At 35.3% G+C, this 72089-nt stretch overlaps 2 protein-coding genes across 2 annotated transcripts; both read right to left on the bottom strand.

Annotated features, from left to right (window-relative positions):
- Nucleotides 1-26733: 26733 nt before the first annotated feature.
- LOC141696072 (uncharacterized) lies at nucleotides 26734-27573 on the bottom strand. The gene is made up of 2 exons (XM_074500260.1): nucleotides 27234-27573; nucleotides 26734-27161 (listed from the first exon to the last, which is right to left on the bottom strand). The coding sequence occupies exons 1-2, from the start codon at nucleotides 27571-27573 to the stop codon at nucleotides 26734-26736; spliced, it is 768 nt and encodes a 255-aa protein (XP_074356361.1).
- Nucleotides 27574-28113: 540 nt separating this feature from the next.
- LOC141696073 (putative mitochondrial protein AtMg00310) lies at nucleotides 28114-28578 on the bottom strand. The gene has a single exon (XM_074500261.1). It carries the CDS (start codon nucleotides 28576-28578, stop codon nucleotides 28114-28116), a length of 465 nt encoding a protein of 154 aa, XP_074356362.1.
- Between the last annotated feature and the right edge of the window lie 43511 nt (nucleotides 28579-72089).

Genomic DNA, 72089 nt, shown 5'->3' on the forward strand with positions numbered 1-72089 from the left:
GCATAATAGATGTTATTAGGTCTATTAGCTTTGTTACCCAATCTAGTACCTAATTCTAGCATCACATAGTTGCTAAAGTTAAAGTACCTATCAGAAACAAGCATATAGAACATATTAACAAGAGATGAAGTTATGGCATCAAAATTACTAATTTTCCCAGAGAAAACCTTTATGAAGGCATCCCCAAGAAAACTCCATTCTTTCCTAAGGCCTTTTCGTCTAATACCCCCTAAATTAGCAGAGTTAAGAGAGTAACCTATGGAATCTAACATGCTGGATACATCACTATCAGTGTGTGGTGTCATGGCATTGTTCTCAGGTAATTTAAAACATGCTTGTAAGTCATCACAGTTAATACAGTGATTTTTACCTTTGAGAGTGAAGGAGATAGTCATATCCATGGAGTTGAACTCAGCAGTTGTCCAAATCTCCTCAACTACTTCACAGAAAATCGTTGGGGCTTCCAGCATTGCATAGCTAAGTTTACAGTTTTTGATGAAGTCCATCATTTTGTGATAATCTGAGTGGGCTTCATTCTTTTCTACCAGAGCTATGAAATTGTTCTTCTCGTAGATGAACCCAGATTGAGACATAATCTTCACGACTGGTGCCATTGTTGTGAGTAGAAATTGCAGAGAATAACTTGAAGGTTTTGCAGAGAGAAAATGGTAAATGCTTGAAATTCTAAGAAAGCGTAAAGTAATAATGAACAATCAGAAGGGCTTATATGCTTTCAAAGAAAAAGAAATAAATAAAGGATTAATCAATAAGTAGGTGTTAGTGAATTTCAGCCGTTTAAGAATAAACTGTAAGTATTCTAATAACTACCTTTAAAACCAATACATACAGATGTATGTATGGTATCAACGGTTAAGAAAATAGAATCAACGGCTGTGAAACACCTCAAACGTCTGATGTGACATTTCAACGGATAATGTAAATTGTCATCCGTTGAAAGGTACTTCAGCTTTATCCGTTGACGGATAAAAGTTCCAGAGATATACTTGTCTTTCAACGGATAATGAATATCCGTTGATAGAGCAATTTTGACTTTCAACGGATAGGGAACATCCGTTGATGGAATAAACTTTGTTAAAAGTCAAATTTGTTCTAGCAACTAATATATTTCAGGCTTCTCATCAAATTGCAAAGAAGACATGAATTTTAAGAGTAATTAAGCATACCTAGCTCACTTACCAATCTTGTGAATGTTGATTCATCAAGTGGCTTGGTAAATATGTCAGCAATTTGTTATTCACTTGGAACAAAATGTAGTTCCACTGTACCATTCATGACATGCTCCCTAATGAAGTGGTACTTGATATCAATGTGCTTGGTCCTTGAGTGCTGTACAGGATTCTCTGTTATGGCTATGGCACTTGTGTTGTCACAAAAGATAGGTATTCTATCAACATGAAGTCCATAATCAAGGAGTTGATTCCTCATCCATAACATTTGAGAACAGCAACTTCCAGCAGCAATGTATTCAGCCTCAGCTGTAGAAGTAGAGACTGAATTTTGCTTTTTGCTAAACCATGATACAAGCTTGTTTCCCAGGAATTGGCAGGAGCCTGTTGTACTTTTCCTGTCTATTTTGCAACCTGCATAGTCTGCATCTGAATAACCAATTAGATCAAAGCCAGATTCTCTAGGATACCAAATTCCTAAATTTGGTGTACCCTTGAGATATCTGAAAATTCTCTTGATAGCAATTAAGTGAGACTCCCTAGGATCAGCTTGAAATCTAGCACACAGACATGTAGCAAACATTATATCTGGTCTGCTAGCAGTTAAATATAAAAGTGAACCAACCATGCCTCTATAACTTGTAATGTCCACAGACCTTTCAGTCTTATTTAATTCAAGTTTGGTGGCAGTGGCCATGGGAGTTTTTGCAGATGAGCATTCCATTAAGTCAAACTTCTTTAAAAGATCATAAATATATTTAGTTTGACTAATGAAAATTCCATCACTAACTTGTTTAACTTGTAAACCAAGAAAATAGGTTAGTTCTCCCATTAGGCTCATTTCATATTTACTTTGCATTAGCTTAGCAAACTTTTTGCAAAGTTTATCATCTATAGAGCCAAATATTATGTCATCTACATAAATTTGAACAAGTATACTAGAGCCATTAACATCCCTAAAGAAGAGAGTTTTATCAACAGTACCTCTAGTGAAGTGATTCTCCAAAAGAAATTTTGATAAGGTTTCATACCAGGCTCTAGGTGCTTGCTTCAGTCCATAGAGTGCTTTCAACAGATAATACACATAGTCTGGAAAATTTGGATCTTCAAATCCTGGAGGTTGACTTACATAGACTTCTTCCTCTAATTTCCCATTTAGAAATGCACTCTTGACATCCATTTGATAGACTTTGAAATTGGCATGGGCTGCATGGGCTAGAAATATTCTGATGGCTTCAAGTCTTGCAACAGGAGCATATGTTTCATCAAAATCTATTCCCTCTTGCTGAGAATAGCCTTTAGCAACCAGTCTGGCTTTATTCTTTATGATAATGCCATTTTCATCCATCTTGTTTCTGAATACCCACTTTGTGTCAATAGGACTCTTGTTCTTTGGTTTGGGTACCAGCTTCCAAACTTGGTTTCTCTCAAATTGGTTTAGCTCTTCCTGCATATCTAATATCCAATCTGGATCCAATAGAGCCTCTTCCACTTTCTTAGGTTCCTCCTGAGATAGAAAACTACTGTACAGACATTCATCTTGAGTAGCTCTTCTTGTTTGCACTTTAGATGATGCATCACCAATGATCAGTTCAAAGGGATGATTCTTGGTCCATTTCCTTTGTGGTGGAAGATGTGCTCTAGATGAGGTGGCCTCAGTATTGTCATGATGTGAGACAGAGTGTTGACTAGTTGAAACTCCCCCTGAGTTGTTGGTCCTTTGCAGGGAACTTGGAGTTCTATCAACTGATGATGTAAATCGATTATCCGTTGATGAACTATGATCAACGGATGCTTCATTTTGTACTTCAACGGATGATGCACTATGTCTTTCAACGGATACTGCATTGCTTCTATCAATGGATGCAGTATTTTGTGCATTATCCAGGGGCATGTTTTGAATCCCTTTTGAAGTGTCATCTCCATCAGTCTCCTCTTCACTATCATCACAATATATCTCAATGTTGTCAAATTTGAGTCTCTCATTATGTCCCTCATCTGTTAGTCCATCAATCTTTTTATCATCAAACACAACATGCACAGATTCCATAACAATGTTGGTTCTTAGATTGTAGACCCTATAAGATTTTCCAGCTGAATAACCAACAAATATTCCTTCATCAGCCTTTGCATCAAACTTCCCTTTATGGTCAGATTGATTCCTCAGTATAAAGCATTTACATCCAAAGACATGAAGAAAGTTTAGAGTTGGTTTTCTTCTCTTGAACAACTGATAAGGAGTCATGCCTTTAGCTTGATTGATCAAAGAAATATTCTGAGTGAAGCAGGCACAATTAACAGCTTCAGCCCAGAAATATGTTGGTAACTTTGATTCTTCAAGCATTGTTCTGGCAGCTTCAATTAAAGATCTGTTCTTTCTTTCAACAACCCCATTTTGCTGAGGTGTTCTTGGAGCTGAGAACTCATGCATGATTCCATTTTCTTCACAGAACAGCCTTAATGTCAAATTCTTGAACTCAGTTCCATTGTCACTCCTGATATTTCTAACCTTCAAGTCAGGATGATTGTTGACTTGCCTGATGTGATTGATAATGATTTCACTTGCTTCATCCTTTGATCCAAGAAAACAGACCCATGAGAACTTTGAGAAATCATCTACAATCACTAAGCAATATCTTTTTCTTGCTATTGACAATACATTGACTGGTCCAAACAAATCCATATGTAGCAGCTGTAATGGTTCATCAATTGTTGTTTCAAGCTTCTTCTGAAATGATGCTTTCCTTTGTTTGCCTTTCTGACAAGCATCACACAGACCATCCCTTGAGAATTCAACAAGAGGAATTCCTCTTACTAAGTCCTTTTTGACTAGATCATTCATTGTTTTGAAATTCAAATGGGATAGCTTCTTGTGCCATAGCCAACTCTCAACTGAACTTGCTTTGCTGAAGAGACAAGTAATAGATTCTGCATCTGTAGAGTTGAAGTCAGCTAAGTACACATTTCCTTTTCTAACTCCAGTTAGAACCACTTTGTTGTCTTCCTTACTAGTGACAACACAGGCTTCAGAATTGAAGGAAACTGTATTCCCTCTATCACATAGTTGACTGATACTCAGTAAGTTGTGCTTGAGACCATCAACTAATGCAACTTCTTCAATGATGACATTCCTTGTTGAAATCAAGCCATATCCCATAGTAAACCCTTTGCTGTCATCTCCAAAGGTTATGCTGGGGCCAGCTCTCTCTTTAAACTCTGTGAGCAGGGAGAAATCTCCAGTCATGTGTCTTGAACAGCCACTGTCCAAGTACCATAGATTTCTTCTATTTTCCTGCACACCACAAAATCAATCAATTTGATTTTGGTACCCAAGTTTCCTTGGGTCCATTCTTGTTAGCCTTTCTCCTAGACTTCATTCCTCCTGCATCTTTAGACTTAGGTGAGTTTGAGTCAACCTTGGTCTTAGATGTGGTTGGTTGAGGTGTAGGGTTAGTCACAACATTATCCAGCACATTTATAGAATTATTAGGCATGGATTGTGCATACATGTTATTCCACATTGGCATATTGTATGGCATTTGAGGCATACTGAATGCAGCAAGATAAGGATTGTTAAAATATGGCATGTTTGCAAAATGTGCATAAGGATTTTGTTGAGACATAACAGGCATAGCATGTAGAGGTGATACAGACATGTTAGGCATGGAAGAGGGTACAGTTATGGGAGATTTCTTAATAGATTTATAATTAGCAGATAGATGATTAACACTACTACAATGCACACAGCTTTTTCTAGGAGCATACTTGTCAGGTGTGTAATTGTTATGTTTGTTAACTCCTACCTTCCCATTTCTGTTGGATTTCCTTTTGGATTCCTTTTTATCCTCAACCATCTTGAGCCTATTGTTTAACTGTTCTAAGGTCATGTGCCCTACATTCACCTTTCTGACATCTTTGGATGTGCTTGCTCCTTCTTTGACAAAGTTCTTTGAAGTTGAACCAAACTTTTTGTTGAGTTTCTTTAGATTTTCTCTTTTAGAAACATCTGCCTGTTTTAATTGAGGAACCTTCAACGGATGTTCCTTTTCTTCCTTCAACGGATAACTTTCATCATCCGTTGATTCCACATCCGTTGACAGTCCATCAATTAATTCCAGTTTCTTTTTATTTTTATCCCAGGCAGTTTCACAGAATGATTCAATTCCTTGGACTTTGGCAATTTGAGCACTTACATCCCTAGATGTTTTCCAGGCTTTAATCACCTCTTGCTCTTTCTCTAATTGATTGGAAAGTATTTCTACTTTCTTAACAGATTCAGCTAGTTCATTTTTAACAGATATACAATGCAATTTGGTTTTCTCTAGGTCAATCAACTTATTTTCTAACACAGTATTTCTATTACTTAAAAACAGATTGTTCTCTTTGATCCTACTATTTTCTTTAGCAAGAGATTTAAGAGAAACACGCAAATGATACAATTCAGTAGACATGTCATTGAAAGCATCATTGCACTCTTCTTTAGTAAGCTGTGTTAAATCAGTAGTGATTACCTGATTGCTTGATGAACTAACTTCGTTTTCTTCAGAATCAGCCATGAGAGCAAGGTTGACATAATCCACATCTTCATCCTCTTCATCTCCATCAGCTGCCCAGTCCTTTTCTTGAGTAATGAAAGCCCTTTCCTTCTGTTTGAGTAGATCAAAATATTTCTTTTTGTAATCTACTTGTTCAAATTTCTTCTTTTCAGAGGTTGGCTTTCTGCACTCACTTGCAAAGTGTCCACTTATACCACAATTAAAACACTTGAACTTGGATTTGTCCACCATGTTCTTATAGGGTTTAGTGGCTCTAGTGTTTTTCCTGAACTTCATCTTTGCAAATCTCCTGGACAGAAATGCAAGATGCTCATCAATACCATCAGAGTCATCTTGACTGGAGTTGTCTTCATTTTCAGCAACTTGCTCTTTACCCTTGTCTGATTCTGGATTTCTTACACCATCTTTGGAGCTTGATGTAGATCTCACAGTTTCTTTTCTGCATTCTTTCTCATTTTCAGCTACCAATGCAACTGAACCTCCTTTCTTTCTCCCCCTCTCCAATACCTCATCCTGTTCCAACTCTAGTTCATAAGTCTTCAAGATTCCATATAATCTTTCAAGAGTAAAGTCCTTATAATCCTGAGAGTTTCTTAAGGAAACAGTCATGGGTTTCCATTCCTTTGGTAAGGATCTCAAAAATTTAAGATTTGAATCCTTCACCTGGTACACTCTACCATACAGCTTCAGTCCATTCAACAGCTTTTGGAATCTATTAAATGTGTCATTTAAAGATTCATTCTCTTCAAAATGAAAGTACTCATACTGTTGAATGAGAAGCTGCATTTTGTTCTCTTTTACTTGTTCTGTACCTTCACACAGCAACTGAACTGTGTCCCAAACCTCTTTGGCAGTTGAACAATTTATCACATTATCAAACATATCCTTGTCAGGACCATTAAACAAAATGTTCATAGCCTTCTTATCCTTGTGGACTTCTTCTGTGTCTTCCATTGTCCATTCTGCTCTAGGTTTTGGAATGGATTGACCAACAGCAATTGTGGCCGTAGCAACTGTGGCTACTTTGTGGGGAATGTGAGGACCATTCTCAATGCAGTTTACATAACCTTCATCTTGGGAGAGTAGATGAAGGTGCATTTTCACCTTCCAGTGGTGATAACTGTCTTTGTCAAGAACTGGGATCTTTACTCCAATATCCTTCTTACTCATCTTTGTTAGATTCCAAGATCTTTAAACTCTTTGTATGTCAAGAGCCTGCTCTGATACCAATTGTTATTCCTAGAGGACTAACAATGAGATTTACAGAAGGGGGGTTGAATGTAAATCTCAAAACTTTTTCAGGTTTTGAGAAGTTTATTAAAGCAGTGTGTTCTAGATGAACAAGTGTATGAATTGCTTTGAGCTAATGCAGACAGATATATATTCAAACACAAAATGTAAAGAACACAACAAACTTTAAAAACTTTTCTGGTGGATTTGTTGTTCCACCAGAGATGGTATATTAGAAAATCTGTGTTCAACAATGTTGATCACAGCTGCATCCTAGTACAAACTAGATGAATTTTCTCTCAAGATATTTCTTAACAGCTCTGGAAAATCTCACCCTAATTACTAGCTTCTTCTTGGTTTATATATTACCAAGTGTACAAGTGAAAAACAATATAAAATTACAATAGTAAAATAAGTTCTTCACTTGCTTCTTTTCCTGTTCACTCAAGTACTTTGTTGACTATTGCATCTTTGTACTAAAGAAGAACGGCTGCTTTTTCTGTTGATCCTGAAATTCGGCTACCACATCTCACTTTTCTCTGTCAACCCATGTGCCTCTGTTTGTAGGTACAACTACCACTTATCAACGGCTAATTAGCAGAACATCCGTTGAAGCTTTCATCCGTTGATGACTTCATCCGTTGAAGGATGTTATCCGTTGAAGCTTTCATCCGTTGATGCTCTCATCCGTTGAAGGATGTTATCCGTTGAAGCTTTAGAGACATCCGTTGAAGCTTAGCTTCTCATCCGTTGAAGGTCTTTAAGTCATCCGTTGATACCACTTCATTTATACAAAATTACAAGGCATGAAATATTTACAATTGGCCTTCCTATCTGCATATCATCTAGTAGTCAACATGACTTATAGTTTCTCTCAACTTCTAAGAATTACATTTTAAATACAGAGACTGAAATATGCTACAATACTAGACTTATTTCTAAGTAAAGCTACACCATCAACGGATAGCCAAAGTGGTCTTATCCGTTGAGGCTACAGACACTAAATTTCTACTTAAGTGTTTTGTTAAACATATCATCAAACTAATGCACATATATTCCTAACAAGCTCATTTTTGTTCCAACAAAAAAACAATTAGCTGACATTTTTACTAAACATTTGGATGAAGCAACTTTCACTAGACTTGTAGGTGAAATTGAATGTTTAATTCTTCATCTTAAGGCAAGAACTCAGCTAATATTTTGCAGCAGATTAATTTCTAGTAAATCAAGATTAATTTAATTTATTTGGAAATTAACTGAAGTATGAATTATAAATATTTCAGAAATATCTGCATATTTATTTTTCAAAATAAAATTTTAGCTTGGAATTTTTCAAATTCTAAGTAAACTGCTCAGTTGCTAATTTACATCTTTAATATGTAAAATTAACACAAGGCAGAATTAAGTTGTTCAAAAGTATATAGAGAACTGAGTTCTCGATAAGTCTAACTGACTTATCGACAAGTCATTTTAAGACTTCTCGAGTGAGTTCTCTATAACGACTTGTGTATTTTTGAATTATTTAAATTTGTGATTATTATGGAAATTATTAAATTAAAATATGTGTATTGATTTTGACTGCTATGTGTTGTTTGATTATTATCTAGGTGTGATTTATGATGTATCGGGTTGTCCGCGTGATTAATTAAGGAATTGTATTGAATTGTTTCACTTTTAAAGTGAAATTAATGTAAATTTATTTGTATAAATATTTAAAGTGCCTCTAAATTTTTTTTTATGATTTTATAATTACATTAATTATTTTTAGGATTTTATAAAATTGAGAAATCAATATCTTATTAATTATTTATCTTTAAATGATTTTCTGAGTGTTTTTATTTTTAAAATCCATATTTAATTCTAAAATTCTTCAAAAATTATGAAACTCATATTTATTTAAGTTTGGGATATTTCGAGAATTTTAAAATTATTTTGGAAACTTTCGAGATTAATTTCACCCGCGTGTCGATTCGTTTTATTGCGAAAAGCGGGTTTAAATTGTGTTTCAAAAATTATCTTAAAATTTCAAAATTTATATTTTTATAAACTTCGGGATATTTCTAACATTTTAAGACTGTTTTCGTGATCTTCTGAATTTCTTTTATGAACAGCTCAGTTTGTTAATTATAAAATGCAGATATGAGTCGCGTTCCAAAATTTATCTAAAAATTACGAAACTCATGTTTTATTAATTTGGGGATATTTATATAATTTTTAAACTATTTTGACAATATTCCGAGTTTATTTTTGTACAACATGGTTCGCTAAAATCAGAATGCGGTGTTAAATTACGATAAATAAAAATCAGACAAACAGATAAGTCATATCATTCTTATCCCTGGTTTCACTCGAGAAAACTCTCGAAACCTCTCCTCTTTCTTTTATCAATTTCTCGGCTTCATTGGAATCGGGTCATGGGGGGATTAAATTCTCCTGTGCTCTCATCTTTTTCCTTTTATTTCTTTGATTCTGTGTCTTGCTGGTTTCCCTGTTTCGAGCTGCTCGTGGTTCATTGGAGTCCCTGTTTGCGGTAATTGCCGGATATTGTCCTTGGTGGTTCCGATATACGTGTATACATATATGTATGTATATGTGTGCGCCTGTTGTGTAGTTGCAAGTCTGTGTGTCTATTTCTCCTTGTCGATTCTCCTGTGCCGCCTTGTTCTTTTCCTCTGGCCGCCTTGATGCCGCCTGTTTTTCCGGCGAGATGTCATTGGTGTGGTGGTGATTGTTAAATGGGTGTGTAAATATTGTGTATATGTGTGTTAAATGTGTGCGTTGTGTGTGGTGGTGGAGGCGGCGATGCCGCCTGTATTGTGTCTCTGCTCCGTTTGGTTCTGTGCTGCGCGTAGGCGCGTGTCGCTGTGGCTGTGGTTATTGGGTTGGGCTTCCTGTTGGGCCTGGTCGGCCTGTTTGTGTGTGCAGTTGTTATTTTGGAATGTTATAATTTTAATTCTTAGTTTTCTTTTTGTGCAGAAAATATTGATTGATATTTCGTGATAATAAAATTTAATGCGCGTGGAAAATGATTCTTATATAATCAGTGAAATTTACGTAGGATGCCCGGTATTACGGGAAGCCGTAAATTTTACCGCCGTCGACGATGAGCCTCGGCGAGCGATGGTGGACGGTGATGATCCAATTCTGAGTCCTAATACGAATAAAAATATAAAATGAAAATATTAGTAATAATTGAATAATATCGGTGATTGGGATGGTGATTGGAATTATCGTTGATGTTGTTGTGTTTGAGATTTGACGTCGATTGTTGTTTCGACGGGTAGTCCGATAATCAAAGGAAACGCTGCCCGATTTCCGGAAAATCAACTATGGAAATGCGGGAGCGTATCCGATAATTATCGGGACGTCGAATGAATATACATGTACCTATACTTTATACGAGCGTGATTGTATGTTGTGATAAATGTTCTGTCCAAAATTTAGTAACCCTAATTTCGTAAAATGACAAGTATACGTATTTTATGAAAATAAACATTGAACCGATTTCGAAAACGTGAACTCTAATTGTGGTTTAAGTTATTACAATATGAATGATTACAAGTCGAAATATGCTATCGCATGGGTAGGTGATTAGCGAGGATATGTCAAGCATAACTGGGTTCTAATATAGAGTATTTCGACCCTGTAGGTTGTAGTTGGAAAACCGAAAGTGGACAATGGACTAGAGATAACCTAGTGGTTAGTCGGCAAGCTCAGTAGAGTTTCAACAGAAAGACCTGAGTGTTGAAGTCGAATCCAATGGGATCTAGTGGTTGGACGTTAGAGCCTGAGCAGCAGAGTCGGCTCAGAGTTGATTAGTAATAGTTGTAAAGCCTTCTAAGGCAAGTATTTCTGAACTTTTCTTCAAGATATATTACCAATGTTTTTGAACTGTTTCATAACATATCGCTAATTATCAAAATAACTCATGTTTTATATTGCAAGTGCTTAAACTATTAAACCTTGAACCCTGATTTTCTTGATCTTGAGCCGTAAGCCTTATTCTTTGTAAACCATCCTTTGTTGATCCTCAGATACAAACCACACAAATATGATACTACTTCCCAAATATATAACTACCAAACACCAAACACTGAAACAAAATTGTTTGAAAAACAGAAACTTTTATACTTCAACAATTCTTTAAAACCTCAAAGAACTATACCTTAAAAAAAACCATTATTTGTCTAATACCTGATCCTTTTACAGGTTGAAAACCGTTTCTCGTACATACCTTGATATACCCTTATGATACTCATGAAATGCATTACGCTTTTATACAAATGCTTTATCAATATGGATTATGATCTTGCTTATTGAATTACATTATTTATTACACTGAATTGTTTTAGAATTGGATAGTTTTCTTATGTGGACCAGATTCGTGGTCAGACCAGATTCGTGGTCGAATTAGGCCAATGTGTGCCTTGGATCCAGTATTTAGAGCAGTGTTGTGTGCTTTGCTCGGGGTTAGTGCGTGACTGATCAGTAGCCTAACCTTGGTTTTAAAAACTTAAAATGAATATCCGATTCTATTAGTTGTTAACAAGAAACTTGATTCCTCTGAATCACCTCGTTTATTATTGTTTAACCTCAGTTATTGATAATATGACTTGCTGAGCTAGATAGCTCACTCTTGTGAATCTTTTTATGTATTCTACAGTTAAGAAGGATACGGTTGATAGCGAGGTTTCCCAGTTCAATGTTCGAGCTAGGATTCCAGATTATGATTGATCGAGCTAACAGGAGCTTATTGCAGTAGTGAGATAGTAAGGTTGTAAGAATAATTTCATATCAGTTGTAAATTAAACTAGTTGGGATTTGGTACGTTGTAATAAAAGTTAAGGTTGTGGCTTGTTTTCATATTTTAACCTGTTGCGATCCGTGGTTATGTAAAGCAGGGTCATTGCAAATAATATTTTATATATACAGGTTTATATATTGAGTATGTGTTGTGGACCCCATACTTATGACCCGGGTTTGGAGGGCGCCACATTCTCGATAAGTCAATTCACTGACTTCTCGAGTGACTTCTCGATAAGTTTTATTATGACTTGTCAATAAGTCCTTGTAGAGTTCTCTAGTTGTGTTAATTCACAGAGTTCTCCACAAGTATAACTTTTAGACTTCTCAATAACTTAAAACTGAAATAATTTAACTTAATAAATTATTTTGGTAAAATACTTTTTGGAAAATTTATTCTAATTTTATCTTGAATTTATTCAAATAAAATTTGGAATTAATTCAGTCCATTTTTGGACAAACTGGGTATTTATTTGACATCTCGATAAGTCAATTTTTAGTTCTTTATAAGAGTAATTTTAAATGACTTCTCGATATGTAATTTCATCTCTTAAAATGACTTCTCGATAGACTAATTCCAAATGTCCACTTTTGAGTTCTCGACAAGTCATTTGCTTTTACTATAAATACCCAGACATCTCGATACATATACATACTTACAACTTTCGAGATCTCAAGTGACCTAGTCCTTCAAGCAAAAACCAATTTCTCTTTCGTTTTCACTTCTTTTCCAAAAATAATTCTTACCCACTCATTCTCATCAATCAACAATAGCACTAAATGTTGCAAGAGCCTCTGTTCCAGAGAAAGGATCGAACTACCTCGCTTTTACTGATGCTAATCAAACTCCTGACAGTTTCAAGGGGTTTGTGAAATTTTGGCTGAATCTTATCTTGCAAGAGCTTTGACTGCAAATCATGTTCTGTATCTGGATGTGCTGCATGAATTCTGGACTAAGCAGTAGTGAGGATTGATATGAATGACAACTCTCTCTATGGTGGTGACATGCACAATTGGAGTCCAGCTAATAGAATTTAATGAACAAGATGTGAATAGAGCTTTAGGGTTGCCAACTAAAAATTTGGTGGAGTTACCAACTCCTGATGAATTGACAGAGTCTATGGACTTCATCAACTATGGTGGAGGAATCAACCTGTCAAGTTTGAACAGAACAAATCTAAGGAAGGAGTGGTCATTTATCTTTGGTTCTGTGGTGAGGGCCTTTACATGCAGGAGGACAGGGTATGCCAACATTTCAAGTGTGGTGCAAAAGCTGGTGTATTCAATTGACCACAATAGACACTTGAATGTTGGTCTATATCACTACTAGAAAATCAGCATTAGACATCGCACATTAGACATCAGTTAGAAAAGTCACTGATGTTAAAAGCTTTTTTTACATCACATAAAAAAAGTGATGTCTTTTTGGTATGTTTACATCAGCTTTTGAGTAAAATGATGTCTTGTTCTTTTAAAAACTACGTCACATCAGTTAATATATAAACCGATGTCCAATTTCTTTTTAACATCGGTTGACATAATAACCGATGTCTAAGCTCAATTTTAAAAAATTAGAGCCCGCTGCTTCTCCCTTTTGCTCCGCGCCCTTAGCCAAATTCCCCCCCCCCTAGTATATTTCCCTATCCCGCCTATTCACTCATTCACTTTAATAACATTATAACATAAAATTAAAAATAAATCAAAATCAAAACAAAAACAAAAAATTATAATCTCCACAAAAACAAAAACTCATTCACTCATCCCCCTTTCTCTCTCGACTGCTAAACCTAGAACTCTCAAATGTATGCTTACTATCTTTCCCCCTTTCCGATTAGACCTTGAATCTCCAATTAAACCTCTCAATTTCTTCAACTTTCTAAACCTAGAACTCATTTGTTTCAATTTTTGTGACAGATTCGAAGATTAAGGAGTTAAGTGTGTTCATTGAAGTTTAAGGTGAGGAGTAGAGTTTCTTGGAGCTAAATCTTGTAGCTAAGGGTTTATTAAAGCTTAAATCTCGGAGCTAATTAAGTTGGATTTTGGTCTTAGAGTTTGTTGCTGTGTTTTTTGGGATTTTGGAGCTTGCTTTGTTAGGTATATTCTTCTTTACATATCTATTTATATATGTTTGGGCTGCATGTATATATTAATGTAGTTGTATGTATGCATGTGAAATTGAAATGTGTAGTTGTATGTGTAGTTAAAATACAGATTTACATGTAATAACAAGTGCTTGTATATATTTGTGTTTGTGTTGTTTATAAATATATTTGTGTTTGGGGCTTGTTGTTGTAAATAGCATGGTTTATGAGTGAATATAGGAATTTTATATTGATTATACTAGGTAGTAAATGTACTATAGTATATAGTAAATTAATATGTTATTTGACAATCAGGTAGTTTGAGAATAGCATGGACAAATCTTGGATTTTCAATGCACATGGAGTTCCAGTCGGGAATGCAAGGCACAGTCTACAGTCCTACATCGGAATGTTGGCTAGGACGATGATTCCGATTGATTATCCTAACTGGTCAAAGGTACCCGATGAACTAAAGGAGAAAATATGGATCAATGTGAAGGTATATAAATAAGCAATTTCTTATGCACATTGTAAATTTTGCATTTTCTTGTACTCATGTAGAGCATAATATTGGTTTCAGGAGACATTTAAAGTCCCCAAGCAACTTCAGAAGGGGCTGATCAGGTCTGCAGGAGCAAAGTGGAGAAATTTTAAAGCAAATTTAACAAGGAATTATGTTAAGCCGTATCTTGGACAGAAGAAGAAACTACGAAAGCCTCTAGTGAAGTATGCTTTTGTTGGTAAGGAGGCTTGGAAAAATTTTATTGCTGAAAGGACTACCTCGACATGGAAGGTATACGCGAAAGAGATCGATCGTGTGTTTATATCTGTGTTTTATTTATGTTGTGAACTGATATTTTTATGTATTACAAATATTTTAGGAAAAATAGCATGTTAATATTATTTAAAATGTTTGTTGTAGTCACTTAGTGAAAAACAAATGGAGCGGGTGAGCAATCGAAAATATCCTCACCGCACATCTAGAAAGGGTTATGTTGGATTGTTGGAAGAAGAGGTAACCTCTGTTTAAGCATTGAACTTAAATAGTTGCATTCTACATATATTTTTGTTTTAATATTTTTTGATTTTAATCAGCAAAAGAAAGGAACCTTGGCTCTCGATGAAGAACCTGATCGGGCCCTTATGTGGCACAAGGCTCGTAAGGGAAAACTTGATGATGAGGAGGTTGATCCAGAGCTAGCTGAAATAGAGAAAAGAATTGTGAGTATTTAACAAGCAACGTTAATTTTTTTAATGCAATTCAATTCAGTTCTAATTTTAATATTTTTATGAGGAGGTTCATTCAGTTCTGATTTATATGTTAACATTCTCATGACAGGAGAATTTACTGGAGCTGCAAAGTAAGGGGGAATTCATTCCTTCTGGGAGTCAAGATGTGTTAACTACGGCCTTGCAAACTCCCGAACATTCGGGGAGGGTTCGAGGAGTTGGAGGCTTTGTTAGCCCATCAATTTTCTTTAATTTACCAAATGGAAAAAGATGTAGAATAACCAAAACTGAGCTGTTGGCCCGGGATTGTGAGAGGGATGCAGAGTTGGAGAAGGCCAAGCAAGAGATGGCGAAGGAAATGGAGAAGACAAGGCAGGAGTTGGCTGAACTGAAGGGCTTACTCAGTAAAGCAAATATTTCATCTCCTCTGGTTTCGGAAAAAGCAAGTTGTGATGCTCAAATAGTTGATGATCAAATGGATCCTTTTCCACGAGAGAATAAGGTAAAATAACAAGCACATTTATTTAATTTAGCTCGACATTATTCAAGCATTCGTCATAGTTACTCGTTAAATATATATATGTGTGTAGGCTGGTCCACAAAAATGTGAGTTGGCTGTGGGCACAATAGAAAATAAGGTGGTATTTGGCTTGTTGTTTGACGATGATGACATGAACAAATCTATTCACGGATTGTCAATGCAGCCTGGTTGTGCTCGTGTCTCAGTGGATGGGCCAATCCAAGGACAAGCCAAGATTCCTGTTCCGGTAGTCGGTGAGATTGAAACAGTAGAGCAGGCTGTTGGCTCCTACGTCTCATGGCCCCGCGACTTAATCATATGCCCAGATGCCCCTGGTACCGCGATATATATTTTTACATCTATATTTTATTGGATCTCGCACTATTATATTAACTCTATATTTGTTTTAATAAATTTGATAATATTTTCAGAAAAGTAAAAGGAAAGGGAAGGATCCTTTAACTGATTTGCATAAGGTTCAGTCCTTATTTGAGAATATGGTAATCAATAAAAATGTTCCGAAGCGCTTTCGGTTGTTGTATAAACATGCAACGACATTCATGAAGTCCACTGGAAACTCCATTCAAATCCCGTGCGATGCGGAGGTGTTTGGTGTTGAGAAAAGAATTTTCATTTTGCATGAAAATTGCTTTGCTTGAGTTTAAAATGATTGGCCAAGCAGCAATTTCTGCATACATGGCGTGAGTAGTATAAATTTTTTAATTATTGTCTTGTCTTCTTGTTGATAATTTCTGCATTTATAATCTTGTTTTTTTTATAATTTCATTTTATTTGCAATGCAGATACTTGCATTACATGGTTTGTGAAAATAAAAATTTGGAGCAATTTCCTTTCTGTGATCCCGGAGTCTCGTTTACCTTGAACAACAATTTTGAAGATAATTTGGTTAGTCGATTTAAAGAGGGTAATCCTGATCGTCTCTTTTTTATGCCACATAATAGCAAGTAAGTACATAAAAAATGTCTCCAGATTTATTATAAATCGCTTTATTTATTTATAAGCATGAAATTCAAAATGATATGATTCTGATATTAATTCTGTTTATTATAAATATTTATAAAAAATAGTTGCCACTGGATATTGGTTGTGATTTGGGCGGGTGAGGTTTTCATACTCAATCCTCTGCCTCGTTCAACTACCTATTCCGAGTTGAAAAAAGCAATATCAAGGTATTTGTATTTAATTTCGAGTGATTATTTTCATTATTGAGATATCAATCAATTTGTGTTATTGATACTGCTAAGATGACAGGGCTGTGATTGCGTTCAATATTCAGGCCGGAAGGGGAAATAAAGCACCGACTATCAGATATGTTACCGTAAGAACCAGGGGCATTAATTTACTTATTAGTCAGAGTTTTTTCGGTTAGATAGGGGCATTAATTTACTTATTAATTGGTCTGAATTTTTTGGATTAAATAGGGATGCCCCAAACAGCCCGGTGGAACTGAATGCGGCTATGTTGTTATGTGGTATATGAAACAAATTGCCATGGATAATGAAATGACATTTGTCAAAAAGGTATATTTTTTTGCTTAATTCATTCTTGATATAACTGGTGTACATATAATTTGTGGTAGAATTCATTGTTACTAATTCCTGTGTGTTACACTTTTCAGTGGTCGAAAAAGAATCGAAAGGTGACTGTTGCCAAGGCTGAGCTGGACGAGGTTCGATGTGAGACTCTTAGCCATATCGAGTCCTTCTTATAAAAAGGCCTAATCTGCAGCTCCTTTATTTAGACTGAATTTTTAAGAATTTGTAAAAGCTACTAGTGGTTTTTGTTGATAAATATAATGGGGGAACTTTAGTTGGTAAATTTCTGTTTGGGATGAACTATGTAAATGATCGATGGTGGATGTCTAGTACTTACTATTGCAGTTATGTAGTTTGTTTGGATTATGAAGTTTGGTTGGTGGTGGATATATGTACGTAATTGGTATAATCTATGCAAAATCAATGAATGTATGTTTGTTTTTGCGTTTGTTTTGGTTTGGTTAGTTTTGGAATGGTAAAATGGCAGTTGGTATGTTTTTGGATGACTCTTGTTTGGGTGTTGGGCATTTGATTAAAACAGGGGATTCATGAATAAAAAAAATAAACAAACATCACTTCATGAACAAAATAACTGATGTAAAATGTAGTCAAATAAGACATTTCATTCAATAAACTGATGTCATAAGCAGGCACATATATCAGCTCCCAAGAAATGACTGATGTAAAACAATATAATAGATATCACATTTTGAAAGAACTGATGTTAAACACACACAAAGACATCGGTTCCATTAAAAAAAGAAAGGTACGACATCGCTTCTGATAAAAGACTGATGTAATATGTTAAGTTACACATCAGTTTAACAAGTTTTTCGATGTTAATGTATCATATTGCTTTATATGTGATAAGTTTAAAATGATATACATGACATATGAATGAATAACTGAAACCATAGTGAAGGTATACATTGAAGAAAAATACATCACATTGTTAAGAAAAACGATGTCTAAACTGTGTATAGACATCGGCTAATAAGCGATGTGTAATGCACCTACCTTTCTCATCGCATGCAAAGACATCGCTTGGATTTTAAATAGACATCGGCTAATAAGCGATGTCTATCGACAAATTTCTAGTAGTGATATTGATCTTGGAAGAACTTGTAACCAGGCTAAAATGCCCCTGTCAGCTAGAGGTAAGGAAATTTTCTTTCCTGGATTTATAATGTCCACTTTAAATTATAAAGTAGCATACATACATTTATTGGATGGTATAGATAGCACTAAAATAGGCAATTATAAGCAAGTGTCCAAAATAATATTTAGTTCACTTACTACAAAGAATAAGGTAAATGTAAGTCTGAAAATCACTCCATTCATGTTGGAGAGGTTTAGGACTTATTCTTATCCAATGCCTGACATGAGATCAAATGTTCAATCTAGCACAACTATGATCCCTGAACTTGTGGAAGTACAAACACAGGAACACCCACAGGGATCTTCCCAAGCTGAAACCATTCCTTCAAAACCTGTAGAAGCTAGGAAACCAACCACCTCATCTTCTCAAAAGGCTGAGGTGATAAAAAGAAGAGAAAGGGGGTAACTTTAGCAGTTATAGCTGAGAGTGGTGAGGATCAAGCAGAAGCTGAGTCACCTTTGGTCAAGAGATCCAAAAGAAGTAAGAAATCTGAGCCAACATGATGCAGTTGTAACAATGGGGACTAAAAAGACTCTAGATGCCTCCTCTCAATAGGGTGTATCTATTAAAAAGAGCATTCACCCCAATGAATCATGTAAAGAGTCTGCACAGCCTGCACATGAAGCAATTCAAGTATATGGTAGGAGAAATAAGGATGGCACACACTGTGAGGGCACATCTTTTGAAACTCCCTCATCCATTCAGGGGAGCTGCCAACACTCATATCTGAGCAACAATCTCTCATATCTTAAATTTCTTCTCTACCAATTGCACTTGAATCTGATTCTCAAGTGCAAGCTAAATCAAGTGACTTGGTTCAAGAAACCTTGCTCACCACCCAGATACTTCATTTAGATGGTGAGAGGCTACTAGCTGGGGTAGACCTTGATGACACCATCAAAAATATGGGGGATTCATCAATTTTTTTTACTGAAGAGCCCATGGATGTATCAAATGCACCTTTATGTGCAAATCAGTCTTCACAGACTATAAGGTTTTAGGGTAGTACTCCTAAGGGGGAGCTATCTAAATCCTCTCCAATTCAATTGGAGGTTCCTCATATAGGAACAACTCCCCTCAAAACCCTAGCAGAAATTGCTTTGGCAGTTGATGCTAGGAGTACAATTGCCAGTGATCATGTCATAGGGGAGGCAAGAATAGCACATTCAGGTGATAGTGTGGTGCAAGACACACAAGGGTTTGAGACTGGTGCACATGGTAGTAACCCAGTCAAATCCCCTCTAATTCAATTGGAGGTTCCCACAACTAGTGTGGAACAACAACTAGCCATAACCACAGAGCAATCTATGAGTAAAACTGTGACTTCAGTCACAGGTGGTTCTGAACCTTCAACTTCATAACTTCAACAACCACATATTGTCTCTCACTGGCTACAAGAATCTGGATCCCAACTCACATCTATAGATGATCTACTAGTTGAGCAGATTTCTGAACTTGCAAACATTTCATAGCATTTACTGACTTCAAACATGAGCAATCAAGATTATCAAGCTATCATGCTTACATACAATGAAGAAGTTGATAAGCAAAAAGAGAAAATAGTCAATGATACAGAACAAGATGGAAATATGGATGCATGGCTCTCTCAGGTCTTTGTATTGGAGATGGATTAAGTCTTGGCCAGATTTAGAGAAGAATATATCACAATTCTTGGAAGCAATGCAAAGGCCTTGACTCCACAAGAGGTGTATGATGCAATTACATAAGTGTACAAAGCTCAGCTAAAAGCATTTCATCTTTTTGGTAAAGCTCTTGAAGTCAAGCTAACTGGTCATGAGGATAAAATCAGGAAGATGATAAGGGAAAAGATGGATGAAATCATCCCTTCTCAAACTGAGATCAAAAATCAATTCAAAAACCTTCTCAGACCAAATGTCCAGGTATGATCTCAGTGGGATTGATAAGAGTGTAAGTCAACTTAAAGAATCCTTTGTAGCCTTGCACAAGGTAGTTCAAGATCACATCACTAAATCCAATGACACAAGGTAGAAGTTAGATCAAATGCACATTGTATGATACACTCCTTCACCTCTAGTCATGGATGAAATTCATAAAGTTATGCAAGCTACATTTAGACCATCTACTGCTATCTTTACATCAAGCTCTCATCCACCTGCATCTACTTCAACTAATCTTCAAATTCAAGCACTTCAACAACAAGTCTCCACACTGAAAACATCAAATGATCAACTCACATCTCAAGTGCATGCTCTCACCACACTGGTGCAGAGTCAACCAATAGACATCCAATCCTTGGTGGACTCCCACAAACACCTACAAATGCAAAATTCAGTTACTTTGGGGGCCATCATGGGTAAGCTCAATATTTCATTGCATGCACTACTTGAAGCTGTGAGGCATGAAATTCCTACACCCCTTCTCATGCCTGCCAACAAGACTAAGGGGGAGATAGAGGCTAGGCTAGCACAATCAAGATTATCTACTCAACATGTCCAAGGTGCTGAAAAGAGCTTAAGTCAAGAAGCTGATACTAGAATGGAGAGGCTTATTAAAGCAGCTAAGGGACCCAGTCTAAACACGGAATTTGATGAATTGCTTAAGATACTCAGGGCTTCTCTCAATGACAATTTCTTCACCTACAAGAAAGCCTTGGACAGGACAATAAACTCAATAAGGGTGATCTTGGTGACAAAAGACAACTTCAAGGAAAGAAGGATAGTGGTAAACATAAATGACTCAGGGGTAGACAAGTGTATGCAGGTGTCCCTCAACTATATTATCTCTAGGAAGGCATCTGAGTTAGACATTCTAATAAACAAAGTCAGAGTGGTAATTCATGAAGACACTCTCTTGCTAACATAATTGAAGAATGCACAAGTGGTTGTTTTCCCAGAAGCTTATCTACAGCCTAGCAAGGGATTGACATACATCTGTCCTACCACCAAACATTTCAAACACTTCCAAATTCCTAAGCAGTGTGTCATGGCCAACAAGAAGCTTATCATGACTTTGGAGACTGAGTTGAAAATAAAAAGGAACAAGACTTTTGAATATGAGGAGATGATAAAACTGTTGAAAAGATATCTGAGTGATGCTGAAGCCAACTTGCCTAAATCTCAAATCAACAAGGATAATTTGGATGATGATGAGCAGAAGAAAGATGATCAAAATCTTTCTGACTCAAATCCAAGTCAATCCACTAAGCCATCTGGTAGCAAGGGTGGAGAGAAGAAAAAGGAGGATGATAAGAAAAATGATGAGAAGAAGAGATCAAGTGAGAGAAGGAGTAAGAGAACACATGATGGTTCAGAATCATAACAAACCCTAAAAATCCAAACATAACTAGCTCAAACCTCATCTCAACCTACAACATCAAATATCTTAAACATCAAACCTCCTCAAATCTCAAAGCCTAAATTTCTATTCAAGCAAACTGCTAACTCTTTCCTAAAAATTCCAATTACCACAAGCTAGATAAGTCTCAAGAAAATCACAACCCTGCCTTTAGCCAAGCCTTCACTAAAAGTCAATCTCATATCTATTGGAAGAAAGCCTAAGAAAGCCAAGCTTACAAAGAAAGGAGAAGTCACTGAAAGGGCCATCTGGAACTGTTTCAAGCAATCTGACTTTCTACCTTTGAATTGGTGCATCTCAGATTAAGATCATTTTTAACAACTTATTGAGGAAATTGTCAGAGTCTGAGTTGTATCTCTTAGGGAAGTTAGAATTTTTTATGAAGATGGGTCCTTCACCTTTTTTGGTAATGATCTAATGGATTGTCTTTCTTCCACAGAAATTAAGAGGATAATAAGTTTGCTAAAGGACAAGGATACTGCTACAAGGGAATGGAGATCAGTTATAGTTGAATGGTTGATTGAAAGGGAAGAAACAAGAAAAAGAAATGAGGTTGAATATGAAGAGAGAAGGAGAAAATATGATGAAGAAATTGAGATGTTCATAAAAAAGATCATAAGAGCTCAAGGCCAAAGAAATGAGTAGAATCTCTAAGGATGGGAAATTTCTAAACATCAAAGCATGTGGATTCTCAAAGTTTAGGATTAATTTACTAGAAAGTGGTTATCCAAAGGTTGCAAGAAAAAAAATTATAGAAGCCCTAAGTAGAACACCTATTATAGAAGAACTAGAAATTCTTGATCACTTGAAGAATGTTCTTAGGGAAGAAGTAGATACAAAAACTTCTTTACCTGATACTTGTAACCATTGAACTTTGTAAATCTCATGTTGTATAAAAGTTGTAATTCTATCAAGCTTTATGTATTGATTTCATTTTCCATATATTTTTTAACTTGGGGTTAGTCTTGTTAACAGGCATGAATTTGTGTTTAGCAATCTTCTCATAAATTGGGGGAGATTGTTGTGCAATACATGCATGTACTTTAACAAGACTAAGTCAAATTGACAACCCTAAGTAAGTTGTATTGTAATCTTAGTTTGTATTTGTACTTGCAACTTCTAAAGTATGTAAAAATAAAAAAAGAGCAGACTGGAGTCTTTTTATTTTAACAATATCAAGCCTAAGGATTCCATCTGGAAGAAGATCAAGAAGGTCATGCCTCAGAAGAATTTTGAAGAAGTTTGGAGTTGAATAAATCTGTTTGGATAAAAATATTCTAAGCCAAAGATCTCTATAAGTCACAAATTTAGTGTTACAGAAAAGTCACTCGAGAACTCCAAATGACTTATCGAGAAGTCAGGAAATCTACTAGAGAACTCATAGAGATATCGACAAGCCAAATTGAAGACATGAATATTGGAGATATCGACAAGTCATTTCTTCCCTAGAGAACTCAGAGTTATCGACAAGTCAACATTAATTAGAGAACTCTCAGTTATCGATAAGTCAAATTCCACTAGAGAACTCAGAGATATCGATATCTCAAAATTCACTATAGAACTCTAAGTTATCGACAAGTCAAATTTGAATAGAGAACTCTGAGTTATCGATAAGTCAATAAGCCACTAGAAAATTCAGAGATATCGATAAGTCAAAGTGAAGATATGAAGACTAGAGATCTCGACAAGCCAAATTCTCTTATAGAGATCTCAGAGACCTCTACAAGTCAAAATTACTATGAAGTATTAGAGATCTCGATAAGCCAATATACTTATCGAGATGTCAAGTTCTCTATAGACCAAATGGAGATCTTGAGGTAAAATCTCAAAGTACAAAATTGCAGACCAGTTCAATATCCAAGATCTACAATCAACAAACAATCCAAACAGCTGGATTGATAAGTCTACAAAAGCATCTTGAAGGATATACAAGATCAATGGTGAAGATTAACTGACAAAGGAAGATCAAAATAAACACAGGATACTAAGATATGCCAAGCAAGAAATGGAAGACACACTTTTCCTAAAATGGAAATGACAAGTGACAGTTTACTAAAGTTAATAGCATGTCTTATTGTACACTGTGTAAACCAGCAGTTAACTAAATTATAAAGTTAACATTGGTCCTTTAGTCAGATGCAACAATTTAGATCAAGAAAATCTTGTAACACTCTCAAGAAGAAGCTAAGCTCTTTATCAACAAAGAGCCTGGAAATTTTATAGCAAAACATTCTTAAATTTAATATAAAATTAAGTGAGTTTTGAAAAGACCTGTATTCTTTATTATTGCATGTTTAATTTCTGCAGTAACACATTTCACTACAAGATTTAATTTACTTTGTTCAACCATAAAAAGTTCAAGAAAAGCATAAAAACAGTAAAACACATTCACCCCCCTCCATGTGTTATTCATTTCCGAAAAAATTGGTACTTGCTTGAATTACTTAGTCACCCTTACTTAATTATTCCTCATATTTTTACTTTATTTTCCTTAATTAATCATTTTTAGGATCTATTTATTTTAAATATATTTTAGTCCTAATTAGTTTATGAGAATTATGTTTGTTGTGAAGACATGCATGTATAATAACAAGACTAAGTCATATTGACAGCCCTAAAATTAAGTTGTTTAATAATCAAGATTTGTATTCTTTAATTGTATTCCTTGAGTCTGTAAAAAAAATTAGTAGATTAGACTGGGGGATTTTTTTGTGAACAGTTTTAAGCTAAGAAATAAACTCTGGAAGAAGATCAAGTCATGATCATGCCTCAGAGAAAAGATGTAGAAGCTTGGAGTTGAATAATGTTGTTCTATGAAAAATGTTCTAAGTCGAGATATCGACAAGTCACAAATTAATTTATATCGAGAAGTCATTCGAGAAGTCCAAAATGATTTGTAGAGAAGTCTCAGATATATCGACAAGTCAAATGAAGATGTAGAGAACTAGAGATATCGACAAGTCATTTATGCATGTAGAGATCTTAGAGATATCAACAAGTCAAATAAAGATGTAGAGAACTGGAGATATTGACAAATCAATTTCTCATATAGAGATCTCAGAGATATTGATAAGTCAAAATGTGTATGTAGAGATCTCAGAGATATCGACAAGTCATTTATACATGTAGAGATCTCGGAGATATCGATAAGTCAAATAAACCTATTGAAAACTCATAGATATCGATAAATCATTATACTTATTGATATGTCACAAAATTATAAAACAAAAGGAGATCTCGACATACTATCTCAAATTCAGAATACATACAAGTTCAAGATTATCAGTCAACAAATAATTTATTCACTAAATTGAAAATTCTACAAAAGAAACTTGAAGAATACAAGATCAAGGGTCAAGATTCACTAGACAAGGGATGGTCACAGACCTGCAAGATTCTACATAGATTTGCTATCACCGGAAAATAAAATAGACAAGGTTGCTTTAGAAATTGGTTTAGTATATTTTAGTGCAAGTTTTGTAAACCCGTGTTGCTAGTCTATAGAGCATACACGGATCCTTAATTTAGAAGTAACAAACAGATTTAGATTTTCTTGTATTCTCTCAAGATAAAAGCCGAGTTCTTATTATTCAAGAACACGGATTTGTAGCAAGACAAATTTAATTAATACAAATAAGTGAGTTTTTGATATTGTGTGTCTGTGAAACATAATATCATTACATATCTTATTTGCTTTGTTCAACCATAATCCAAATAGCTTAAAATAAAGAAAAATCTAAGAAACACATTCACCCCCACCCTTATGTGTTACATTTCATTGCATTTAATATCTAACAATGTTCATGAGATTATCTTGGGAAACTTATAAGAGATAAAAGAAATCTCATGTAAATATACGAGGGTATTATTATAATTGCAGAAAATCAAATACATTTACAAAAATATCATTTTATACTAAAAACTACATGCATCATGAACATTATTCTCTTGGTATATAAACAAATTACCTTTTTCCAAATAAAATATGTTATCTTCATTATTATTTTTTAACTAAAAGACCTCATTTTCCACGGATATCAAGGGACAATTCTTTTTAATAGAATAGTGGAATATTATATTTACATATAACTCCTATTTTAATCCTAATTAATATAGAAAATAATTATATTTTTCAATTAACACACATTTTTTTTTATTTTTTTCAATTAAAACACCTCATTTTCAAAAAACATCATGGCTACTTCTAATTAATAAAATAAAATATTATAATTACTATTAACAAATCAATTAAAATTTTCAACTAAAACATGTTACCTTTTTAAAAAAAATATCAAATTTGCTACTTTTTTGAACAACAAATATATCAAAAATATTGAAAAAATTATAAATATTGAAAAAAAACTATTAAAAATACTTGAACATCTACTTGCTGAAATTATTTAATTACCGTTGATTAATTAATCCTAATATTTTAACTCCAATTTTCTTAATAAATTTTGGGGGACCTATTTATTTTAAATATATTTTAGTCCTAATTAGTATATAACCAGTTACATTTTCAACTAAAAATGTTTTCTTCTTCATTTTTTTTAGTTAAAACACTTACTTTTCCAAAAAATATCGAGGGTCGGTTCTATTTATCAAAATAGAATATTATAATTACTACTGATTCCTGTCTTAAACATAATTAGTAAATAATTCAATTATCTTTTTCAACTAAAATATGTTATCTTTTTTATTTTTCCCAATTAAAACATTTTCTTTTCAAGAAATATCATGTATAATTCTATTTAAATAAATAAAATACTATGATTACTATTAACAAACTAAATATTTTTTAACTAAAATATGATACCTTTATTTATTTTAAATAGGCTACTTCTTTGAATAATATATATACCAAAAAATATATTTAAATATACTAAATAAAACTCTAAAAATACATGTACATCGCCCATTATGGGATATAAACTAGTACCATCTCACTTGCAAAAATAAACTATAACAAGTCTCTTTTTAATCCTATTTTAATCTCCTTATACCTTGCAAAAACAAACTTTTTTATAATTAGTAATAAATCTTATCATAATCCTTTTTTTTTAAACTGAAATTCATTAAACAGAAGAAAAATCAGATACAATCATCTCCAACACACAGGGAGGAGGAGTACTAAACCAGTTCATTGTACCTGACATACAAGGGAGTTTAGCTATGCTATGAGCTACCCTATTTGCTTGTCGACGAACGTGTTGAACTTTCAAATCGCATCGTTGGTGAAAGACAGCCCTGCAACACTCGAAAATAGAGCCAACCTCGGATACATACTGACTGTTCTTTCTTAAGACATTAACCACAATTAGCGAATCACTTTCCACGACCACCTGAGAGACACCCAACCCACACACCCACTGCAGCACTTCCTGCACTCCTGTTGCCTCTGCTTCCAAAATCGAGGCATTTTCATCAAAGTTCTTGAGCATACCTGCCACAAAAGCTCCTGTATCGTCCCTTAGAACCATCCCAATTTTGAAATGAGACGAACCTTCATGTATAGCAGCATCCACATTAGCTTTATACCATCCAGGATCTGGAAGTTACCATCTAACTCTGTTACCAGGTTCACTACTACTTAATACCTGTCCACCGCCCTGCTGCTTACTTTGAGCTGCCTTCCATTCTGTAATCATCCTGGAACTAATCTCCGTTGCTATTTGTAGAGTGACAGTTTTATCCTCCCATATTTTCCTGTTTCTAACAAACCAGATCCCCCACAACACCTTAACCATTTTAATCAAATTATCCTCCGTTTCCACCTCAAGTTTCTCCAGTAGCCAAGTCGATACGTACTCCACCTCTGCCATATTATATCCTCCACCCATGCAGCTCCAACAACTATTTGCAAAAGGACAATCGAAGAAAAGATGACATATGTGCTCAACATCCACATTACACATTGGACAAAGTATTGTTGTTTGAACTCCTTTACTTCGAAGCAAGTTCCTCACAGGGATAGTGTTTTTGCAGATTCTCCATAAGAAGTACTTCATCTTCTGTGGAATTGATAACTCTCAAAGTCTCTTCCAGCCTTTCGATACAGCCTCAGGTTCATTAAACTGCCTATCAAACCAATAGTGATATCCAGATTTCGCCGTATAACACCCTTCCTTTGAATGCATCCATGCTACTCGATCTTTACATTGATTCTGTGGAATTCTCGTTCCCAAAATACAGTTAACATCAACGTCATGAAAGGTATTTCATATTTTATTCACGTCCCATTGTTTAATGTCTGGACGGAAATACTCACACACCTTATCACTTCTGTTTCTGTTAACGTGATGATCTTCCACTCTATAGTCATTCTTTCCCCTTAACCACTGATCAGAGAAGATATTAATAGTCTGACCATCTCCCAGCACCCATTTAAAACCTTTGCACAATTCATCTCTCGCCATACAAATGCCTTTCCAGATAAAACTTGCATCTTGACCCACCTAAGCTTTTAGAAAATGATTTTGTTGAAAGTAGCGTGCTTTAAAGACTCTTTCAACCAGCGATCCTGTATTGTTCAACAAATGCCATACGTGCTTCCCCAATAGAGCCAGATTAAAACCGTACAAACTTCTAAAACCCAGACCACCTTTGTTTTTCGATTTACACATCTTCTCCCATGAAAGCCAGCGTAAGCCCTTCCCGTTATTTGCTCCTGACTTCCACCAAAAACCATTTAAAATCCTTTCAATCTCCTGTGAAAGCAATTTAGGAATTAAAAAACACGACATGCAGTAAGATGGAATTGCTTGAGCTACGTTTTTTATCATAACAGCCTTTCCTGCCCGTGAAAGCTTACTATTACTCCAACCTTGGATGCGTTTTAACACTCTTTCTTTAATGAAATTGAAAACCTTCTTCTTTGACTTGCCTATCAGAGATGGTAGTCCCAGATACTTACTATCCATCATTCCATTATGAACACCCAAAATACCAGAGATCTCTTGCTGCTTGTCCCTCCTTACATTTCAGCTAAAAAATATCCCCGACTTGTTAAAATTTACAGCTTGCCCCGACTGTCGCTCATACACATTCAAAATATTCTTCACCCATTGAGATTCCTCCTTACTTGCTTTGAAAAACAACAAGCTATCGTCTGCAAATAATAAGTACGTAACCGCAAGAGCAGAACCACTAACACAGCAGCCATGAATGTTCCCGTTGGTAGCTGCCTGTTTGATCATATGATAAAGACTTTCAACGCAGAGTAAAAATAGATATGGAGACAGAGGGTCTCCCTGTCTCAAACCTCGACTCGGAGTAATGGGACCAACATACGATCCATTCATGCACACCATGTATTGAACTGTGGTGACACAAAGCTTCATCCAACCCACCCATTTTCCATTAAAATCCATGACTTTTAAGCTGTGCCAAAGATAGTTCCAATTCACTCGGTCATAAGCCTTGCTAATGTCAAGTTTCAAAGCCACCTCCCCTTCTTGACAGCCTTTCTTCCTTTTCATAAAATGGATCAGCTCAAACGCTACTAGAACATTGTCAGTGATGCTTCTACCGGGCACAAAAGCTGACTGGTTCTCCGAAATAATACTAGGAAGAACACACTTTAAACGATTAGCTAAAACCTTCGCCAAAATCTTGTACATCACATTACAAAGGGCTACTGGCCTTACATCAGTGAGCTTCTCGACACTTTCTTTTTTCGGAATCAAAACCAGATTGGTACTGTTTACCTCAGCAGGAAAAGCATTATCATCTAACCATTTTTTGTAACACTGAAAAATTTCCTTGCCAACTAACTCCCAAAAGTGCTGAAAAAACGCAGGACTGAACCCATCTGGCCCAGATGCTTTCTCTGGGTGCATCTGCTTTAGCGCAGATGTGAATTCCTTAAAATTAAGCTCTGCAACCAGCATCCTATTCTGCTCCGCTGTAATAACAGGTTGATCCGTATCAGATGCAGGAAGATCAGCACAACACTCCCCCGAAAATACACCTTTGAAGTAGTCTTTGGCCATTGCACACATCTGCTCATGATCATCTATTTTCTCCCCATCATCTGTAGTCAGAAATGCAATATTATTGAGCTTCTTCCTCTTCGATGCTTGTACATGAAAGAATTTAGTATTCAAATCACCTTCTTCCAACCAAAAAGTCTTTGCCGCCTGTTTCCAATATACCTCTTCGTTTAAAAGAAGCTCGTTTAATCTTTCTTTCTCTTCAAAATAAGATTTAATCCCTTCAGCATCTTCTCGACACTCCAACGCATTCATAATCTCCTTTTGCTTTTTCACTTTGTCTCTAAAATTGTGAAAAAAATTCTTACCCCACTTAGCCATGAAAGAAGACGTAGACAACAACTTAGGTAAGACACTCACTATAGGAAGAGATTTCCAAAATTCCGTTACTTCCTCCTTAAAAGAAGGTTCCTGTAGCCAGAAGTTTTTAAAACGAAATCTGAATTGCTTTCTTGAAACATTCATATCACAAAGCAGCAATTGAATAAGATCATGGTCTGAGCACGACACATGATTAACGTTAAGAGTGCAGAGAGGAAATTTACGCCACCAATCCTGATTAGTAAAAACTCTATCAAGACGTTCTTTAACCCAGTTCGGTTTGCCTTTGCTTTTTTCCCAAGTAAACTCTCCCCCCGTAAGATCCAGCTCCACCAAATGACAATCTTCCACAGCTAAACGAAACCCATCTAGAAGAGACTGAGGGTGAGGGTTCCCTCCCTTCTTATCAGACACGTATAACAAGTCGTTGAAGTCCCCAAACACACACCAAGGAATCAAGTCCTTTGTTGCTAAGTTCCTTAACAGGTCCCACGACTCTTGTCTTCTGGATCTCTCTGGCATTCCATAGAAACAAGACAAACGCCAAGCTGGAGAATTCTTCTCTAAGAAAACTACGTCAATGTGGTTAGTAGAGGAATCAGTAACTTTACATGCCACCGTTTGCTTCCACATAACAGCTAACCCTCCTCCCTGGCCATCCCTATTACTGCAAAATAATCTGAAAAACCATGCTTACTGCAAAGCTCATCAATTCTACCTTTATCCACCTTAGTTTTTGAAAGGAAAAGAAATGTGGGTTTTAGAGACCTTATAACGTCTCCTAGAACACGAACTGTACGAGGGTTCCCCAACCCTCGACAGTTCCAACTTAAGAGATTCATAATGAGCGGCTAGCTTGCTGAGCAAGCGTAGCCAAATATTGTTGAGATGATACTGAACAATCCATATTAGAAAGACCAGCTTCATGTTGTACGATTACTTTGTTAACCGCCTCTGGGTTTGTTAGGACATCGTCTGTATCCATAACTCTTTTTGAGTCAGGCCCACTCCTTCTCCTTTTTCTATCCTCGACATCCAGCCCAATAATTTCCTCATCCCCTGGCCCAGATTTACCATCTTGTAATTATAGTAATTTATTTGAAAAACTCCCGCCTTGTTCTCCCACATTTTCAGCAGTATAAATCTTATTATCATAAATCATGCGAAAATCTCGTCCAACAGCTACACTTTTCAACTAAAACACGTAATCTTTTTATATTTCTCAATTAAAACATCTCATTTGGAAATCTTATTTAATAAAATAAAATTTTATAATTACTATTACAAACCAATTAAAATTTTCAACTAAAAAACCCTATTTTTTTCTCTATAAATATCAAATTTGCTACTTTTTTGAACAACTTCTCTACCAAAAATATTGAAAAGAAACTATTAAAAATACTCTTGCATCTATTTGCTGAAATTACTTAATTGCCATTACCTAATTATTTCAGATATTTCAACCTTAAATCCCTTACTTTATTATTTTCAGGATCTGTTTATTTTAAACATATTTTGGTCTCAATTAGTATATAAACCAAATACATTTTTAACTAAAACATATTATTTTCTTTATTTTTTAAACTAAAACATCTCATTTTTTCAAAAATATCAATGGAAATTCTATTTAATAAGATAGAATATTATAATTACTAATAGTTTCTATTTTAATCCTAATTAGTAAATAAACCAATTATCATTATTAACTAAAATACGTTATCTTTATTATTTTTTCTAATTAAAATATCTCATTTTCCAAAAAAATATCATAGACAATTTTATTTAATGAAATAAAATATTATGATTACTATTAACAAACCAATTAACTTTTTTAACTAAAACACTTATCTTTATTTATTTTATAAATCAAATTTGCTACTTTTTTTAACAACAGATAAATCAAAATAAAAATTTTTTAGAGATAATTGCATTTTAGTGACTGTGATTTATAATTTTCAAAATGATGGCTCTAATTTCAAATTTACAAATCGCTAATTTCAAATTTACAAATCATAACAACCTACCCTAACATTTTATCAAGCCACGGTAACACTTTACCCAAGAAAAATGAAAAGCAAATACCAATTTGATTACCACAAACAGAGCCATTTTAACACAATCCATATATCTAATCATCGAGTCCAAACTCTAAATAACATACAAACATGCGACCAACATCTAACTAAGAGAGTTCAACTACTTAAATAAACCATCACATTTCTAACTTAAAGTTCAAGTTCAATTTTTTTAAAACTCTACAAATGTGCCTTCTCTAATTTCTAGTTAAAACTTGGGCAAAACGAATATAATATAGTAATCCCCACCAGTTTTCATTAATTTAAATGACTAGTCATTTTTCTTTCATTACTGATATATTGTTGATCTTCTAATGATTGTTTTCCAAAACTTGATATAATTTATCTTTACTCTTCTTAAATAGCCTCCTCCCTTTTCAGCTAATATTACAATTTAGATTAAATTTTTGACGTGAAAGCTGCATGTAAAATCTAAAGTGACTTGGATATATTTTTCTTAACTAAGTGTAAATCCTCTCCATTTTCGCACAAATTGTAGTTATCATCTTTCACTTCATGAACTAGTTCCTGTTTGGGAATTCTATTAAGCTAACTTATTGGTTTATAAGTCCGCAACAACTTATCGACGACTGTTTTTCTACCCAACTTATAAGTTAAATTTACAACTTATAAGCTGATAAGTTAAATGTTAGCGGTGACGTACTTTTTTCCAACTTATTTGTATTTTTTCATTTTTTTTTTAAATTTTGAGTTTAAAGTAAAATTTTAAAATATTTTTTAATTTAAAATTCATGAATTAAGATAATTGTATTTAATAATTATATATTTTAATTCATTTAACTAAAAAAAATCTGACTTATAAGTAAGTTTATCCGAACACTTATAGAACTTATTCATTTTAAGTAATAAGTTATTTATTTTAAGGTTTTCCAAACGGACACCTATATCATCATCATAATACCCTATAATACCGCTTATGGGGGGACACTGCCATAATCAACGGCTATTAACTCGATGGTAACTAACGAACATCTCCAGTGAATATCCTGGCAACAACTTCAAGTAATTCCTGATGAATGAGTAGAGTAAATCCCAGAAAAAACAATAAATTTAAAGTAATTTTAATAATACACTTGACTTAATTGACAATGTTACACGAATTTAATGGAAACGAGTAATGCCTAAAAATTCCTTTTATTATATTATTACAAGTGAGAGATATTGAATGTTAGTATTTCAATGGGTCTAACATCCAATTTGTGAGCAAACGGAGTGCACTTTACTTGATGTATAACTTACATGATTTATCACTTTATTTTGTCTGATTGAATGAACTTATATTACTCCCTCCGTCCCAATTTATCTGTCTTTTTTGATTTTTAATGGTCAAATTGACTCAACTTTAACCGTAAATAAAAACTCATTATTTCATTATTTTGAAAAATTAAAATATACATATAAAAGTAGATTAAACATACTTTCTAATGATATAAATTTTATAAGTATTTTTGATATTATACTATGTGAATTTTTTTGTTAAAGTTGGGTCAATTTGACCGTAAAAAGTCAAACAAAACAGATAAATTGGGACGAATGGAGTATTTATTTATTTATCTGATTGGTTATGATTAATTAGTTATTGGCCTTATTTTCTTTCATTTGTTTGATTAAACATGCTTTCAAAGAAAAATAAATAAACATCTAGAGCTCAAAATAAAGTGAGAAAAACAACGAGAGAAGTTTTTGAAAAACCAATGCAAAATGGATGGACGCCAAATTCGTGAAGACGGTAAAAATTGTTGAGAAAAATGTTGAAGAGGAAATGTAAATAAAGATAATGCAAATATGGCCCCATGTTGATCAAATTAATGATGCAAATATGGGAGAAAAATAATTTTTAAATAGTGAATTTTCATTTTCTGTTGCTACATACTAATAGAAATCACCTGATTTAATCACATAAATAAATCATTTTAAGATTACATTGGACATTTTTATAACTTATTTTTTAGCATCTCCGAGGATAACATGTAAACCTATTAGCTAAAAAGTCATTATCTAAAATTTTATTGAATGTGTAAGGACTTTTTTTATTAATTTTAAACATACAATTAATATTAATTTAAGTTAGTTTTAATCAATACAATTGAAAATATAACATGTATCTAATAAAAAGATATTTGTTATTCCCTAACAATACAACAAGAATTACAGAATAGGGGGGTTGAATGTAATTCTGGCTACTTTTTAGATTTTAAAAATGTTCTAGCTTAATATATATAACAGTGTTTGATTTGCTTTAATGCGGAATGGAAAAATAATAGAAATCAAAACACTAAGTAATAAATCACAAGTTTTAAAACTTTATAGTGGATTTGAGAACTCTGTATCAGATTGAGAACTTTGTGATGTTTTGAATAGCACACAACTATTTTACAAGTGAACAAACAAACTACACAGAAATTATTAACAAGTACAGCTTTATCTATCTCTCTGAAAAATGTGCTTGATTTGTTAGTTGTTCTACTTGCTACACTTGATTTATATATCACCAAGTTACATGAAAGTAAGACAAGACAATAAAACAAAATAAATCTAGTCTAATATTATGCTGCAACATTACTCTATCCAGCATCTTTGAATATCTTCACATTTGCATGGAAATGATAATGCTTCTTTGTTCTCAAAATCCTGCTTAACAGGCTGCCACATTCCTTTTACAAATACCCGATGCATGTAACTATGTTGTCACTATCAACAACTATTTTGAATATGATCATCCGTCGGGATCATGTTGAACATTCGTCGGGAATATGCTGATCATATATCGGGAGCCTTGTAGATCATCCGTCGGGAGTCTATCTGTCACTTGACTCTATTTCACTTATACAGAATTACAAGACATCTCATTTTTACAATTAGCCAACATATTCTGCATATCAATCTAGTAGTCAACATGTGTTAGTCCCTTAACAATATGACAAGAATTACAAAAGGGGGGTTGAATGTAATTCTTGAAACTTTTTCTTGAAATAAAATGTTCTAACTCAAATATAAATATAAGTGTATTGATTAACACAATGCGGAATAAAAACTTAAGTGAATCAAGACACAAGTAATTAAAAATAAGAGTCTTTAAAAACTTTATGGTGGATTTGAATGATTCCATTAGAGATATATATTATATATCGAGAGAACCCTGTGTGCAAAAATGCTCACAGCTGCTTACAACAATTGAACTTCTAAGACTACAGAGAAATGCTAAGAATCCTGCTTACAAATATTTCTCTGCTTTCTTGCTTAGATCGATAGTGTCTTAGTTGCTACTACTTGGTTTATATATCACCAAGATTACAAAGTAATAAGACAAGATAATAAAACAAAAACTATCTAATCTATTACAATGCTACTTCATTACTCTATTCCAGCATCTTTGAATATCTTCATAATAGCATGAAAATGGCAATGCTTCTTTGTTCTCGAAAACCCAGTTGAATAGGCTACCACATTCCATTTGCATCCACTCGACGCATGTGACTGTGTTGTCACTGTCAACAGATATTTGAATTCTTTATCCGTCGAGTTCATGATCATCCGTCGAGTTATTGATCATTCGTCCGGTTGTCTATTTGATCATCCGTCGACTTCATTGTAGGTTATCCGTCGGGTAGCAGACTGGCACTTGACTTCATTTCATTTATGCAGAATTACAAGACATCATCTATGTACAATTAATTAACCTATTCTGTATATCTAGTTAAAGTCAACATGACTTGAATACTACTTACATAATCTATACAATGGTGAATGCAGAAATGTGCTATAGACTTATTGTTACATAAGCTACTCACTCGATGGATAATAAGTCATCATCCGTCAGGACTATAATGAGTCATCCGTCGGGACTATAAATCTTATCCGTCGAGTGCTACATTATTTCACTAAGTAAAATCTACTAAGGTGTTTTGTTCATGAAATCATCAAGTACACAACATATACACAATAATCTCCCCCAATTTATGTCTACTGGAATTGTAGCCATAAATTAAGAGATACTTGATGATAACAAAACAACCCAAAAACATAACTTTAAGAGAAAGTAGATATTACTGAAAAGTGCTTCAATAAAAATGTACAAAGTTTTGCTCACAGTCATTTTTCAAGATGCTCCTCTAGCCTGAGTAGATTTGACTAGTTTCTTGAAGGTCTGGATCTCTTTCCAAGCTTTCTGTTGTTTTCCTCAATCTGATTTTGGAGCTTCCTATGGAATTCCAGTTCATCAGATTCTGAGAGATTTAGCTTTCCTTGCATTTTCAAAAGAGTCTCATTGCTAGAGATGCTCAATTGGTCTTCTAATCTGAAGAATCTTCTCACACCTTTGTCATCTATGAACTCCATCAGCCAGTAGGGCCTTGGATGCACTCTTCTCCCTATGTAAGGGATGATTAGAGTCTTTAAGAGTGCATCTTTAGCTCTAATACTCCTTCGTTCTTCAATCTTCTTCAATACCATTCTTCTTGCAGTAATGTTGAACCCAAAGTTCTTCTTGAAGGATGAATAAACTTTAATCAGTACAGCTTGGCTTTCTTGAAGGATCCTGTGAAGAGGCCACTGAATCTCCTTTCCTCCTTTGTACTTGAACACTAACCTTTCAGGTAAGTATCTGTATGCATCAATTCCTCTCACTTCATCTAGTTCATCCAGATAGAGGTTCAGATCAGAAAATTCTTTCATGTCACACAAGTACAGATAGTCTCCCTTACTGACTTTAGATTGAGCTTTGACTTGAGACTTGGATTTGAGAGGTGACAGCTTCACTTTCTTGACTGCTCTTGACTTTGTTCTTTTTGGCTTGTTAAGGATTGGTAGATTGAAGTCAGAAATTGGTATGTTCTCCCATTCTATTGGCTCATCCTTGGGCACAACAGGTTCACCATGAATATTCCTAAAAGGATCCACCACCCTGATATCTTCAAATATCACAGAGGGCTTTGATGCTTGAGTTGTAGATGGTGTGGATTTATTAGGAAATTGATTTTCCAATTCCTTGTCAATAATATCCAGTTTCCTTTTAATTCTTTTAGCCAATTCCTTCTTTCTTGGAGATTTCTTCTGTTGTTCAACTTGCTTCTTTGATTCAATAGCTTCAGATGGTTGAGAAGGAATTTGTTGTGATGAATTTACAGCATGTAGTTTGGCCAAGATAGCAATCTGCTCTTTTTTTTGTTTAGTCTTTTTAGTATCCAGAGCATCTTGCTTCTTTTCATGCTTCAATCTAGCCTTTTCTTCTCTCTTTGCTTGAGCAAATTGAGGATGTCCAGCCACCACACAAATTTCTTTCCCAATTTTGAAAATCTTGGCAATTCTTCTTTTGGAAGCTGAATCAGCTGGATCTTTGTATAAAGCAATGGACCTTGACAGAAGCTTCTTCTCATCAGGCTTAGGTGTCTCATACACAGTGTCCAAAGGGTTCTTCAATGATGATTTTGAGTAGTTTACCCTTGGTTTAAGAATTATTTTAGCCTTTGGATATTTGATGCAGGAAGGCTGTCCTCTTTCCCGATAATTCATACTCATCTCATTCATACTAATTTGCTTGACTTGAGAGTGATGGATGGCTGACTTAACTGGCTCCTTGACAAGTTCAAACTTCTTCTGTATTTCCTCATCAATCTTCTCCCAGTTGACTAAACTCAACTTTTCCTTATCAGCTGCTCTTAAGTTGGCTGCTGCTGCATTGATCAGATCTATACTATCTGTAACTGATGGCTTTGAGATAGTAATTGAAGGGATAATTACTTTAGTGATTTGAATTTGAAGCCTCTCCCCCTCACTTGATCCTTTCTCCCCCCTTTTTGTTATCATCAAGTTGAGCAGAGGAGGGGGTTTGAGCAGCCACCAGTTTTTGAAGTAGATCAGTCTGTTGGGCTTGATGGAGATGAATGGCAGTTAAAGATTCTTCCATGGCTGATATTCTTGTGTCCAAGGCATCTATCTTGGTTGACAGATCATAATTTTTCCTTAATTGCCTCTTGATGTCAAGCATTGTAGCTTCTGGAAGTTTAGAATCTATCCTGTCTGAAATAGCCTTTTTTATCTCCTCAATATCATTCTTTATAGTATTCACATCTCTAGCATGCTGGAAGCCTTGGATTTGTTGAAGTTGCAGGGAGGCTAGATGTGCCTGAAGGAGCTTCTTGGTGCTAGCATTGGTAGTGGTTTGAATAACAATATTGGTCTGATTGATTAATTGGATCAGGGTTGTCTTGAAGTAATGCTCATCACAGTGCTTTGAGAATGCCCATGATGGCATACCTGACCTTGAACTTGAGCCTACTTCTCCCCCTGTGTCCATTGCTTCATCTTCACTGTCCCCACTCACATCTTCAAAGAAATCAGCTGAACCACCAGTCTTATAGTCCACATCACCAGTTGTAGAAGGTAAAGCTGTGATGGCATCTTTAGCTCTCATTATTGACTATGTGATATGCACCAAATTCAGCATCCTTTCTGCATTATCATTGCCCTGTTCAGCTAGAAGTTGATAAGCTGGAACAGGATGAGTAAATGCCTCAGCATCAAGGGAAGTGGAATCAATAACAGCTTTAGGATGCTGAGATAGTCCTTCCCTATCTGCATCCTGGACATTCATTGACTCACTAGCAATGACATCCATCCTTATTGCTCCAGTACCTGCATTTCTCTCATTTTCTCTCTTTTGTTGCATCAGGGTCTCACCCTGGCTCCCCACCCTCACCTTCACCTACTAAGGTGGGACTCCTCTCACTCTCTTTTGCCAATCCTGAAGAAATGGATTACAGATTTTCACTCATTTCCTCTCATTTTTCCTGGGAGCAACCCAGACTCTCACTTAAAACACTCTTCTCTCTCAATCCTAAGAGTGACTGTACAACCACTAAATCTTCTGCACTTAAAATAATTAAAGTTTAAAATTGTGCAGAGATACTCGACGGATGAGTGATATCCATCGAGTGAGTGGTTATGCTATCCGATGGATAACTGCTGTTAGGCTCATCCATCGGGATACAATCACTACTCGACGGATGAACAATATCCGTCGAGAGAGTAGAAATGAATGAGCTGGGAATAGAAACTATTGTTGACTCTGTGCTGATTGAAGATATTTTAGGCATAGATGACACAACAGTTCCTGAAAGAATTGGCAAGTGAGCCAACAAATCATCTAAAAGATGATGCTCACTTGCACTAGATTTTGGCTTCCCCAACAGAGTTAAAGAAGGGGAATCAGGAATTGATGTGATTATCATATCCACATCCAGAGAATTTGTTGGTGAGTTTGGTGTTTGAGGTGCTTCTATAACTAGAGATTTTGGCTGTGACTCCACATTTATTGGAGCCACATCAACTTGAATTTGTGAAGGTGCAGTGACTGTGTCTTTAGCACCAGTTTGTACAGTGTGTGTACCCTATGCATCCCCAAAGGTTTTTTATTTCTTCTTTCTGGAATAAGTTTGGGGTGAGCTTGTGTCCCTAACCCTCTTGGCCTGTGCTCTTGGTTAAGAGCTTTGTTCAATAGCTACATCCTTTTGGGAGGATGCATCTAGAAATGAGCTTTTGTCCTTTTTAAGCACTGTAGTTTGTTGGGAAACTGCAGTGTGGCTAGGCTGGGATTCACTCAACTCTCCAACCTTATTCTTGGCTTTAGTGGATTTTTCAACTGGCATCTTTTGGGAGATACCAGAGGGGGCTTTCTTTAATTTGGATTTTGAAATAATTGTAGGTTTGGCAGCTTTGGCAGGCAACTGTTTGGTCATTGACACAGTTTCCATAGCCGCACTTGAACTCAAAAAAATTGTGGAGGTTGGAATAGTTGTAGGGATAGGTGAACTTACCTCACTTACCTGATGTGCTTGCATTACAGGAAAATAGAACATTGGCACATCCTTGTGATGATTGACCATGTTCAAATCTGCAATGAACCTTCTCTCTTGAACCCAACAATCTAGTTTGTTGTTAGGGATCTCAAGCATAATCTCTTCACAGAGGTGGTTAGCTAATAATATAAGAAATCTAGCATAATACACATTCTTACCTCTTTTATTGAACTCTCCTAATTTAAAACCTAACTCAAACAGGACAAGGTCACTGAAATTGTAGAATTTATCTGTAACTAGCATGTAGAGCATGTTAAGCATGGAAATGTTCACTGAATTAAAATTATTGACCTTTCCTGAGAAAACCTTTGTAACTACATCACACAAGAAACTCCACTTTTTCCTAAGACCCATTCTCCTAATATCACTCAATTTAGAAGTAGGGAGTGCATAGTGCATGGAATTAAGCATATTGATTATATGAGTGTCAGTGTGTGGTGAAGTCACATTGTTATCAGGAATTTTGAAACATGCTTTTATCACATCACTGTTGATACAGAATTCTTTACCTTTAATGGTTAGAGTGATGGTCTTATCTATAGAGTTGTAGGTAGCAGTGGTCCACATCTCTTCAACAACTTCACAGAAGATTGTGGGTGATTCCTGAAAGAGATATGTCCTAAGTCCAATCATATATGAGGATTTAGGAATAACTTTTATGTAATCTATTTTGATTTCATTGATATTAATAAAAGACTTGTTTTGTTTTTATTGCGGGCTCTATCTATTTAAATGTTTAAATAAGATATACCATAGTTTAGAGTAAAGCTTTTTATGGATTGTGATGAGGTCATAATAATGAGACCTAAAAGATGATAACTCTAAACTTAAATAGTTCCTGGTCGTAGGATTACTAACTGGTAATTAATAATTCGCAAAGATCGGTACATACTATGCTTGTTTCATTATGAAGGATGTCTGTTCTCATAGACATTTATGTGGTGACACTATAGCTAGTATGTTGGTGCTTATTATAGAATAAGTTCAATAAACATGACTCACACAGTTGAACAACTGATGGAGTTCACTCACGTGTCAGCAGTTGTTCACATAGTGATAGTTGTACAAGTATCCTTAGACTTGAGGTCATCATAGTCATCTTGTGTACACTGAACTATGCTTTGATTTAGTTCTTAGTCTCAAGGGACAATTATAAGGGCTCTACTGGGTATAGGAATTTGTACACGAAGATAGTGTATGATCAATAAAGGATCTATCCCTTCCAGTGAAGGAAGAGAATGTTCAATGCTAATCCACTTATGTTAGTTCAGGAATCTCTGGCCAGAGTGAATGAATTTAGAAAGGAATTTCTAATTTACATTAAATAGAACTAAGCATAGTGAATGGGAAAGCAAGTGATTAAATAAGATAGGCTTGACACAAGTTCCATGCCTTGTATTTAATCGTGACATTGCAGGGTAGAAGGAATTAATTGTACGGTAACTATTCACTGAATAGGTTCTTGGTATTCTAAGCAGTGAATTCGTATTATCCGGATAGTCGCGATATGCTGAGAAGTATCCCTCACGATGTAGAATAAATATGATTAATTAATTAATCATTTTTAATGAATTAGAGAATTTATATAAATAATGATAAAATAGTTTTATTATTATTTATTTCTATTACCGGCTTAATATTGAACCTACAAGGTCACACCATAAAAGAGAATGATTTAATGGTGGAGGAATTAATTAATAATGGCTGATAATTATTTATTTACGAAATAAATAATTAATTGGCAAATTTAATAATTGATTAAATGAGATTTAATTGATTATAAATTAATTAAGAAATGGTTCTTAATATTATTAATTAAGAATTTAATTTTTGGAAATTAAATCAAGAGAGAGAATTATTTCTAAAGTGTTTAGTAAAAAGGATTAATAATTAAAAGGTGTTTTAATTATTAATGAGAATATTAAAGGGTTAATAATAATAATATTTTATGGGAAAATTTTCAGCTGAAAATTTTGCCTATAAATATACTATTATAAACCCTATTTTTGCCTCAACCCAAAAGATTAACAAAAACCCCAATTCTCTCCACCTCCTCCTCCTTCATTACATCATTTTCTAGGTGGATACCGGTGGAGTGCTTCACACTTGAGGAGCAGCTGCTAAGGATCTCCGCTCGTTGTTCTTGGATCGCTTTTAAAGGTTAGAAATCGATCCCATATATTTTAATCACGATTTATATGCTTTTATTTGGATTTTATGTGTAAAATTGTTATACCATGCTTCCGTGATAGTTAAAATCCTACAATTCCAGCATGGCATAGTTGAGCTTGCAACTCTTCACAAAGTCCATCATCTTGTGATAGTCTCCAGATTGCTGAATACCCTTGTTCACTAGTGCGGTGAAATTGTTCTTCTCATAAATGAACCCAATTTGAGACATAATCTTTACAACAGGTGCCATTGTTAGAGAATAAGAGCTTGAAGAGAAAGAGAGTAAGTGCTTTGAGAGAGAATGAAATTAGATCAGTTGAATTGAGAATGATAAAAGAAAAGCAATTGCAATGAAATAAGCTTTTATACTATCTCAAAAATAACTGATAAAAATAATAAAGTAAAATAAAGTAACCAATGGAAATTCCTAAAATAGCCGTTTAAAAATAAACTGTAAAAATTCTACCCATTATCCGTCGTGTTATGCTTACAAACTGTAAGTATACTCGATGGATAATGTACAGGAAATTAACGGCTGAGATTAAGATAATTCGACGGATGAGGATAAACTGTTATCTGTCGAGACATAAAATAATCCAGAAACATAATTGATTTTTGTTAGCAAATAGTATATCGACGGATGATCAAACTCCATGGATAAGGATCATCCGTCGAGATGTAAATTTTGACTAAGCCAAAATCTCATCTATGACTGAAAAATCAATTAAATTTCTAGCTGCATTTCAACTTGCAAATTAACTCAGATTGATTAAGAGTAATTAAGCATACCTAACTCACTTAACAACCTTGAAAAGGTAGATTCATCCAGTGGCTTGGTAAATATATCTGCAAGCTGCTTCTCACTTGGAACAAAATGTAGTTCCACGGTACCATTCATTACATGTTCCCTTATGAAATGGTACTTGATATCTATGTGCTTTGTCCTTGAATGTTGTACTGGATTTTCAGTGATGGCAATTGCACTTGTGTTATCACAGAAAATAGGAATCCTTTCAACTTGCAAACCATAGTCTAGCAATTGATTTTTCATCAATAAGATCTGTGCACAGCAACTACCAGCAGCAATATATTCAGCTTCAGCTGTAGAAGTAGAAACTGAATTTTGCTTTTTACTAAACCAGGACACAAGCTTGTTTCCTAGAAATTGACAGGTTCTTGTTGTACTTTTTCTATCAATTCTACAACCTGCATAATCTGCATCTGAATAACCAGTTAGATCAAAACCAGAATCTCTAGGGTACCAAATTCCAAGATTTGGTGTTCCCTTAAGATATCTGAAAATTCTCTTAATAGCTATTAAATGAGATTCTCTAGGATCAGCCTGGAATCTAGCACATAAACATGTAGCAAACATTATATCTAGCCTACTAGCTGTTAAGTACAGAAGTGAGCCAACCATGCCTCTATAACTTGAAATATCCACAGACTTTTCAGTAGTGTTTAATTCAAGCTTAGTTTCAGTGGCCATGGGAGTTTTGCAGATGTGCAATCCATTAGATTAAACTTCTTTAAAAGATCAAAAATATATTTAGTTTGACTAATGAATATTCCATCACTAACTTGCTTAACTTGTAAGCCAAGAAAGTAAGTTAGTTCTCCCATCATACTCATTTCATACTTACTTTGCATCAATTTGGCAAACTTTTTGCAAAGTTTCTCATCTGTAGAGCCAAAAATAATATCATCTACATAAATTTGAACAAGTATACAAGAGCCATTAACATTTCTGAAAAATAAAGTTTTATCTACAGTATCTCTTGTGAAGTGATATTCTAAAAGGAATTTGATAAAGTGTCATACCAGGCTCTAGGTGCTTGCTTCAGTCCATAAAGTGCTTTCAAAAGATAATAGACATGTTCTGGAAAATTTGGATCTTCAAAGCCAGGAGGTTGACTGACATAGACTTCTTCCTCCAAATCTCCATTCAGAAAGGCACTTTTGACATCCATTTGATAGACCTTGAAATTGGCATGGGCTGCATAGGCTAAGAAGATTCTGATGGCTTCAAGTCTTGCAACAGGAGCAAATATTTCATCAAAATCTATTCCTTCTTACTGACAATAGCCCTTAGCAACCAATCTAGCTTTGTTCCTGACTACTATGCCATTTTCATCCATCTTATTTCTGAATACCCATTTGGTATCTATTGGATTCTTTCCTTTAGGCTTGGGCACCAGCTTCCATACATTATTCCTTTAAAATTGGTTTAGCTCCTCCTGCGTAGCTAAAATCCAATCAGGATCCAACAAAGCTTCTTCTACCTTCTTTGGTTCTTCCTTGGAAAGAAAGCTGTTGTATAGACATTCTTCCTGAGTTGCTCTTCTTGTTTGAACTCTAGAAGACACATCACCAATGATAAGCTCAAAGGGGTGATCTTTTGTCCATTTCCTTTGTTGAGGTAGATTAGCTCTAGATGAAGAAACCTCATTGTTGTCTTGATGTGTGATTGAGTTTTGATTGTTAGAAACTCCCCCTAAGTTTGTGGATCTTTGATTTGAGAAAAGGGAATTTCTATAGGTGATCTATCTTGACTTCCTGCTCCTTTTGCTAACCCGACGGATGGTGAATTTTGAATACTGACGAATGAAGCTGGTTGTCTCCCGACGGATAACACAGATTGCCTTCTGACGGATGAAGCATTATGCAACTCGACAGATGTTGAGTTTTGTGCTTCATTGGTAGTAGATTTATCTGCATTATCCTTAGATACTGTTTCTTGATCACTTTCATCATCACTGTCATCACTAATCATCTCCACATTATCGAATTTGAGGCTCTCATGGTAATCTCCATCTTTCAGTCCTTCAATCTTTTTATCATCAAACATAACATGTATTGATTCCACAACAATGTTGGTTCTTAGATTGTAGACTCTATATGTTTTACCAACAGCATACCCAACAAAAATTCCTTCATCTGCTTTAGCATCAAACTTCCCATTTTGATCAGTTTGATTTCTCAGAATAAAGCACTTGCAGCCAAAGACATGAAGAAAATTTAGAGTTGGCTTCTTGTTCTTGAACAATTGATAGGGAGTCATGCATCTAGCTTGATTAACCAAAGAGATATTCTGAGTGTAGCATGCAGTATTTACAGCTTCAGCCCAGAAATATGGTGGCAGTTTAGATTCTTCAAGCATTGTCCTTGCAGCTTCAATAAGTGACATGTTCTTCCTTTCCACTACTCCATTCTGTTGTGGAATCCTTGTTGCTGAAAACTCATGCATAATCCCATTTTCCTCACAAAATGCTCTCATGACAGAATTCTTGAACTCAGTTCCATTGTCACTCCTGATTCTTCTAACCTTGAAATCAGGATGATTATTGACTTGCCTTATGTGATTGATGATGATTTCACTAGCCTCATCTTTAGATTTTAGGAAATATGTCCAAGAGAACTTTGAGAAATCATCTACAATTACTAGGTAAAATCGTTTCCTTGAGATGGACAATACATTGACTGGTCCAAACAAATCCATGTGAAGCAGTTACAAAGGCTCTTCAATTGTTGAATCAAGTATCTTCCTGAATGATGCTTTAATCTGCTTCCCTTTTTGGCAGGCAACACAAAATACATCCTTAGAAAACTCCACTTGAGGAATGCCTCTAACCAGTTCTTTCTTCACTAGCTCATTCATGGTCTTGAAGTTTAAATGGGATAGCTTCTTGTGCCATAGCCAACTTTCATCCTGACTTGCTTTACTGAGAAGACAAGTTACAGATTCTGCATTAGATGAGTTGAAATCAGCTAGGTACACATTTCCTTTTCTCACACCAGTGAGAACCACTTTGTTGCTTCTTTTATTAGTCACAACACAGGCTTCTGAATTGAAGGTTACTGAGTTGCCTTTATCACAAAGCTGGCTGATACTCAACAAGTTGTATTTGAGACCATCCACTAAGGTAACCTCCTCAATGATGACATTGTCCTTTGAAATCAAGTCATATCCCACAGATAACCCTTGCTATCATCTCCAAAAGTAATACTTGGGCCAGCTCTCTCCTTAAACTCTGTGTGCAGGGTAGAATCACCAGTCATGTGTCTTGAACAACCTCTATCCAAATACCAAAGATTCTTTTTGTTTCCCTGCACACATCAAAATCAAATCAAGTTGATTTTGGTACCCAAGTTTCCTTGGGTCCTGCCTTGTTAGCTTTCTTTTTCTGTTTCTTAGGCTTTATCTCATTTGACTTAGGAATTTCAGATTCATCCTTAGTCATTTGAGTTGGGCCTTTGAAACCATTCATTGCAATAGAATTATCATGCATATTATGACTAACAGGAAATGGCATGCTATGTGTAAATATGTTGTTCTAGTAAGGCATGCTAAATGGCATTTGTGGCATACTATATGCAGCATAATAAGGATTAGGTGCAAATGGCATATTAGCAAACTGTGCATTCATGTTATGTGTAGACATAGCATTAACATGCATGGGAGGCATGGCATTCATGTTAGGAAATTGAGGTTGCACAGACATGGAAGTAGGCATGGCAGATTTGCAATTAACAGGAAAATGATTTACACTACCACACTTGACACACATTTTTCTAGGAGCATATTTATCAGGTGTGTAGTTATTGTATTTGTTAATCCTTACTTTACCATTCCTATTGTTTTTCTTTTTGGTCTCTATTTTTACCTCAATCTTTTCAAGTCTATCACTTAACTGTTTGACAGTCATGTGACCAACATTAGCCTTTTTCCCTTTCTTAACTTGACTCGATTCTCCTGAAACAAAGTTCTTGGAAATAGACCCATACTTCTCATTTAGCTTAACAAGTTTGGCTTTACTGATAGGCTTGCTCACAGCCGACGGATGAGGATTTTCATTATTCGACGGATAACACTTTTTGTTATCCGACGGATGATCCTCATCATCCGTCGAGTCTACATCTGTAAGCACTCCATCTACCAAATTAGGTTCTAGTTTCTCTTTGTTCTTTTTCCAGGCTTCATCACAGAAAGACTCAATTCCTTGAACTTTGGTGATTTGAGCATGGACATCCCTGGATGTTTTCCAAGCTTTAATCACCTCTTGTACATGCTCGAGCTGCTTTTTTAAAATTTCCTCTTTCTTCAAGGACTCAGTTAATTCCTCCTTGGAAATTTTACACTCAATTCTTAATTTTTCAAAATCAATAAACTGAGACTCAAGCACATTATTTCTCTCACTCAAAAATAAATTATTTTCTTTGATTTTAGCATTTTCTTTAGTAAGAGACTTAAGTGTAACACGCAAATGATATAACTCTGTAGACATGTCATTTATGGCATCATTACACTCAGCTTTAGATAAATGTGCAAGGTTTGTAGTAATTACCTGATTACTTGAAGAGCTTGTTTCTGTCTCATCAGACTTGGCCATTAGGGCTAGATTGACATAGCTGACATCTTCATCTTCATCTAGACCATCTGCTGCCCAGTCATTTTCTTGTGTTATGAAAGCCCTTTCCTTTTGTTTGAGCAGCTCAAAGTATTTTTGCTTATAATCCACTGGCTCAAACTTTTTCTTACTGGAATCTGACTTCCTACACTCACTGGCAAAGTGCCCTGCTAAGCCACATTTGAAACATTTGAATTTTGATTTATCCACCATGTTTCTATTTGGCTTGGCTGCTCCAAAGTTCTTCTTGAACTTGAGCTTGGAAAATCTCCTGGAAAGAAATGCTAGGTGTTCATCAATATCTTCCATGTCATCTTGGATCAAAGAATCTTCACTTGCTACTGCAAGCCCCTTGCCCTTGTTCTCACAGACCCTTGAAGTTGATTCAACAGCTTCCATCTTCACTTCCTTCTGCTTTTCCAACTCAGCAACTAGTGTAATGGATCCTCCTTTCTTCTTTCCTCTCTCCATCCTTTCATCCTGCTCTATTTCAAGCTCATAGGTTTTCAGGATTCCATACTGTCACACCCTCAACTTAACAAACACAATGTATAACTATTACAATATTTAAAAGAAAGTAAATATAACTGAATCTAAGATCTTACAGTTTAGGGTTTGGAACAGCCCAACACTACCATCTATTACAACTAATTTTAATATCAAGTCATCACCCAAAACTATCTTTTATTCTACCTGAGCTCGAACATACGCATCGGCATCACAAGTCTTACGTGCTGTCTGCTTGAATCTAACCATAGCTGCTAGCTGTAATATCAGGGTTAAAGCAAGGAGTGAGCCAAATGCTCAACAAGCGCTAAACAATACGGTACAAAGCATAAATCGAGATATTAAAGAATGACAATGCAAAGATATAACTAATAATAACAAGAGATGAAAATTTGGGTGATGGCATCATTTGCTTGAATCAAAACATTTTCAAAATCATAACTTAGTCAAAATCATTTTATGACGCTACGGATTACAGCCGGTGATCAGCCGCGAAGTAATCCCGAACCTCGCTGGGTTCTAAAATATTAATGGGATCCCTAGGCAACTTTTAAGCCTACAACATAAGTGTGGAAGGGACTCGCGTCTCAGTCCAGATCCACCATTCAAAGAAAACATTTATCCCCCTTTGGGACTGAAAATCCACATTTTAATCATTTCAAAAACTGATGCCGATTTATAATAAAATCTCTTAAATAGTAAGCATTTTTATCAAGGGATTATAGATCAACTTTGAAACACTGGGAATATGTCACCAAATTTCAGGGCCATGATCCACTAGACTTCACTATATTAGGGTAATTGAAAGGTTTCCATTTACAAGAATTTTGACGAGGAGATTTAGTAGGGTTTTTGGATAATAAGTAATGCCAAACTAGGCTTAAAGAAATGGTTTTAGACAAGGTATAGGTATTAGAACATCAAGAAGATAATCATGACTGGTTCCAAGTATGATAGAGGTGTTAAAATACAAAGAAAGTGATCATCAGCTCAAGGTATAACAGGGTATCAAGATTTAGGGTAAGGATATGGTTATCAAACAATCATGAACGACTTTAAGAAATGATTGGCTTTTAGGTATCAAGATAAAATTTCTATCGAGGTTATTATAAGAGTTGAATCAAAGCATCAGGGTGCAACATCAAGATTTCTCAGGATTCAAAAGCATGATAATCGAAAGGCTCAATAAAGTATTATAATAAATCTTTATTTTATCAAGGCATTCCAATGACTCTGATATACTAGCATGATACGACTTTTGATCTACTTGTAATAAGTACTTGAGGGTTCATGGCATTTCTAAATAATACGAAGATAGATTTGAGAATCACTTGGTTCAAGTATATCAAGATTACTCAGGATACTCGCATCAATATATGAACTAATTAACACACATTTGCAGTGTAAATGAAAAACAGGTTGAATCACTTGCCTTGAGAAAGGCTGGTCTGGTCTGGCTGGTAGGAGCAACTGGAAGCTTTACTCGACCTTTATGGCAAGTTTACCCTCGTCTCGAGATCCTACATAAATAATAATAACCTCATTATAATATATTCTCACCAACTCAACCTATTTACAACCCGAAATTAAACACAAATGGCACTTAGGCCTATATGCACTCAATTTATAATCACCTTATAAATACCATAGTCCACATAGCCACATATACTCACATATCATATTTTAATATCAAATAATATCACACACACCATAATGCAACACTAGGCTTGGATGATCTCGATCCACAACTAAGTCACTTGCTCGCTAAACTAGACAAAGTCTCCAAATTTTGGCCTCCTAACTCGATATGCCTTTACTAAACTATCCAAAACCTATTGACCCTCACTTGGGCCTTTAACTCTAATGGCTTTATACTATCTTGCAACCATAGTGGTCAACCTAGGTCTCACTCATAAGTGGTCTAAAACTAGGTGGTAAGTGAAAGTGCTCACTAGAGTAAATTTCAGAATGACATCTATGGTTTCTTGAGTGCATTAGACACTCTTAAACTACAAGTTTACCTCCAAAACTTCTACACTAGACTCTTCTTACCATAAGGCATCTCCCAAACTTGATGTGGCTCAAGGGCCTAGCTTGGGCCTCCTTGGGCCTAAGCTTAAAGTCCATGGTTCCCCTATTTTTTTTCTGGGCAGAAAACGCCCTGACTTGAACTAACTTGTGACACATGGTTCTAACTCAAATCCTATGAACTATGGTTGGAAAAACTCCTCTGACACTCCCTCTAACTAAGGCCCAATAGGGCCTAATGAGGGCCTACCCATGACATGGTCAAAACTTCCTATTTCTAGGTTGCAACAAAACTGTCCCCTGCTGGACAGATTTTGTGATTCCACTCGTGCACCTAACCAAACGACTTATAAACCTCCAACAAACACCTAAAACCTTTTATATACTCCTAGTTCTAGCTTCTGGTGGCTTGGGACTCAAAGTGCACAACAATGACATGGTCAAAACTCACTCTAAACCTCAGGGTACCAAACTGATTTTCTGCAAAAACTAAGACTCTCCTTTCTCCAAGGATCTCACTTAACAAACCCAACCACCAACAACCAAAATACCCAAACCATAACTTAACTATGGTGATCTACTGAACTAACTCCCTTACACTCAAAATAGGCTTAGTGGAGATCATCCTTACCTAAGGTGCAACATAGCAAAACAAAGGAAATCACATTACACAAATTACAAGTCATCAAGTTTTCAAGGACAATAACTTTAACTTTCATGATAAATATAAATGAAATAACATCACATTTTAAGAAGCACAATTCTTAATTAATATCTTAACTTAACTAAAATTAAGGTTTACTAACAAAATATCAATCTGAATGATCAAGAACTTCCAAAAATTCAAGAGTAATCTACATGCATGCATGACTTCGAGTCTTACAAACCAAAACAACATGCTTTCCAAATAAATTTTCATTTTAATTCAACATGAAAGCCTATCATGGATTATATCTAAATGACCACCTAGCATGCAAAGGTTTTTACCAAGATTTCACTAAGATTTTCATGTTATTATCATAAAAACACACAAAATGAAACAAAGCAACCAAAGCACCATCCATTCGGCTCCTATCAAGTCATGGCCGAATGGATTAGGGTGAAAACAACATTTGCATAAGTGCAACACACTCATGTTTAGCCATTCTCAGCCCTATGATACTATAACTCATGGTGAAAGCCTTGAATTCACAAGAATCAAGGATATTCACTTTGAGTTTAACAAAAACACCACCATGCAAAGCCAACACATAAGTTTTCTACTCTAAACTCTTGAGATATACATGAACAACATGTAGGAAGTAAGATTACTTGATTATAGGATGATTGTTTGAGTGAAGAAATGAAGAAAGAAGGGAATGAGGGCCTCGGTTTTAGAAGGGCCGAGAGGGAGGGAGAGAAAGCCGAGAGGGAGGGGGGAGAAGAAGAGGAGAGTGAAGTGGCGGGATGAAAATGGAGTGGTGATCACTCTTTGATTTGTTTTTATGTCTTGATTTGACTATAATATGAGTGGGTTTGGGAAATGATAAGAGTAACCTTCTAGCTAGAGTTAGGTTATCTTGCATGCAAGGTCAAGGAGGTAATTTGGCTAATAAATCATGAGTTAGTGGGTTTGGAAATGTCTTCTTTGTCCTTGAAGAGAATAGAAGGGTGGTTTGCATGCAAGGGCTTCCTTGTAATTTACTAATTATCACAACTAAAATTTGTAAAGATTTATTTTTATAAAATAAAATACAAGTTCAAAAATTATAAAATTTATACCATAAAATAACTTGGATTTTCAGAAATTTTATAAAATCACTTTCGAAATTTGTGAACAAAATAACTTTTAAAAGAAAATTTCTCCAAGGTTTAGAATATTCCTTATAAATCTAAAGTAAAGGAAATAAATAAACTTTTGCTTTGAAAAATCATATACTACATACATCAAATTTAAAATACAGAAATTTTCATTCACACAAACGTACAATAATTGAATATATTTCCATTCGGCTTTAAAATTATACCAAATTCACAAATAATAATACACAAAAATGCCGGTCGTAACACATACAGTCTCTCCAAAGTAAACTCCTTATAATCATGTGAGTTTCTTAATGAGACTGTCATTGGTTTCCATTCCTTTGGAAGAGATCTAAGGAATTTCAGATTGGAGTCTTTTGTCTGATAGACCCTTCCATGCAACTTTAGAGCATTTAGTAGTTTTTGAAACCTACTAAAAATATCAGTGAGAGACTCACTTTCTTCATTATGAAAATGCTCATATTGCTGAATCAAGAGTTGCATCTTGTTTTCTCTAACTTGCTCAGTGCCATCACAGATTATCTGTATTGTATACCAAACATCCTTGGCAGTTTTGCAATTGATAATGTTGTCGAACATATCTCCATCAACTCCATTAAATAGGATGTTCATGGTCATTTTATGCTTCCTGACTTGTTCAATGTCAGGATCAGACCATTCATGCCTTGGTTTGGGGACTAATGGCTCGTTTCCTGTTGCTGCTCTCATTGGAACATGAGGGCCTCTTTCTATGCAGTCAACATAGGCTTCATCTTGAGAAAGCAAATGAAAATGCATCTTTACCTTCCAATGATGGTAATTATCTTTATCCAGAAAAGGGATCTTGACTCCAACATCCTTCTTGTTCATCTTGCTGTATTGTTTTGATCTTTAAACTCTTTATAAGTTAAGAGCTTGCTCTGATACCAATTGTTAGTCCTTAACAATATGACAAGAATTACAGAAGGGGGGTTGAATGGAATTCTTGAAACTTTTTCTTGAAATAAAATGTTCTAACTCAAATATAAATATAAGTGTATTGATTAGCACAATGCGGAATAATAACTTAAGTGAATCAAGACACAAGTAATTAAAAACAAGAGTCTTTAAAAACTTTATGATGGATTTGAATGATTCCACCAGAGATATATATTATATATCGAGAGAACCCTGTGTGCAAAAATGCTCACAGTTGCTTACAACAATTGAACTTCTAAGACTACAGAGAAATGCTAAGAATCCTCCTTACAAATATTTCTCTGCTTTCTTGCTTAGATCGATAGTGTCTTAGTTGCTACTACTTGGTTTATATATCACCAAGATTACAAAGTAATAAGACAAGATAATAAAATAAAAACTATCTAGTCTATTACAATGCTACTTCATTACTCTATTCCAACATCTTTGAATATCTTCATAATAGCATGGAAATGGCAATGCTTCTTTGTTCTCGAAAACCCAATTGAATAGGCTACCACATTCCATTTGCATCCACTCGACGCATGTGACTGTGTTGTCACTGTCAACAGATATTTGAATTCTTTATCCGTCGGGTTCATGATCATCCGTCGAGTTATTGAGCATCCATCGGGTTGTCTATTTGATCATCCGTCGACTTCATTGTAGGTTATCTGTCGGGTAGCAGACTGGCACTTGACTTTATTTCATTTATGCAGAATTACAAGACATCATCTATGTACAATTAATCAACCTATTCTGCATATCTAGTTAAAGTCAACATGACTTGAATACTACTTACATAATCTATACAATGGTGAATGCAGAAATGTGCTACAGACTTATCGTTACATAAGCTACTCACTCAATGGATAATAAGTCATCATCCGTGTTGGGAACCACGGACTTAGGATGTTACTACGTTTTACGATAAAGATTACGAAAAGAAAATCACCTTGTTAACGGTTGATTCCACGCTCTTCTATTGTATTCCCAAATTCCCTTGAGCGAAGTGTGGCCTCCGTCTTCTCAAGTTATCCTCCCTTCTTGCTCCTTGGTGGCTACAATAGGTTTTCACCCACTCCCAAGCAAGAAGAGAATAAGAATATATATAGGCTACAATAGGGACCATGGATAATTAGGTTGGGCCTTATAATTACATCTTGAGCCTAGCCCAATGTAATTAAATATTAATTCAATCCACTAAAGAATTAATATTTGCACTACCTTTCCTAATACCGCAATTTAAATAATTAATTCGGTTCCAATATTATTTGCTTATTAAATTCCCCATGTTTAAAATATCACATGTCCATTAATTAAATAAATTACTGATAATTTATTTAATTAATATCTTTTATCCTTGATCATCCACTCAACCTTTATTTAATTATGCCAGGATAAATTCCACCTGCAGGGTTTCTCATAATTAAATCTTTTTGAGCTTTCAAGGGGACATCATTAACCCGAATATTATCAGGACATGGATTCCTTCAATAAATAATATCCACCATGTATATAATTCCATCACCCAAAATATAATGATATAATTCAAAAGAATTACTTCATATATAAATCAAAGCATGTAACTAATATACACGTGTCAATTATTATTTCTGAATTAAGAACCTAAGCATTAATAATAACATAGAATCTTAGTTCTCCTTCTTAATCAGTATTAAGGGAACAATTCTAATTTTGATCCTGTTCAATATACATAAAGTATATTAGTATTCTCTATTAGTCAATATAAACTAATCTAAATAATACTACAGCCATACCAGTGGATTGTCCAACACCACCTGTGCTGTGAACCTTATTATATTATATAACCGTATTTAACAATCTAATATTATGTATCCCATTTGATACTAGATTGTTCACAATATATAATATTAGACAACATGTAAACATTCAAATGATTCTCAAATAAACTGGCCAGAAATAAATGTATATACTTCAAATAAATATTTTTAGTATACACTAACAATCTCCCACTTATACTCAAAATATTCTATGTGTACATCAGTGTTTATTTAATCCACTATTACATAAAAATCTATGTGTCCATCCATCTGACTCCTATCGCTTCCACATGCTTGTCAAAAACCTTGGTTGGCAAGCTCTTTGTGAAAGGATCTGCCCGGTTGTCTTCTAATGATATGTGAGCCATAACTATATCCCCTCGCTTTACGATTCCTCGTATGAGATGATACTTACGTTCAATATGTTTAGCTACTTTGTGGTCTCACGGTTCCTTTGAATTTGCCACAGCACCAGTGTTATCACAATACACCGTCAAGCTCCTAGGCAAATTAGGTACCACATCTAAGTCCAAAAGGAAGTTCCTAAACCATACAGCCTCCTTGGCAGCCTCAGAGGCCGCCACGTACTCGGCCTCCATGGTGGAGTCTGCAATGCATTTCTGATTTACACTCCTCCATATAACGGCTCCACCTCCCAAAGTAAAAACATATCCCGAGGTTGATTTCCTTTTATCCCTATCTGATTGGAAATCTGAATCAGTATATCCCAAAGGAAATAGATCTGAGGCCTTGTAAATTAACATATACTCCTTAGTCCTTCTCAGGTACTTGAGTATAGTTTTTACTGCACTCCAATGTTCCTGACCTGGGTTCGACTGATATCTACTAACCATGCCTACAGCAAAGCAGATGTCAAGCCTTGTACATAACATAGCATATATTAAGCTTCCACATGCTGAAGCATAAGGAACTGCTTTCATGCTCTCTATATCCTTAGGTGTCGAAGGACACTGCTTCTTAGATAGAGCAACTCCATGCTTAAAAGGTAAAAAACCTTTCTTGGAGTTCTGCATGTTAAAACGAGCTAATACTTCATCAATGTAGGGCTCTTGAGATAAAGCCAACATCCTTTTCTTGCGATCCCTTATAACTTTGATCCCAAGGATGTATGCCGCTTCACCTAAGTCCTTCATGTCAAATTGTTTGAACAACCATGCCTTTACTGATGACAACATCTCAACATTGTTTCCAATAAGTAAAATATCATCTACATATAGTACTAGAAAAACCACTGCATTACCTTCACTTCTCTTATACACGCACGATTCGCTTCGACTTTGATCAAATCCATATGACTGGACTGCCTGATCAAAACAAATATTCCAGTCTCTAGAAGCTTGTTTAAGTCCATAAATAGACCTCTTAAGCTTACATACCAGATGCTCTTGGCCTTCCTTAATGAATTCTTTTGGTTGCTGCATATAGATGGTTTCTTCAAGATTTCCATTAAGAAAAGCTGTCTTGACATCCATTTGCCAAATCTCATAATCGAGATGAGCTGCTATAGATAAAAGAATACGGATTGACTTAATCATGACTACCGGTGAAAAGGTTTCCTCATAATCGATACCTTCTTTCTGAGTATACCCTTTTGCAACAAGTCTTGCTTTCCTGGCTTTCACCTTTTTATCTAATCCCCTCTTTTTCTTGTAGATCCACTTACATCCAATAGGTTTTATACCTTTGGGTGGTTCCACGAGCTCCCAGACTTGATTAGAATACATTGATTCTATCTCAGATTCCATCGCCTTTTGCCAAAGATCTGCATCTTTGTCTTGTACTGCCTCTTCGTATGTACGGGGATCATCATCATGTTCACCAGGGACCAAGTCTAAAGACTCTCCCAAAAACATGAATCTATCAGGCTGTTGAACAACCCTCCCACTACGACGACGCACTGGTGCGGTATTAGTGATAGGTTGTACATTATGTTGTGGTTGTTCTACTTGTACTACAGCTTCATGGGTATTATCTGTCCCTCCCACTAGTTCCTCTAAAACGACACTACTCATGGGTTTGTGATTCATTATATATTCCTCCTCTAAGAATCTTGCATTGGTGCTAACAATGACATCCCGATTCTTCGGACTATAAAATAAATATCCTTTCGTTCCCATGGGGTAGCCTACAAACAACTTTACTTCTGTACGAGATTCTAACTTAGTCGTGTTCTTGTTCAGCACATGTGCTGAACAACCCCATATTCGAATATGTCTTAGACTCGGTTTATCCCCGGTCCACAATTCTAAGGGGGTTTTAGGAACCGACTTAGAAGGTACTAAGTTCAGAAGATAGGCTGCTGTCTCTAAGGCATGTCCCCAAAACGACTTGGGTAAATCCGAATAACTCATCATCGATCTAACACTCTCTAAAAGAGTCTGGTTCCTTCTCTCTGCTACACCGTTCTGCTGGGGTATGCCTGGTGCAGTTAACTGGGATTCTATCCCATTTTCTGATAAATATTCCCTAAATTCTCCAAGCAAGTATTCGCCACCACGATCTGATCGTAGTGACTTGATACTTTTATTAAGTCGCTTCTCCGTTTTAGCTTTGTACTCTTTGAACTTATCAAAGCACTCAGACTTACGGCGCAACAAATAAATGTACCCATATCTAGAATAATCATCAATGAAAGTGACGAAATATTCATAGACACCTCTTGCTTGGATATTCATGGGTCCACATAAATCAGAGTGAACCAATTCTAACAGTTGTTTGGCTCTATTCCCCTTTGCCTTGAAAGGCCTGTTAGTCATTTTACCTTCTAAGCAGGATTCACAAACTGGAAATGGCTCCACTGCCAATGAGCTTAAAGGCCCGTCTACTACCAGTCTTTGAATCCTCCTCAAGTTAATATGACCTAATCTCAAGTTCCAAAGATATGTTTGGTTCATACTAGAAGGTTCCTTTCTTTTATTAGAGTTAGTAGATGTGTTGTTCAATTCCCTAAATTGTAGTTGCAGTGCAGGTTGACTAGGATTAATTATATACAAATTGTCTTGCAATGTACCAGAACATATAATTCGTTTTTTCATCATAATAGAAACATTATGATCCAAACAAACATTATAACCATCCAAAGCAAGTTTAGAAACCGAAATTAAATTCCTTCTAAAAGAAGGTACATAAAGACAATTATTCCTATCAGAACCAAAAGACAAATGAATAACTCTTACTGCAACTACTGCTACTTTCGTAGCATCTCCCATGAACACGTATATCTCACCTTCTCTAAGCATTCTGGATAGCTGGAACCCCTGCATAGAATTACAAACATGATCAGTGGCTCCTGTATCTACACACCAAGTGCTCGTAGATATAGCCGCTATAAATGTTTCTGTAACTAGAGAAAGAGACATACCAGTATTGTTTGTCTTCTTAGGAAGAGGACAATCCTGTTTCCAGTGACCTGACTGTTTGCATCTGAAGCACTTTCCCTTAGGTTTTTTCACACCACCCTGAACTCCCACTGCCTTCACAGCTTTTTGTGTCTGAGCCTTTTTCTTCTTCTTAATACCTTTCGGTTTGGAGGAAGAACCTTTCTCAGTCACATTCACTTGAACACTCTGCCGAAATAATCCTTCAGCTGCCTAAAGTTCTGTCAGTAGTTCCGCGAGACTATACTGCCTCTTGTTCATGTTGTAATTCAAGCGGAACTGCTCAAAACTCTTGGACAAGCTCATAAGGATACTGTCAATCTGGGTTTCCCCGTCAAGTTCAGCACCAAGGATCTCTATCTCATTCAGATGTGACATCATCTTGAGAACATGATCCCTTACAGGTGTGCCTTCAGCCATCTGAGTGTTCATTAAATCCTTCATGGCTACTTGCCTAGCAGCCCTATTCTGATCTCCAAAAAGTTCCTTGAGATTAAAGAGCATATCTGAAGCAGTGACCATAGACTGATGCTGATGCTGCAAAACACCCGACATTTTGCCAGAATGTAACATCGCGACATCTCATCAGCCTTAATCCATCATTTATAATACTCTTTCTCATCTTCAGGAGCATCAGCAGCAGGCTGATCAGGCTTGGGTTCATAAGTGCAAAACTTGTACTCCTCAGCAGTCAACACAATGTCCAAATTTCGTTTCCATTCAATATAGTTAGGTCCGGTAAGTTTGTTATCCTTAAGTATGGTGAATAGTGGATTAAAGCCCAATTTATCCTGAGAATCATGCATAAAAACATCACATAAATAAGGGTGCATTAATTATTAAGATCTATTGATTCCTCTAACAATTATTAAAATTTAATGCACTAACATCTAAACACCATAAGCTTCTGGTACGCCACGATGTGTGACATGTATACCACCTAATTTTGTTTAAATGTTACTTCGGTCCTATTACTAAACAATATGCCACGTTGGGGTGGACTATATTATTTTTCATAGCTAAGTGTATACCATCATCAAATCTTAAATTATTTGAAATCTATGGAACTTGGTACGCCACGATGGGTGGCGTGTATACCTTCCAATATTCGTAATTTTGCCTTGAATAGAATACTTCAATTTAATATTCATCAATGGTTTGATTTCCAGGTAGTGGAGGAGTCACATCGGTCTCGCTTAAAACCCACAGCCTTACAAGTTCGATGAACTCATTTTTGACAAAATCGCCCCAAATCAGAAATAAAGAAAATCCGTATTTTATTCCTTTTAAAATTAATTTAAGAAGTTTGTTCTAGTAATTTCTATAACATTCTAGACACCATAAATTACATGCCACGATGGGTGACGTATATATAATTTATATTCGTCTTTATGTTAAATTACCTACAACCAATAATGGAGACCATTGGATTTAATTTCATATTAATTCCCTCTCCCACTTAGAATTTTTTATTAAAATTGAGGAATTTTAAAATTAAATGGGGTCCTATGTCATTATAATTATGTCTAATCATGCATTCAAAATACACACATAATTTTAGCAACATATTACATTTAATTAAAGCAATAAATAAAATTTATGTCCATGTCGTCCTAATTAAGTTAAACATGCAATTTTAAAGAAATTACACACATAACTAACGACACACATAATCAATAAATTAAAGCAATAATTAAAAAATTTAATGGAAAAAATTAAAATAAATTTTCCACTATTATGGCCCTTGAAAAAAATCCAGCTTTCAAAAAAAAACTGCCCCAGCACCTGTTGCGCATGCCAGACCTGCGTTACAGCCAATCTGGGTGTGTTGCGCAGGTGCAGCCTGCGTTACAGCTAAAATAGGCATGTTGCGCAGGTTCGACCTGCGTTACCACCGTAACTTGGCCTGTAACGCAGGTCCGGCCTGCGTTACCCCTGTTTCTGCTGTTTTTCACTGCGCCGGCCGCCTGTTCCTTTTCTGTGAGTTTTGTTTTGGTTTTGTTCGATCCAAACACCAACAGCAGCCCCTTGTAATCGCACAGCGGAACAAAAAACTACTGGAATTGATTTCCGATCGCACATAACTATTACAAAATACCCGGAACAATTACAAAAAAATAGATCTAATACAAAACTAATTTTGTAAAATCTATTCTAACACGATCAACCCTCGTGTAAATTACAACCACGATTAAACCACGTGGAAACCAAAACAGAAATTAACCACGATTAAACCACGTGGGATCCAAACACATAATTAAAATATACATGGCCATAATAGTGGATTAACAACCTGCATCAAAACCAATACAAGTAAAACACTATATACACGCATATATAATTACGACATGGACATTATATCATAAAACGTAGAACCCATTACCAGGCTCTTGATACCGATTGTTGGGAACCACGGACTTAGGGTGTTACTACGTTTTACGATAAAGATTACGAAAAGAAAATCACCTTGTTTACGGTTGATTCCACGCTCTTCTATTGTATTCCCAAATTCCCTTGAGCGAAGTGTGGCCTCCGTCTTCTCAAGTTATCCTCCCTTCTTGCTCCTTGGTGGCTACAATAGGTTTTCACCCACTCCCAAGCAAGAAGAGAATAAGAATATATATAGGCTACAATAGGGACCATGGATAATTAGGTTTGGCCTTATAATTACATCTTGAGCCTAGCCCAATGTAATTAAATATTAATTCAGTCCACTAAAGAATTAATATTTGCACTACCTTTCCTAATACCGCAATTTAAATAATTAATTCGGTTCTAATATTATTTGCTTATTAAATTCCCCATGTTTAAAATATCACATGTCCATTAATTAAATAAATTACTGATAATTTATTTAATTAATATCTTTTATCCTTGATCATCCACTCAACCTTTATTTAATTATGCCAGAATAAATTCCACCTGCAGGGTTTCTCATAATTAAATCTTTTTTAGCTTTCAAGGGGACATCATTAACCCGAATATTATCAGGACATGGATTCCTTCAATAAATAATATCCACCATGTATATAATTCCATCACCCAAAATATAATGATATAATTCAAAAGAATTACTTCATATATAAATCAAAGCATGTAAATAATATACATGTGTCAATTATTATTTCCGGATTAAGAACCTAAGCATTAATAATAACATAGAATCTTAGTTCTCATTCTTAATCAGTATTAAGGGAACAATTCTAATTTTAATCATGTTCAATATACACAAAGTATATTAGTATTCTCTATTAGTCAATATAAACTAATCTAAATAATACTACAGCCATACCAGTGGATTGTCCAACACCACCTGTGCTGTGAACCTTATTATATTATATAACCGTATTTAACAATCTAATATTCTGTATCCCATTTGATACTAGATGGTTCACAATATATAATATTAGACAACATGTAAACATTCAAATGATTCTCAAATAAACTGGCCAGATATAAATGTATATACTTCAAATAAATATTTTTAGTATACACTAACAATCCGTCGGGACTATAATGAGTCATTCATCAGGACTATAAATCTTATCCGTCGAGTGCTATATTATTTCACTAAGTAAAATCTACTAAGGTATTTTGTTCATAAAATCATCAAGTACACAACATATACACAACAACATGACTTAGGGAATCATAAAGAATCTATTAAATTAAAACAAGTTGTTTGCAGAAATGTGCTAAAGTACTTATTTGTTACATAAGCTACACTCTCGATGGATGTCAAATTGTCATCCGTCAGGACTATAAAGTTCATCCGCCGGGACTATATTAGAACATCCATCGAGAGCTACAAAATTCACTAAGTTAAACCTACCAAGGTGTTTTATTTAACTTATCATCAAGTTCACAACATATTCCTAACAATCTCCCCCAATTTATGTCTACTAGAATTGTAGCCATAAAATAAAAGAGACTTGATGATAACAAAACATCCTAAATGTACAGATTAAAATATAGTAGATAAAACTGATAAGTGCTACAAATTTATTGAAAATTGAACAAGGTAAAAGTGTACAAAGAGTTACCACAATCATTATCAAGGTGCTCATCTAGCCTGAGCAGATGACTTCTATTTCCTTGATTGTCTGGATTTCTTCCCAAGCTTCCTGTTGTTTTCCTCTATTTGATTTTGGAGATGCCTGTGGAATTCAAGTTCTTCAGCATCTGACAGATCCAGCTTTTCTTGCATTTCCAATATAGTCTCATTGCTAGAGATACTCAATTGGTCATCTAGTCTGAAGAATCTTCTAACACCCTTATTATCTATGAATTCCATCAGCCAATAAGGCCTCAAATGCACTCTCTTTCCTGTGAAGGGAATTGATAGAGTTTTAGGGAGTGCATCTTTGACTTTATTGCTCCTTAGATTTTCTATCTTCTTTAGAACCAATTTCCTTACAGTTACATTAAAACCAAAGTTTTTCTTGAAGGATGAGAAGACCTTTATCAGTACAGATTGGTTTTCTTGAAGAATCTTGTGAAGAGGTCATGTGATCTTTTCCCTCCCTTGTACTTAAACACCAGTCTTTCAAGAAGATGTCTGTGAGCATCAATTCCTTTTACCTCTTCCAAGTCATCCAAGTAGAGATTTATATCAGAAAATTCCTTGATATCACAGATGTAGAGTAGATCTCCCTTGTTGACAGTTGATTGAGTTTTAGTTGAGGTTTTGGTTCTGAGAGTCACAAACTTGACCTTCTTGATTGCTCTAGACTTTGTTCTCTTTGGCTTATTGAAGATATGTAAATTGAGTTCAAGAATTGGCAAGCTTTCCCAGTCTATTGGCTCATCCTTGGAAATTATAGGCTCGCCATGAAAATTCTTTGTTGGATCCACCTGGAATTCCTCATGTACCCTTGAGGGCTTGGATGTTTGAGTTAAAGTTGTAGACTATTTGGGAATGTAGTCTTCCAATTCCTCATAACTGAAGTCCAATTTTCTCTTGATTCTTTGCTTGTATCTTGGTTTCTTTGTATGTTGGGGTTCATTAAGCATTTTTTGATCTTGAGCTTCAGTAATCACAGGTGGTTTCTCAGAAATCTCAGTTGTAGTTTTCACAGCTTGAAGTTTGGCCAAGATAGCAGCTTGCTTCTTCTTTTGTTTGAGCGTTTTAGCATCTAAGGCATCCTGCTTCTTTTCTTGCTTAATTCTTTCCTTTTCTTCCTTCTTGGCTTCTACAAACTGAAGGTGTCCAACCACCACACAGATTTCCTTACCATTCCTGCAGATCTTGGAAATTCTTCTTTTCAACACTGAATCAGTTGGATCTTTGAAGAATGCAATTGACCTTGCCAACGACTTCTTTTCATCTGGCCTTGGTGTCTCAAACATAAGATCCATAAGATTTTTATCTCAGAACTTTGGATAGTTCTTTTTAGGCTTCAAGACCAGATTGGCCTTTGGATACTTGATGCATGAAGGTTGGCCCTTTTCCAAACTACCTAGACTCATTTCATTCATAGAGATTTATTTGACTTGTGAGTGGTAATGAAAGATCTTGTCTGGTTTCTGGATCTGACCAAATTTCTTCTGAATTTCTTTATCTATTTTCTTCCACTTGTCATCCAATTCCTTCTCAACAGCTGCAACATCAAGCATCTTGAGATTTGTCTTTGAATCAAGCTTAGCAGCTGCTATTTGGATCAGAGCAATGTTGTCCAATACTAATGGCTTTGGTAATGTAATTTCTAGAAGAATTACTTGGCTGATTTGAACATTTAACACAAGCTCCCCCTCACTAGTTTGCCCTCCTTGACTAACTGGGATGATTGAATCTTTCTCCCCATTTTTGTTATCATCAAGTAGAGTGGAGGTAGAAGTTTGTGCAGCCACCAGCTTTTGAAGCAACTGAATTTATTGTGCTTGATATAGATGAATAGCTGTGAGAGAGGCTTCTACAGCTTTCAGTCTTGTGTCAAGGGAATCCACTTTAGTTGTAAGAGTAGAATTCTTCCTCAACTGTCTATTGATGTCAAGCACTGTTGTATCTGGAAATTTAGCATCCAATCTTTCAGATACATCCTTCTTGACTTGGTCAATCTCTATTTTGATTGAAGTGACATCTTGATTGTGTTAAAGAGCTTGTATTTGATGTAGTTGTAGAGAGTTGAGGTGTGCTTGTAGAAGCTTCTTGGTGCTAGCATTAGTAGTAGCTTGAAGAGCAGTGTGTGTCTGTTGAATGATGTGAAAAAGAGTTGTCTTGAAATATTGCTCATCACACTCTTTAGAAAATACCCAAGGTGGAATATTTGATCTAGAGCTAGGGCCTGCTTCGCCCCCTAGTCCATGAACTCTTCTTCATCACCATCTTCATCTCCAAAGAACTCTTCAGACTCACCAGTTCTATAGTCAACATCATCACCAGCTTTAGGTGGCATGGCTGTGATGTCATCATTTGCTCTTTGCATTGAAGCAGTTGTATGCACCAAGTTAAGCATCTTTTCTGCAGCCACATTGTCTTGTTCAGCTAGAACTTGATATGCTTCCGCAGGGTGAGTAAATACATTAGCTTCAAAAGAATCAGAGTCTAAAACAGCTTGATATTCTTGTTGAATTAGCCGTCTCTTGTCAGCCTCATTGACATCCATTAACTCACTTACAATGGGCTTTTCCCATTCAGTTGTACCTGCTTTTCTCTCATTTTCTCTCTTTTCTTGCGTCAAGGGCTCCCCTTGGCTCACCACCCTCACACCCTCACCTGCACCTACTAAGGTGGAACTCTTCTCACTCTCTTTTTCCAGGATGGAAGAAATAGCCTGCATTTGTTCACTCCTTTCCTCTCCTTTTGCCTAAGAGCAACTCAGCCTCTCACTCAATTCACTCCCTTCCCTCAGTCCTAAGAGTGATTATACAACTACTAACTCATCTACACTTGTAATAATTATTGAAATTTCAGTGTGTGTAGTGAGTACCGACGGATGAGGAACATCCATCGGGGTAGTAGTTAGGATAGCCGACGGATGACAGCTGTTAGGCACATCCGTCGGGATACAATCACTAATAGACGGATGAACAATATCCACCGGAATAGAAGAAATGAATGAGTTTAGAGTGGAGACTATTGTAGACTCTGTGCATATTGATGAAAAATTGGGCACAGATATCTCAATAGTTCTTGAAAGAATTGGCAAGTGAGCCAACAGATCATCCAAAAGATGATGCTCACTTGTACTAGATTTTAGCTTCCTCGACAGAGTTAAAGAAGGGGAATCAGTAATTGATGTGTTGATCATATCCACATTCAGAGAATTTGTGGGAGAGTTTGGTGTTTGTGGTGCTTCTATGATTAAAGATTTTGGCTGTGACTCCACATTTATTGGAGCCACATCAATCTGAATTTGAGATGGTGCAGTGACTGAGTCTTTAGCTTCAGTTTGCACTGTGTGTTCCATCTACATCCCCAATGGTTTTGGATCTCTTATCTCTGGCATAAGTTTGGGGTGAGCTTGTGTCCCTTACCCTCTTGGCCTGTCATCCTGATTGGGAGCTTGTTTTAATAGTAACATCCTTTTGGGAGGATGAAACTAGAAGTTAGCTGATTTCCTTATTAATCATCACATTTTGTTGGGAAACTATGGTATGGCTAGGCTTAGGTGCAATTACCTCACCATCCTTATCCTTAAGGTTTCTTTGATGTTCACCATGTCTCTCACCTACCTTACCACCCTTCATACTCCCCTCTATAGTTTTGGTTAATTTTGCAACTGGTTTCTTTTGAGAGAAACCAGAGGGGGTTTTCTTTGATTTGGTTTTTAAAATTTTTATTTTGGTGGTTTGGGTAGGTGTAATGCCCCCAAATCCGGGGTCAGAGGATTTGGTCGTCACTGTGAAACCTCAGTCCAAATTAACCTGTTTAATCAATAAATAAATGCCAGCGGAAGATATTTATCATAAATGACCCCAAACTAATCCAAGATCTTTTAAGGTTACAGTTCTAGAAACAAGAATTCCAAATTCCATCAATAAATTTTTCACTTTCTTTTACATTTTTTACAACAATTCTCAATCTCAAAACTTAACCCGCTAGTATAACTTCGAAAAGAAGTATACTAGGCCAAACTATAAAATATACAACTATAATATAATATAATATAAATAACTTTACACAATGAAACTTACACTAGTTCGCAAACCCTGGAATAATCACCTTCCAAAAGCTTCTTCTTTGCTTCCTCGAATTACGCAACTAGACAGCGCAAGCTAATCCTCACTGGAGGTTAAATTTAAAAACAGGCAAGTATGAGCGGAAGAAATGCTCAGCAAGATCATTATAGTAAATATAGGGTCGTTTGATATAAAACCGACATCTGCAATAGCGCAGAATATTTAAAATCATAATTGCTGAATCATAAAATTTTAGTTGAGGAACCCCATAATTGATTCCTTAATTATATTCAAAAACCCTTTTTATATTTTCAAGCGAAAGGCTTCAGCAATACTTTGAATCATAACGAGAATAAAACTCGTAAAACAGTTTTTACGAAAATATCATAAACCACAATAAGATGAAACAATGATTATGGATTGAATCATAAACTTTATTCAAAACCGAACTCTTCAAATTAATACTTATTTTGCTGTCATGTCAAATTAGATATCAATACGAACTTTGATGCTCACAACACCCATACTGAAGTCAACATCAATCATCTATACTAATACCACCTTTGATATTTAACAACAACGTAAGTATCCACAAAATCAGAAACTGAATCAAAGCCACAATTCACTTTTAATCCAAAACAGAATCAGTACTTTTAATCTAAAACAGAATCAGTTGATAAATCATTTATTCTAAGAATATCAAAATTGATATGATAATTTAGATTAGGATCATTCTCCGACGGACATACTATCACATGTTGATCAGCCCGTGTGATAGCACAAGGTCATGATTCATAGAAACGTGACCCCAAAAACACGAGTACTCAAACAAAAAGGCATAACTAGCCTGTGGCAAAATGGTGTCATAATATTCATATGGCACTTAGAAATAGCCCTCCGCTGGACCGTCCGTCCCGGTCACTTACGCAATTATGATCCAATCTTAAAACCTTTTCTTGAAATGGGGTCATAACAATCGACACCCGAAATAATTTTATTTCCCCCAATTCTTGGGTAGAAATATTCGCAACCAAATTACTTTTCTCAAAATCCAAAACATTTATAAATCCGATAATTGGATAAATAAAATCACTTGACTATTCTGAACATAGAATAGCAGAGGGTACTTGCATAAACAGAATCATTTAATTTAGCGATATGTAAAACATTTATCAATTCTAAACTGAGAATAGGAAAAGCAATACTTGCATCAAAAGATTTAAAATAAATATCACTTGAACAATAAGTGATGATAGGGATACTTGCATAATATGATTTGAAATAAACGTCACTTGAACGATAAGTGAAGTCAGGGATACTTGCCTTTGGGTTTTAGCAGTTAGTCACACTCGTATAAACGCAATTATCTCATTCTGGCATTCTGTCTTAAAACATCATCGTCCTTCTTTTCAACACTTGACTGATATGCTGCTCCTGCGATTGCTAGAAGCCAGTTATCCAATTCCATTCCATCTCACTCTTTATCCAACATCTTGTCTTGATCAACTCGAATGATCCGCATCTATAATTAAAATATAGAACTTTAGTGGTCTAATCGATAACCACTCGATGAATTACGCGTCAAAAGCCTATCGTCTACCCATACGATAGCCCACATATAATTAAAACAGATAAACACAAGACTCTTAATCCACATACACACATAATTCACATAACACATAAGCACATAACTCATATATCACATAATTCATATCACACATACCTCGGTTCGTCAAAAGGTTCAACTCGATACGTTCAAAATTGAAATTGGTTCAAAAATATGATTCATCGATCAAAAATCGACTCAGAATGATTCGTAAAACAAGCGATCTTTGAAACAAAAGGATTTGGATCTCGAAAGTATTTTAAATAAAAGCAGAATATTTTTCTAAGTCTGTACGCGTTCGTTTCGTATTAAACGGACGAACGGTTGATTTAATATGAATTTTTGAACATTTTCGGAATAAAAACGATCTTCGAATCATTTAATAATAAAATAATAGGGTTCGAACACCCTAAAATAATTTTATAAAAATTATCGATCTTGGAAAATAATTTAAAATAATATTTTAAAGCTCGAACTATTTTTTCGGGATTTTTAAATCAATAATAAATAATTAAATCTAATTATTAAATCAATTAAAATCAATTAATAATTAATTAAGTTAATTAATCAATTAATATTAAATTAATCAATTAATTAAAATAATTAAGAACTAATTAAAATTAATTAATAAAATAAATCAGATTTATTTTTTAATTAAGAATGAATTTTGAAATTTAAAATAAAGATTTTAGGAATAAAACATGAATTTTGAATAAATATTAAAAAGAAAAAGGCAGAAACAGATTTAAGGGGGCAGTCTTCTCCTTCCCTGAATCGACAGGCGGCATAGACGGCGGCAGGTGGCCGGGACCTGAAGAACAGGTCGCCGGATTCTGGGTTTCCCCAGAAAACGGCCGGCGCTGTTCCGGTCCGGCGAGCCCCTATACCGGCCCAAAACCGCTCAAATCCCCTGTTTCTTCCCACCAATCCACTCCTTATACCTCCCTCAACACGACCCAGCCAAAATTAACCGCAAAAACTCGATCAAACTCAGAAAATGGCCAAACTCCGGCCCCGATTTCTTGTTTTCCGGCGAAACACTCAAATCTTCAATCCTTAACCAAATGCAACGTTTCTGGTCTCAAATTAAAGCTGATTACTTCTATAATCTATTCAACATCTTAAATCAAGCAACCAATCACTAACAATTCCAGAAATTCAATTTCAAAAATCAATAAAACCAATAACTTCGAATTTAACTAAATCGAAACCAAAATTAACATGTTAATATACGAAAATGATCCTCAGAATCCCAGGAACAATAATCAGACATCAAAAATGTCAAACAAACACTCCAGAATCAAAAACGAATTTAAACGAAAAAATTCAAAAATCTGAAATCGATAATACCCAACCTTAATCGAAAATTTTGGTATGGTTATGATCGTCTCGATGCAAGCTTCGCAACGACACCAAGAACACAATCAACGGTTGGTTGGTTTGATCAGAAAGCTTGATTGTTTGAATTCGGGTTTTCGAAAACAAAAAAAAAAAAAAAAAATACAGAGGATTTTGATCTTTATCTGATTTAGCTAATAACTGCTGACTGAAACAAGATAAATACGAGACGTATTTATAATTACACGAACGGTCCCGATAAATCATAAATCGGTATCTGTTTCTCGAAATAAGGGTTTTATTGATCTACCGAAATGATTAGCGTATCGAAATTTTGCGCCGGGACGCGCACAGGTCAAACCGTAATCCGAATCGAAAAACTCAAAATACGGAAAATGTCCGGAATTACCAGATTAGGTTAGGAAGGAGTTTTCGGAAGAGTTTCGGGTTGTAAAAACGCAAAAACGGTTGAAGTCGGACGATTCCCGGCTTTATAAAATAATTTTGGTAATTATTCAAAAAATAATTAATAATACATAAATCATTATAAAATCATATAAAACTCCAAAAATTTCCATAAAATATCACAATTATCTATATTTTATTCTGAACATATAAAAATTAGAACACTCAAGGAATATCACATATAAACACCCAAACATCAATTCCACTTATCATATAATTCACAAAAATTCACATAAAAATCACATATTAATTCCAAATAATTATAATAATAATATTTGAAAATATGGGATATTACAGTAGGCATCTATTTGGTCATTGACACAGATGTCATAGCCACACTCATAGGCAAAGAAATTTGAGAGGTTGGAATAGTAGAGACAGTGGTTCTTACCTCACTTACCTGAGGGCCCTCCATGATTGGAAAATAAAAAAGGGGCACCTCATTGTGATGACTTACTCTGTTAAGATCTACAAGAACTCTCCTTTCTTGAACCCAACAATCCAGTTTGTTGGTTGGATTCTCAATAACAATATTCTCAAAAAAATGGTTAGCAAGAATCATAAAGAATCTACCATAATAGATATTTTTAGTTCTCTTTTTAATTTCCCCTAACTTGTAACCTAACTCAAACATGATCATGTCACTGAAATTATGGTACTTATCAGTAACTAGCATATAAAGCATGTTAAGCATTGTTAGGAATATATGTGCATTAGTTTGATGATATGTTTAACAAAACACTTAAGTAGAAGTTTAGTGTTTGCAGCCTCAACGGATAAGACCACTTTGGCTATCCGTTGATGGTGCAGCTTTACTTAGAAATAAGTCTAGTGTTGTAGCACATTTCAGTCTCTGTACTTAAGATATAATTCTTAGAAGTTGAGAGAAAATATAAGTCATGTTGACTACTAGAAGATATGCAAATAGGAAGGAAGGCCAATTATAAATATTTCATGCCTTGTAATTTTGTATAAATGAAGTGGTATCAACGGATGTCTTAAAGACCTTCAACGAATGAGAAACAAAGCTTCAACGGATGTCTCTAAAGCTTCAACGGATAGAGCTTCAACTGCTAACACATCAACGGATAAAGCCATCAACGGATGACGGCTTCAACGGATGTTCTGTTAAATAGCAGTTGATAAGTGGTAGTTGTAACAGCAGATAGAGGCACATGGGTTGACAGAGATAACTGAAATGTGGAAGCCTAATTTCAGGAACATCAGAAAAAGCAGCCGTTCTACTCTAGTACAAAGAGGCAATAGTCAACAAAGTACTTGAGTGATATGGAGAAGAAACAAGTGGAGAACTTATTTTATTATTATATTTTTATCCTTGTCTTCACTTGTACACTTGGTGATATATAAACCAAGTAGCAGCTAGTAATTAGATAAGAATTTTTCCAGTGCTGTTTAGAAAAATCTTGAGAGAAAAATTATCTAGTTTGTACTAGGACGCAGCTGTGATCAACATCTTGAATCACAGATTTTCTGAAATACCATCTCTGGTGGAACAACAAATCCACCAGAAAAGTTTTTAAGGTCTGTTGTGTTCTTTACATTAGTGCTTGAATATATATCTGTCTGTATTAGCTTAAAGCAATTCACACACTTGTTTATCTTGAACACAAAACCTTTAAAACGGCTCAAAACTTGAAAAAGTTTTGAGATTTACATTCAACCCCCCCTTCTGTAAATCTCATTGTTAGTCCACTAGGAATAACAATTGGTATCAGAGCAAGCTCTTGACACACAAAGAGTTTAAAGATCTTGGAAACTAACAAAGATGAGTAAGAAGGATATTGGAGTAAAAATCCCAGTTCTTGACAAAGACAGTTATCACCATTGGAAGGTGAAAATGCACCTTCATCTACTCTCCCAAGATGAAGGTTATATAAACTGCATTGAGAATGGTCCTCACATTCCCCACAAAGTAGCCACAGTTGCTACGGCCACAATTGCTGTTGGTCAATCCATTCCAAAACCTAGAGCAGAATGGACAATGGAAGACACAGAAGAAGTCCACAAGGATAAGAAGGCTATGAACATTTTGTTTAATGGTCTTGACAAGGATATGTTTGATAATGTGATAAATTGCACAACTGCCAAAGAGGTTTGGGACACAGTTCAGCTACTGTGTGAAGGTACAGAACAAGTAAAAGAAAACAAAATGCAGCTTCTCATTCAACAGTATGAGTATTTTCATTTTGAAGAAAATGAATCTTTAAATGACACATTCAATAGATTCCAAAAGCTGTTGAATGGACTGAAGCTGTATGGTAGAGTGTACCAGGTGAAGGATTCAAATCTTAAATTTTTAAGATCCTTTCCAAAGGAATGGAAACCCATGACTGTCTCCTTGAGAAACTCTCAAGATTATAAGGACTTCACTCTTGAAAGATTATATGGAATCTTGAAGACTTATGAACTAGAGCTGGAACAGGATGAGGTATTGGAGAAGGGAAGAAAGAAAGGAGGTTCAGTTGCCTTGGTAGCTGAAAATGAGAAAGAATGCAGACAAGAAACTGTGAGATCTACATCAAACTCCAAAGATGGCACAAGCAAATCAGAATCAAGCAA

This window comes from Apium graveolens, chromosome 11, assembly GCF_009905375.1.
Source record: "Apium graveolens cultivar Ventura chromosome 11, ASM990537v1, whole genome shotgun sequence".
Taxonomy (NCBI): Eukaryota; Viridiplantae; Streptophyta; class Magnoliopsida; order Apiales; family Apiaceae; genus Apium; species Apium graveolens.

Coding starts and splice junctions, on each gene's coding strand:
- LOC141696073 (XM_074500261.1), bottom strand. CDS start 28,578: ATGGATAGTAAGTATCTGGGACTACCATCTCTGATAGGCAAGTCAAAG.
- LOC141696072 (XM_074500260.1), bottom strand. CDS start 27,573: ATGTGTAATGTGGATGTTGAGCACATATGTCATCTTTTCTTCGATTGT. Junction 27,162..27,233: donor ATTAAGTAGTAGTGAACCTG/GTAACAGAGTTA, acceptor CTATACATGAAG/GTTCGTCTCATTTCAAAATT.